Source organism: Spinacia oleracea, chromosome 6, assembly GCF_020520425.1.
Source record: "Spinacia oleracea cultivar Varoflay chromosome 6, BTI_SOV_V1, whole genome shotgun sequence".
NCBI classification, from domain to species: domain Eukaryota; kingdom Viridiplantae; phylum Streptophyta; class Magnoliopsida; order Caryophyllales; family Amaranthaceae; genus Spinacia; species Spinacia oleracea.
The window spans coordinates 110,986,739-111,058,827 of record NC_079492.1 but is presented as its reverse complement, the minus strand read 5'-3'; the positions used below and the strand labels follow the sequence as shown (position 1 = coordinate 111,058,827).

Here is a 72,089-nt window from a genome sequence, read left to right as displayed (position 1 = left end):
GACAAAGATATTAGGTTGTTAACCATTGGTAAAGCTGAGCGTTTAAGCTCAATGCTTTATGATCTCAAAACTACAGTGTATTTTGAATTCACAAGCACCAATTGGTTTGCCATTCGATTTTGATATTCGAAAACAACCATAAAGGTCGCTAAAAGAAACGTACATTTTAAATTGCTCATTTTCTCTCATTTCCGTGAATCGTTCTTGGATTCACTACCAATCGAAGAAATTTACTGTTACCTTTCTAAAAGGATTTATTGCAGTGCAAGATATTTAATTATAAACAATAATTAAAACATACATTGAAGCATGCAAAGTCTAAACATTTATCATGAATAATAACTTGAAAATGAAAGCAATCATGCAATTTAAACAAGTCATTAGCATTTTATTCGAGTTATGTGTTCCGGCAGGTGTGAATAAAATGATTCCAAGATCCTAAAATCATTGAAGAACTAAGCACAGTTTGTCGACTTAATCCTAAAACATCTTAGGTAAGCAAAAGCCTTTTGCTAATAGTCTAGAAACTATTCTTGGTTGATAGGTACGTCTAAGAACTTATTAGGTAAACCTATCGATTTTGCCACGACATAAAAGGACTCCTTACTTATATCGTTGAGTTTCACCGAAACTAACATGTACTCACAATTATTTGTGTACCTTGCCCCTTTAGGACCAATAAGTAACACCTCGCTGAGCGAAAACTATTACTAGATTGATATAAAGGATATCCAAGCAAGTGTATATTTTGGCATGGCACCTTATAACTCAATTTTTTAAGTTTGGAACTTAAGGCTCTTACTATGTTGGTTAGATTTTAAGTGAACTAAAATCCTTAATCATGCAACATAATCAAGCTTTTGATCTCATGCATTTTAAGACATATTTAAAGCAATAAATAACTTAAAACATGCATAAGATAAATGTGATCTAGTATGGCCCGACTTCATCTTGAAGCTTTAACTTCAAAGTCCGTCTTGAAAATCTCCGTGGGAGGCACCATTTTCTTCAAATAGGATAAGCTATAATTAAAACTAATTACAACTATTTGATGGTACGCAGACCATATTTGAATTGAAAAACAACTTTGGTACTTTAGACCAATTACATTCAAATTAATGGTACACAGACCAAATTTTCTATCCTATTTGGGCCATACTAGTCACTTCATAACCTGCAAAACAGTACATATACAATATATACCATTCACCCATTCATTATCATGAATGGCCCACATAGTTGGTTAGTAAAACACATTATGCACCACGTAAACATTTGCAGCAATTAATCAAGGGCACCAATAATCTACCAATTATTCAGTCCTTATTAATTCTAATCAAGTTGTTTTAACCTTAAGGATTTGTAGACCTAATCAAGAGTTTATGACTAAAAGGGCTCCCACTTAAACCAATAAATTCATATGCTTTACTAATTTTAAACATAAAAATGTATTTCTAGTCTAACCGGAAACATACAAATTTAATTAAAATTTAAAGCTCATATAAATTTATAATTGAATCCAAAAAGTTTTATTTAATTTCAGTCGTATTTAAATTAATTCATGATTTTAATTTTAGTAAAATAATTAGAATAAATAAAATTTATTATAATTACATTATTCAAAATTAAAATCCAAGAAACTAATATAAATTATTAATTTTAAAATTAATTAAAATTACGTAAACTGAAAATTTCAAATTAAAATTTCAAAACGATCTAATCGCAACGCAAACACCTCACGCATCACACGCCCATGGGCCACACGCACACAGCCATCGCTGGCCATGTGCGCGCAACCCATGCGCTCGTCGCATAGCTGCTGCATCTTCCCATCGCAAGCCATCGCACAAGTGGTGCTCGCTGCGCGCGCGCCAGCGCTCGATGCACGCGAGCCATCGCTCGCTGTGCGCGCTCGCCAGCGCTTGCTGCGCGCACTCCAGCGCTCGATGCACGCGAGCCATCGCTCGCTGTGCGCGAGCAATTGCTCGCTGCGCGCGATCGACGCTGGGCGCAGCGCTCGTGGCACGCGAGCTTGCGCTCGCTGCGCGCGAGGCTGCGCGCGCTTGCGCGAGGCAGTGCGCGTTGTGGCGCAGCTCGCTTGCTGCCCACACGCGACTGCCGTGCCTTGCCTTCGCCCATGCCCATTCGTCCATAGCTCGTGGCCCACGACACAAGGCAGGGCTGCTGCCTTGTGCTCGTGCACCATGCCCTTGCTCATTGCATTCGTGCCGCATGGGCGACGAGCTCCCTTGCTCGTCGTCGCATGCCCGCACTATACAACACCCCTTAAGGGTAACACGAAGCGTCCATTGCTTTGTGCGTGCAAGTTATATGAACGAATCGCATAAAAATTTAAAATTTATATTTAAAATTAACGACAAATTAATAAATTAATATTAATTTCATAATTTTAGGGCGAAAAATCGAAAATTTATTATTCAATTGATTTCCGATTATCATGGATTCAAGCCTAGGTCATAAAAATTTAAAATTTATCATAAATTTACAATTTTTATGGTGGTTTTTAATCATAGGTTTCTAATTAAATTATAATTAATTATGAAAATCAAATTAATTCTAAATTATTCTAATTTTCAACTAATTAATCATAATTACAAATTAGATTGCATAATTAACAAGGCTAGGCATTCAAACTTGTTAAACATATACAGTAGGTCAATCAAAAATTCAAGATTTATCAACAAGAATCGCAAATATTTAATTTAACATCTTAAATATACGAAATTTTGCATTCGAAAAACTAAAACCTTCAAAAAGTCATAGTTAGGCTTCGAATTTGAGAATTCTGGGTTCGGCAGAAAAATACTCTTTTTGTCAAAATTTTAGAATGCGTTTTACATGCGGAATTGACACAAAAATCACTCGATTTGGATGAGTAACGAAGAAACTGCCGAAAAACTGCGTACGTATAATTAAATAAACGCAATTTGCAATTAATTAACAATTACGAAAATTAATCACCCCTTTTAATTCTTGCAAATTTGTAATATTTAACCATGTTCATGCAATTTAGATTATGAAAATAATAAGAGGCTCTGATACCACTGTTAGGTTATGATACATATGACAATTCATAAATCATGCGGAAAAACCATTTAGCCAGGAATACATATTATTTACACATAATCATATAGCATAGTTTAGATGCATACTCTTTGTTGCGTGCCTTCCCTAGCTGCGCCCGAACCGAACAAGAACAAGTCTTTAGGACTCCAAGTGTCGTCCCTCCGTAGATAGTCCACAGCACGTCCGGATCCGCCTTAAGATTGACCAACTAGAATCGCCCTTAAGGTACTAAAGATTTTCGGCACTTTTAGTCAAGGAATGTGTCTGAATTTTCTCTCAAAAACTCACTTTGAATACTTGAATAATCTATGAAAATATGTGACCCTAGGCACCTATTTATAGAGTTATGGAAAGGGTTTTGGAATCCTATTAGGATACTAATTTATTTAATTATAACCCTACTAGGACTCTAATTAAATAATCATTATCTAATAGTTTTAGGATTTAATCACACTTCGAATCCTGATTGCTTCAGGATTCCCGCGCAAGCATTGCACGAGCACCGTACACCCGCGCAAGCCTTGCGGCCCACGCTGACGCACAGAGCTCGGCCCACTGCTGTGCTCTCGCGCGCGCGCCCAAGGCCTTGGCTGGGCCTGGCCTTGCGCTGGGCCTGGTCGAGGCTTGGCGTGCGATGGTGCGCGTTGGCTCGCTGGGCGACGGCCTGGCTTCGTGCTGGGCCTTCGTCTAGCGGGCCTCGTCCGATGCTAATTCGTACGATACGCTTCCGATTAAATTCCCGATTCCGGAATTCATTTCCGATACGAACAATATTTAATATTTCCGATTCCGGAATCAATTTCCGTTTCGAACAAATATTTAATATTTCCGTTTCCGGAATTATTTTCCGATTCCGATAATATTTCCGATTCTGACAATATTTCCGTTTCCGGCAATATTTCCGATTCTGGCAATATTTCCATTTCCGATAATATTTTCCGATACGTACCATGTTTCCGTTTCCGGCAATATCATCGTTTCTGGAGTATTCATTTCTTGCCTTTGACGATCTCAGCTCCCACTGAAACCAAGATCCGTCGATTCCGAATATCCATAGATGGAGTATTTAATGCCATTAAATACTTGATCCGTTTACGTACTATTTGTGTGACCCTACGGGTTCAGTCAAGAGTAAGCTGTGGATTAATATCATTAATTCCACTTGAACTGAAGCGGCCTCTAGCTAGGCATTCAGCTCACTTGATCTCACTGAATTATTAACTTGTTAATTAATACTGAACCGCATTTATTAGACTTAACATAGAATGCATACTTGGACCAAGGGCATTATTTCCTTCACCAAGATCCGTCGATTCCGAATATCCATAGATGGAGTATTTAATGCCATTAAATACTTGATCCGTTTACGTACTATTTGTGTGACCCTACGGGTTCAGTCAAGAGTAAGCTGTGGATTAATATCATTAATTCCACTTGAACTGAAGCGGCCTCTAGCTAGGCATTCAGCTCACTTGATCTCACTGAATTATTAACTTGTTAATTAATACTGAACCGCATTTATTAGACTTAACATTGAATGCATACTTGGACCAAGGGCATTATTTCCTTCAGTCTCCCACTTGTCCTTAGGGACAAGTGTGCATTTCCTAATTCCTTTGTCGCTCGATGCTTGCTCTTGAACATAAGGTAAGAGTTGTCATCCTTATTATGTCCAGAGGTGTTTCTCGGTTTCAGAGTTCAACTGATCAAATAAACAGATAATCATAGCCTATGATTCATCCGAGCACGGCCATGCATTTCACAGTTTCTAGCTCTCCGAGTGGCCTTGTACAACTTTTAAGCATCTCATCCCGATTTATGGGAGGACAATCCCAATCTTGCGATCTTGAGATTAGACTTCGTTTGATAGGTGATTACCTGAGTGTTGCCTTTATAGCCTCCTTTTACGGTGCGACGGTTGGTCAACGTCAAAGCAACCTATTCTCAAACAAGTAATCTCAAATCAATCAGGTATTGAGGATTTAGTGTCTAATAATTTTAATGAAATTTACTTATGACAGATTTTCATCTCTTACAGTAAAGTTTCATAGGTCTTGTCCGATACTAGTCTTCCCAAAGTAAGTATCTATGCAAATGATTATGACATTGCCATGTCCACATAGTTCAAGAAACAGAACTACTAGTCATCTTGCATTCTAGTCGTCTAACGTTTTCTATGCGTCCAATTTTATAGAAAACTCCGACTAGGGACCATTTTCAACCTTTGACATTCAAGTTCACTTGATAGACATTTCTTAGTCACAGGACTGGTCCTGACAGTCTAACTTGAATATATCGTCAAATTGAAGGGACTCATCATTTAATACTAAACCAAGATTAAATGGAATATGAAAATACATTTCACATATGATAATTGTTCAACCCTAATGTTTTACAACCATGGGCCTCTAACCCATCTTTAAAACATTTCATGGAATTCAAAGCTATGCTTGATTTCCAGTGCTACAACGTGAGTGTTGCTTCTCACTTGTTGCATAGGTTTAGTTATCATGCTTTGCCAATCTTAATATCCTTTTCATCGAATGTTCTTTGAGATATGATGATAAGATCTTTTGAGTTTGTTTATTATGTGATCTAGTCTTTCTTACTTCGATAGTGGTTCTACGCATTTTGCAATGAAGAACCATCAAGTTAGCAGACATGTGATCCACCCAAGTTCAATGAAGAACTCATTAATATAAACAACTCTGTTTTATTGCTTCTTAGGCAATAAGTATTTTTACTTCAACTGTTTAGGTTGCTAGTGATGCTTTGTTTGGATTTACTTCTCCAAGCAGTTCACAGATATGTGGAATACTTTCCAGCTGTATCTTAGAACATAGAAATTAATATTTTAATATCCCACGCAACAACTCATGGTCTCCAATCCATGTTGCCATTTCAAAACATGATGCTCTATAGCTCGTCCTTATCAATGGTTAACTCCAAAGGGTCTTGCTTGATCCTTTGCCAGTGTTTATGCGTGTAGCATCAATATTTAGCATATCTTTATTTCCTCGAATCAAGAACTATTCCTATGTACCTTTTCAAGTACCATAAGTATTCTTGATCTCAATCTAGTTGATCTTCACTTAGATCAATAGAGATTGGTATATGTTCGTCATGCCTAAAGTCATACGATACGTTTTTGGCGATCCTCATATTATATCATACATGATAAATTCTTTTGCAGAATAATTCCCAATTGAATTCTATTCATGTAACTTTAGCTTATCTAGTTTCAGTAGATACTAAATTCAGCTAAATTCTTTGACATATAATATAGGTTAAGAATCTCATTTAGACTCTTTGATGTTTAACTTAGTAAATGCTTATACATAGTTCAAACATCCTTTACTTAGATTTATTCACATGGGTCGAATATCTCCAATGGAGACTTTCGTGTTTGATTTAGTAAATGTCATTACTTAATCCAAAACAATATCATAAGATCTTTGTAAATAGATCTTAATACCCAGTATGTACTAAGTTTCGCCATGGTCCATCATTGATGAATAATCTCAAATCTAAGTCATTAGCATTTGAATGTTATTTTACAATGGAGAGATATGTGTGTGATACACATAGGACCAATTAAGTTTTTATGTACTCCCAATAAACTTCTTATATATCTATAAGAATCATGTATATTTTATGAAACTAAAATACTTATTAGCTTCATTAAAATATAATTCCAATTCCCAATTGCTTGCTTAAATCTGTACTTAGATTTTATAAGCTAGCTTTCTCTTTCAAGCATTTATTTGGATCCACAAATCCTATGACATACCATGTACATAGTTTATTCCAACATTTGATTGAGGAATACGTTTTGTCATCCAATTGCTATATGTACCAATATGCAATCATTGCTTGAATTATAGACTTGAGCATTACGATTATGCATGAGGTTTCAACACAATTCACACCATGAATTTGCTTGTAACCTTTAGCAACTAATCTCGCTTTGTGTGTGAACACAATTTCATGTTTGATGGTTTTTATCCTTAAAAAAAACTTGCAACCAATAGGTGTGAACCTATTCTTGCAAATCAACAAAATTTCAATTTTGTCATCAAAACATTGAGTATGTTTTATGGCCTCTAACCATTTAAAACATATGAGTCTATATATGGCCTCTAACCATTTTAGGGAATCTGGGTTTCGTCATAGCTTTCTTACAAGTTACAAACTCATTAATCTACATGATAATAGTTTGACTGCAAGTTGTAGGTTTCTTCACTATCTAATAGAAGAATCTCATAGTTTCATTGACCAGAACTCTATGTTTCTTTACTATCTAATAGAAGAATCTCATAGTTTCAGTGACTTGAACTCTATGCCTACAAGGGTATAGAACATCAAACAACAGAATGTCAATAGCCACTTAAAAGTCCTTTGAATATTCTGTTCTCCTTGAAGCACTTGTAAAGTCTTCTAAGAGATGTCTATTCTTTAAAGCCACTTCTAAAGTTCTTAAAGAATACGTGTTCGGATTTTCTAAAGAACTTCGAAAAGCCTCCGGAATGTCCGTTTATGTTTGTTGTTCGCCTCGAAGACTTTCGAGGTCTATTTTCTCCCACTTGTCATTTTGGAAACGAATCTCCAAAAGGACATCATTTCGAGCAAACAAACATTATGTTCTCAAAAATTCGTGGTAGAAACAATACCCTTGTGTCTCATTTGAATAAATCACAATGAAACATATATCTATACTTGGGCCTTAGTTTGTTGAATAACAAACACTAAGCTCCCACTGAGTTTAGCAACTCTCTAGATATATATTATCGAAAAGATATTCTGAAATTTCTTTTCTATAGCTTTGACGAATTTAGTTTAGTTTGGTGGTAGTTGAGCATTTTGTTTTAGAAATTAAAGGAAAAGTCTTTATGATCCATCATTGATCGAATCAAGTACTAATCGACTTCGATCATTCCAACTTAGATATGCCATATCTTATGGAGCTAGATTGTGAATTTTACTACACAATCATTGATGATCATTCTTGATTTAAGTAATCATCAACATGATCTAACCTAGATCTTTATGATTTCTTACCAAGTGGGATTTATAGTTCTGAATCTTTGAACTAGCCAAACAGATTCAAACTTATATCACATTGAGTAAATAAACCTATATTCACTCAAATCTGTGTGAAATAATAAAGTCATAAAACCTTTCTTTAGCTTTGAACTCTATTGTCTAGGCGTTCTAACAATAGTTCATATCTTTTGTTACTTTCAACAAGTAAGACTAGTCGTCTTAAATTGATCTAGAAATAAATGAACTTTCAAAAGTCCATCAAAATAGAGCTTTTGAATGTTAATTTGTTGATATGGTCTAAGCAACAATGCCAAAGATTAGTGGAACTCAAATCAAGGGGTTGATTTGAACCTAGTAAAGTTCTTTAAAGAGTTGTTTGTTTTAATCAAGCATATTGACTCAACCTGTAATTGACCATTTCATTCAAATAAACAAACAAACATTGTTTTTGTTTTTCTTGAATGTGAGTCTTTCTGTATTTGAAAACAGAAATTTAGGTATGTTGATTATGGAACAAAATAGCCATTAAGTTCCAGCCTTTGAAAGGACTTAAAACAAACTAGATCACCCTACAACTAATGTAGCATTGCCATGCTTCATTTCCCACTTGTAGGTCATTAGTGTAGCCTAGCTTCCATTGTTTGAGTTATTACCGAAGTAAGAACCTCAAGCGGTATATGATACCAAGGAAGTTTGATTGCTATGTCACTTTTCTTTAAACATAAACTTATAGGTAGAAACGGAATCGTAAACTCCTTTCATTTGTTCCTTGTTTTCCTATTTCTTGTACCCTTTCTTATAGTCTTAAGAATTGAATTCTTTAGTGTTGACTTTTATACTTTGTTAGACATGTCCAATGTCACCAACAAGGTTTTTACCATTTTAATTTATGTTGAATATTTTGCTTCAACTAGATGATCTTACCAAAAGCTTCTAAAGTTCTCTAAGCATCGATCTATTCGAATGTCTAGGGACTAGACTCATTCGAGAATTAAATGGACAAAGATATTAGGTTGTTAACCATTGGTAAAGCTGAGCGTTTAAGCTCAATGCTTTATGATCTCAAAACTACAGTGTATTTTGAATTCACAAGCACCAATTGGTTTGCCATTCGATTTTGATATTCGAAAACAACCATAAAGGTCGCTAAAAGAAACGTACATTTTAAATTGCTCATTTTCCCTCATTTCCGTGAATCGTTCTTGGATTCACTACCAATCGAAGAAATTTACTGTTACCTTTCTAAAAGGATTTATTGCAGTGCAAGATATTTAATTATAAACAATAATTAAAACATACATTGAAGCATGCAAAGTCTAAACATTTATCATGAATAATAACTTGAAAATGAAAGAAATCATGCAATTTAAACAAGTCATTAGCATTTTATTCGAGTTATGTGTTCCGGCAGGTGTGAATAAAATGATTCCAAGATCCTAAAATCATTGAAGAACTAAGCACAGTTTGTCGACTTAATCCTAAAACATCTTAGGTAAGCAAAAGCCTTTTGCTAATAGTCTAGAAACTATTCTTGGTTGATAGGTACGTCTAAGAACTTATTAGGTAAACCTATCGATTTTTCCACGACATAAAAGGACTCCTTACTTATATCGTTGAGTTTCACCAAAACTAACATGTACTCACAATTATTTGTGTACCTTGCCCCCTTAGGACCAATAAGTAACACCTCGCTGAGCGAAAACTATTACTAGATTGATATAAAGGATATCCAAGCAAGTGTATATTTTGGCATGGCACCTTATAACTCAATTTTTTAAGTTTGGAACTTAAGGCTCTTACTATGTTGGTTAGATTTTAAGTGAACTAAAATCCTTAATCATGCAACATAATCAAGCTTTTGATCTCATGCATTTTAAGACATATTTAAAGCAATAAATAACTTAAAACATGCATAAGATAAATGTGATCTAGTATGGCCCGACTTCATCTTGAAGCTTTAACTTCAAAGTCCGTCTTGAAAATCTCCGTGGGAGGCACCATTTTCTTCAAATAGGATAAGCTATAATTAAAACTAATTACAACTATTTGATGGTACGCAGACCATATTTGAATTGAAAAACAACTTTGGTACTTTAGACCAATTACATTCAAATTAATGGTACACAGACCAAATTTTCTATCCTATTTGGGCCATACTAGTCACTTCATAACCTGCAAAACAGTACATATACAATATATACCATTCACCCATTCATTATCATGAATGGCCCACATAGCTGGTTAGTAAAACACATTATGCATCACGTAAACATTTGCAGCAATTAATCAAGGGCACCAATAATCTACCAATTATTCAGTCCTTATTAATTCTAATCAAGTTGTTTTAACCTTAAGGATTTGTAGACCTAATCAAGAGTTTATGACTAAAAGGGCTCCCACTTAAACCAATAAATTCATATGCTTTACTAATTTTAAACATAAAAATGTATTTCTAGTCTAACCGGAAACATACAAATTTAATTAAAATTTAAAGCTCATATAAATTTAATAATTGAATCCATAAATTTAATTTAATTTCAGTCGTATTTAAATTAATTCATGATTTTAATTTTAGTAAAATAATTGAAATAAATAAAATTTATTATAATTACAATATTCAAAATTAAAATCCAAGAAAATAATTTAAATTATTAATTTTAAAATTAATTAAAATTACGTAAACTGAAAATCTCAAATTAAAATTTCAAAACGATCTAATCGCAACGCAAACACCTCACGCATCACACGCCCATGGGCCACACGAACACAGCCATCGCTGGCCATGTGCGCGCAGCCCATGCGCTGCGTCGCATAGCTGCTGCTTCTACCCTTCGCAAGCCATCGCGCGAGCTGGTGCTCGCTGCGCGCGCGCCAGCGCTCGATGCACGCGAGCATGTGCTCGCTGCGCGCGCGCCAGCGCTCGATGCACGCGAGCATGTGCTCGCTGCGCGCGCGCCAGCGCTCGATGCACGCGAGCATGTGCACGCTGCGCGCGCGCCAGCGCTTGATGCACGCGAGCCATCGCTCGCTGCGTTTGCTCGCTAGCGCTCGCTGCACGCGGGCCAGCGCTCGCTTCGTACGCTCGCCAGCGCATGCTGTGCGCGCTTGCTAGCGCTCGCTTGGTGCGAGCTTGCGCTCGCTGCGCGCGGCATCGACGCTGGGCGCAGCACTCGTGGCACGCGAGCTTGCGCTCGCTGCGCGTGAGGCTGCGCGCGCTTGCGCGAGGCAGTGCGCGTTGTGGCGCAGCTCGCTTGCTGCCCACACGCGACTGCCGTGCCTTGCCTTCGCCCATGCCCATTCATCCATTGCTCATATCCCACGACACAAGGCAGGGCTGCTGCCTTGTGCTCGTGCACCATGCCCTTGCTCATTGCATTCGTGCCGCATGGGTGACGAGCTCCCTTGCTCGTCGTCACATGCCCGCACTATACAACACCCCTTAAGGGTAACACGTAGCGTCCATTGCTTTGTGCGTGCAAGTTATATGAACGAATCGCATAAAATTTAAAAAATTTATATTTAAAATTAATGACAAATTAATAAATTAATATTAATTTCATAATTTTAGGGCGAAAAATCGAAAATTTATTATTCAATTGATTTCCGATTAACATGGATTCAAGTCTAGGTCATAAAAATTTAAAATTTATCATAAATTTACAATTTTTATGGTGGTTTTTAATCATAGGTATCTAATTAAATTATAATTAATTATGAAAATCAAATTAATTCTAAATTATTCTAATTTTCAACAAATTAATCATAATTACAAATTAGATTGCATAATTAACAAGGCTAGGCATTCAAACTTGTTAAACATATACAGTAGGTCAATCAAAAATTCAAGATTTATCAACAAGAATCGCAAATATTTAATTTAACATCTTAAATTTACAAAATTTTAGAATTCCTTTTACATGCGGAATTGACACAAAAATCACTCGATTTGGATGAGTAACGAAGAAACTGCCGAAAAACTGCGTACGTATAATTAAATAAACGCAATTTGCAATTAATTAACAATTACGAAAATTAATCACCCCTTTTAATTCTTGCAAATTTGTAATATTTAACCATGTTCATGCAATTTAGATTATGAAAATAATAAGAGGCTCGTGATACCACTGTTAGGTTATGATACATATGACAATTCATAAATCATGCGGAAACAACCATTAAGCCAGGAATACATATTATTTACACATAATCATATAGCATAGTTTATAAGCATACTCTTTGTTGCGTGCCTTCCCTAACTGCGCCCGAACCGAACAAGAACAAGTCTTTAGGACTCCAAGTGTCGTCCCTAGTCCACAGCACGTCCGGATCCGCCTTAAGATTGACCAACTAGAATCGCCCTTAAGGTACTAATAATTTCGGCACTTTTAGGCAAGGTATGTGACTGAATTTTTCTCTCAAAAACTCACTTTGAATACTTGAAAACTCGTTATAAATTGTGAACCCAGGCCACATATTTATAGGGGTATGGAAAGAGAATTGGAATCCTACTAGGATACGAATTAATTAAATTAGAATCCTAGTGGAACTCTTATTTAATTAATTTATCTTTTAGGATTAGGAATTTAATCATTAAACGAATTCTATACGCTTTAGGATTCGAGTAACACACTTCGAGTAATACGCTAGCACCGCACGCAGGCCTTGCGGCCCACGCACAGCGCCAGCCCACTCGTCGCAGCCCCGCGCGCGCGCCCAAGCTTCGGCTGGGCCTGGCTTTTGCGCTGGGCCTGGTCGCATGCTTGGCGTGTGGTTGTTGCGCTTGGCTTGCTGGGCGATGGCCCCGGCTTTGTGCTGGGCCTTCGTCTGGCAGGCCTCGTCCGATGCTAATTCGTACGATGCGCTTCCGATTAAATTCTCGATTCCGGAATTCATTTCCGATACGAACAATATTTAATATTTCCGATTCCGGAATTAATTTCCGTTTCGAACAAATATTTAATATTTCCGTTTCCGGAATTATTTTCCGATTCCGATAATATTTCCGATTCAGACAATATTTCCGTTTCCGGCAATATTTCCGATTCCGGCAATATTTCTATTTCCGATAATATTTTCCGATACGTACCATGTTTCCGTTTCCGGCAACATCTACGACTTGGATAATATTTATATTTCCGATACGATCCATATTTCCGTTTCCGGCAATATCATCGTTTCCGGAGTATTCATTTGCTTGCCTTTGACGATCTCAGCTCCCACTGGAACCAAGATCCGTCGATTCCGAATATCCATAGATGGAGTATTTAATGCCATTAAATACTTGATCCGTTTACGTACTATTTGTGTGACCCTACGGGTTCAGTCAAGAGTAAGCTGTGGATTAATATCATTAATTCCACTTGAACTGAAGCGGCCTCTAGCTAGGCATTCAGCTCACTTGATCTCACTGAATTATTAACTTGTTAATTAATACTGAACCGCATTTATTAGACTTAACATTGAATGCATACTTGGACCAAGGGAATTATTTCCTTCATCTATCTCATCCCAAAGACTACTCATAGCAGTAAAATATTCATCTATTTTTCTACCATTTTGTTTCAGATTAAACAGGTTTTTGCTAAGCTTATATTTTCTAGATCCATTAGCTAGAAAGCATAAATCTTTTTTCTAACTGTTTCCATGCCTCATGAGCATTCTTAATAAACAGAATAAAAAATTTAATGGAATCAGAACATTAGTGTGAAGCCAGCAAGTTACTAGATCATTGCAAGTGTCCCACTGAGTTGCATTGGTGTCATCCTCAGTGCTCCTTGTCACAGTTCCATTGACGAATCCAAGCTTTCTTTTGGATGAGAGTTGTATCTCAAATGACCTTCTCCACGCTTTATAGTCAGCAGCACCTTGCAGCTTAGTCACACTGATGGAGAGAGGTCCATCAGATGGATGGATAAACAAGGGGTTCTGCGTATCTGAAAAAGTAAACCTTGATCCCATAGCTACAGAAAGTGTTTTCACTCAGATTCACTCACTTTGTGGCTATAAAGATGGAAACTTTAAGGTGATTTCTTATGAATAACTTCACTCTTACAAACTTCACTCTGATTCTCGATGTTCTGAACTCCTACAGCTCTGATACCATGAAGATTTTCATCAACGAAATGTAGTGAGTTGTAGAAATTGTTTTAGGAAAGAGAGGAAGAGAAAGATTGAAACTTGTAGCCCAAGTATTTTTGTTATTCTTGCTTGACTGCTGCCCTTACAACCTTTGTCTTAAATACCACAATGCCAATCATTTGTGGTGGCTAACCTAGTACTACAAAAGACCAGATTAGCCTTGCTTACAAACAGAAGAAAACAAACAACATATTAACTAAAAACAAGAAAGGTAAACAACCAGAAAATACAAGATAAAAAGGGCCTAAGTGAGAATGGGCTTGCTTCATTTGGGCTGAACCTCTTAATATATATATTTTCCAAAACTAAATTTTTATAAAATATTAATGAATTCTTGATTTTTTTTTTTTTTTTTTTTTTGAGATAAACGTCCAAAGACCTTAGGTGTTATTATCATAGGCAATGAAGAAATCTGAAGCTATTACATCCTCAATGGCATTAGGGACACTCTCAACCCATATTCTAAAGGAGTAGTCTAGGGGAATTATGTGCAATTATATGTGACGCCTCATTAGCTTCTCTAAATATAAATACATGAGAAAAAGCAACTTAATTAAATAAACTAGACAAATGTTTAACAAGAAACATTTTGGTATAATGCGACAACTTATCAATCATAAAAGAGTTAAAGGAAAGCAAGGTTGATGGCTCATACTTAGGTGTTATGAATCCTCAATTATTCATTAAGCTATCAAATTACTTTTTCTCATATAAGGAGTAAAAGATATCCATAATTAGTTGTTTTTAGTAGGGATGACGGCCCTACCCTAAAATTATGGTATGAGCGTTAATTTTTTAGACCATATAGGGTAAGGGTTTAATTTTATTACCAGGACCCAATTCAGACCCTATCCACAGACCCTTAAGACCCATAGCCATACCCATACCCATACCAGACCCTAAACTAAACCCACTCAAATTTCATTTAAAAAATATAAAATTTAAAAATAACACAAAATCCTAAGAAAATCCACAAATTTACATCAAACTTCCCTAAAAATAATCCTTTACTATCACTCATGGAAACCTCAACATTAATGTTGTGTAATTGAGAACTTGAGATTTTTTTATTTGTGATCTTAGTACTTTAAATTATAATGTGTTAAAGGAAAGACAATGATGATTTTGCACATTAAGATTTAGTTTTTTAAAATGTCAAATTAATCGTTTGACTTGTAAATTTTTTTGCGCATTACATATGATTGGATATAAAAAGAGTCGATAAAAGTTACAGGAAAAATAGGCAACACAGACCCGCTCCAAACCCTAGACCTACCCATACTAATTGGACACATAGGATCTAGGTAAGGGTCTTTTGCCTTTAATTAGACCCTATAGATTCAGGGTAGGGTATGTGTATAGGTCAATAAATTAGGGTCCAGATTCGGGTATTGTTAGACCCTACCCAGACCCTACCCATTGCCATCCCTAGTTGTTAGACATATGTTCCTGTAAAAGTTAAATATTCATATACTTCGATTTTTTTCACAAACTAAATTAGCTCTGGTGTACGGACGAATATTGTAAATTTGTTATTTTCACCCTTTGTTTAATAAGTTATTAAACTTAAATATTTCTCGCCCTAAAATAAATGCATAATTAATTAAGAAATCTTGATTGTACTCATTTTATCATCTCATGTGCAATTTTCTTCATACTATGTATTACTCCGTACATATTGATGAGAGACATTTATGTCGCTCTAAGCTTAGATTTTCTTATTGTTTTATTATGATTTTTGTGAGTTTTTATTAGGTAGTTTTTATGCCATTTGTATGTTCTTGTTCCACTTTGATGATTTATAGGAAAATATTGAAGAAATGTGGAAATCCGAGTAGAAATGTGCAAGAAGCAGCCCTGTGTGATCGCACGGGAATTATGTGCGTTCGCACAGTGAAGAAGAGGAGACATTGAAGGCAAAGCAAAGATGTGCATCCGAGCTACAGAGTGCGTTCGCACCAAATTGTAAAAATTTCCAGTAGCTCCCATCTTTTGCATGCGCTCGCACGAAATTCCATGTGCTCGCACCAGATTCTTGTGCGAACACACAGCAGAGCCATGCGACCACACAAGAAATGTTGAAGAAATTGGCTAAGTTTGGTCTGTGCGATCGCACAGATTTTTTGTGCGCTCGCACGACACGAAGGAACTGATTCGTCGCTCTGTGCCGTCGCACAAAAATTTTATGCGCGAACAATCATTAATCCTATGCGTTCGCACAGGGGTGTGTGCGTTCGCACACTGACGCGGGCCGGCCTATTTTCGTGATTTGAAATTCTATTTCGGGAAACATATAAATACTTTTTTTCATTTTATTTTTAGAGAGTTAGTTTTTGGTTAGTTTTTAGAAAGTTTAGAATTAGTTTTCAGATTTTATGCTTTGAGTTCTAGAGAGAGAATATTTTGTTTCAAATTCAAGTTCAATTCAAGTTTGCTTTCAAGATTCTTCAAGCTTTGAGTAATTTCTCTTCACTTCAATCCTTTCAATTTGTGCTTTAGTTTCTTTAATTTCTTTGATAATTGAAATTTGGATTTGCTTTTCTAATTAGATTTCAATTGATTTCATTGTGAATTCTAGCTTGATTACTTGTTTGCTTTGCAATTTCATAATTCCTTTCTATCATGATGATTTTTGGCATAATTTCAATTGTTCCATTAATGAGTAGTGAGTAGTCAATTGTTAGGGTTAGCGGTGATATTTGGGGAATGATTGGGGATGTAGAGATAATTTGTATAATTGATGATGTGATTAAATTGTGACTTGCAATTTTGGATTTCCATGTTTAATTGGTTTAGTAGTTGCAAATACTAGGCTAGTCATTATAATTGGAACTTTCTTCATGGACTTGTCAAGAAATTGAGAGCCTATGAGTGAATGTGAAGTGGCTAGTTGATTTAGATTCCAAACCTAGTTCTAGGGTGACGCGAAAGCGTATCATAGAGTTAGAATTGGCAAGGTTCGCTAGCCGAGAGGGGTGACGAACCATTATTGTTGGTTGCTTCCATAATTGCATATCCTTACATTTTCATGCTTGCATTGCATCTCGTTTTCCCCAATTTACCCAAGTTGACCCCCGATACCCTAACTCCTTCCATTATTATTTCCTAATTATCTTAATTTCTCTAGTTGTGACACTTACTTTTGAATTAGTTTTCTAAACTAGCTTGATGCATAAACTCAAAAACGAACTATTCTCTTGGGACGATACCTTAGCTTACCACTATAATTCATAGAGTGTGTTGTAGTGTAGTTTTCTTTGAATTTTATGAATTGAACTTCCTAGGTTACACACTCATAATTTTATTTCTTTCTTAGTTTAACCCTATAATTAGCTTTATTGTTCTTTCTAATTTTGCACTGAGCAAGATATCCTCTTTCATTTTAAGTCTAGCATTATTTCTTACCTTAATCTTGTTACTGCTGTCATTTATAGTTTTCTTTATAATTTTGAGTTCTTGGTTCATGATTTTTTGTTGAGTTTCTTTACCCAATTTGGTATGTTCTTTATGTTCATCCTCAATTTCATCTTTTAGGTTGAGTTTCTTTACCCCAAATAGAAAATCATGTTTCATGTATGGTTTGCTTAGATCTTCTAGGTTTAAGTTCTAATATGTGTAAGTAATTCCCTTAACTCTACGGGTTGGGTGACCCCTAGTATAATAATGGCATAAATATTTTTATTTCTCCTCTTGTATGTAAGTTTGGTGTTTCTTGCGGTGTGCTAGTTGTTGTGGTATTTAATTTGTCCTTTCTTGAGATGGGTGTATGAGAATTCTAGATGAACTTAGGTTGGTCTTACTTGTTTGTTTATTTGTTACAAACCTCAAATAAAAGTTGTGATTCATGTGTTATAGTTGTTTTCCTGGATAGGCATTGATCACGAAGTCGTTAACACTGAAAACGCTCCCTTTGAAACGGGAAATCCATGTTCTTTGTGTTGACCCTAGGAACGTGATTATAGCGGATTTTGAGCCTCATTTCTATTTATTTAGTTGTAACCGTGACCATCGGGAACCTAGGTAGGAAATTGGAGACACAACTCTAGATTCTTGAACCACACTGTGACCATGGTGGGAATAGTTTGAAGAAGTGCGCAATGCTCCCTAGACTAACTTGTAATTCGCCTTCTGATCATGCTTAAGTAGAGTAGGAGAGACCTTTTCTTGTTATAACTATATATACTAGGAGTAATCCCTCTTCCTTAGTTCTTTTCCCTTAGTGTAGATTACCCCGTTTGTACAATTCGTGACAAGTTGTGCAAACAATCCAGTCAACGATTGTGTTTTAACGTGAAGTTTGTGATTGCATGTGCCTAGCTAGTATGCAGAACACTTGATCCCCAAGAGGTCGACCCCTTACTTATCCTTTATCTACTATATTCATTGCAATGTAATAGAATTGAGTCAAGTAGATAAATTGTATATTTATATTACTTGGTTGATGCACTAGGATATAATGACTATCTCAGTGTGCATTAGTTTTAGTCTTCAGTACACTTGCAAAAAGTCAGTTAAACACTTTTGTTGTTCTTAAATGTTCCATACTTTACTAAGCTATATTTAATCAATAGTGTTATTATAATTTTGAGTTGTAATTTTGGGTTTAAAGGGTTGAGTGCTCCTTGAGAGATACTTATAGTTAACTCTGAGAGATTATGAGGAACTGTAACACCGTGATCGAAGGGTATTGTTGTAAAGAACTTGGGTTTAAGTGGAACTCGAGTATTTGTGCATTTAATAAACAAGGAATTACTTAATATAAGAAGTTTCCTCATTTTATATCTTTCTCGCTTATTTAAATATCGTGCCCAAGTTTTAATTTCGCAAGAAACTTCACAAAGTTCCATACACAATTCACCCACCTCCCCCCCCCCCCCCCTCTTGTAGGGTGATTCCAAATCAATAACGGTTATTGATAATAGTATAAATCACATGACACAATCGATAATAAATAGACTTTCAAGATATACATTTAATTCCATTTTTAATTCATTTAAGATCATATTTTATTATGTTAACTTCAAATTATATTTTGTTAACCTCATATTTTATTCATTTAATTCACTTTTTCGTTTCTGTATTTATTTCCCTCCTTTTTTTAGTTTTCCTGCCGATTTATTTATGAAAATGTCATGTTATTTTCACTATTCACAAATAAATAACAGTTACTGATATCTACTTTTCCCCTCTTGTACGTGTCCTAACTAGAATATCAATATCATCTTTAATTGTAAGAGAATAATTGCAGAAATAAAATAAATTACCAAATACAATTCCAACTGATCGCAGAATTTGGAGTGATTGCTTAAAAGTTGAGTTAAGCTAAAGGTTAGGGCCTAACCTTTTACATTTTTCACCTTTTATGACTCATACCTTGTTTTCACCCTTTATGACCTAATACCCACTTTCCGGTGAGTTAACCACATGTTAACACACTGTTAACCACAACAACAGCAAACTAGACCTCTTTGTTAAAAGTTACATTTTCTACCATCTTAACCAACTATAACTTATGTTATATCTTTCTATATAAACATATATGTTCTTTTTACAATAAATAACAAATTGAATAAAAGTGAATGCAAAAAAAAAGGGAATGATTACTCCATTTATAAATGTATAATTATTACTTTTCTAGAGTAAGCCACAAAAATAAAAACAAAAAGCTCGGGGTATAGAATTAAATAATGAGTAAGAGGGGAAACATTGACGATGTTGAGTAATTATATAACATATTACATGCACACGAGTGTACCGTGCACCATCTCGCCTTTTCTCCTTACATGCGAGGAGAAAATGTGATAGGGACCACCAATGGTTATATCAATACCCTTTAGTGCACGCTGCACTAATAATTTTCAGGGTAATTAATCAACTAATGATGAAGAAAATGATCCGACTTGTTTTAGCTTGGGAAGGTTGTTAATCGACCGATAATCTTGTGTCACCCCCATAAATTCTATGACGACACCATCTATATGGGGATATTTACAACAAATAAATCCGAATAAAAGTCAAATCCCGAGACAACGTTTGTGCTACACACTAGTTCAATTATTCAAACGCGCAAATTAAAAATCCTTCTATTCTGCAAAAATTACACTTGTCTATTAAACCAATCGAATCAAATTAATACCAAATTACATTAAAAATTAACCCAAAATTAAAGCACATAATAACGTACAATTACTTTTCAAACATAAATGAGACGTGATGATTTATTCTTCCGAAACTTTCTCTTCCCCAAATTGATTCAGTTCACTTATTCTTAAGATGCGTCTAACATGAACCCGCGTAAATGCATAATAGATCACAATGATTGCCTAATGGTTTGATCTGTTTGAGGTAAGTTCGTATTGGAGAGCCAATTTTGGTTTGGAATCTGATCATGGGTCAGGGGAAGATTTTTCGCCATTAATTGTTTAGTAGCTTTGAGTAACTAGAAGTATCCATTGCATTTTTTCGGATTTTTCATGAGATACCCCCGAGGTTTAAGTTTATTCACCAAATACCCTCGTTGTTTCGGTAATTCACCAAATACCCCTGAGGTTTCTTTTTCGGTCCGGCCGGTTCGTGTTCGTGGCACGTGCGCAGTGTGGTGGGGTTGTCCAATTTAATTCTAATTTCGGTTACAAACCCTTGTTTACTTTATAATCAGTTTTGAACACACCGAATATTGGCTCACAAGTCATAGTAAGCTTGGAAATGAACCTACTAATGTATTGCAGCTTTCCTAGGAAGCCCCTTATCTGTTTTTCAGTTTTTGGTGGGGGCATTTCGGTAATGGCTTTGATCTTGGATGGGTCAATCTCGATTCAAAAAATCTTTTTCTCGCATGAAATACCCTTAATAACCCTTAATGTCTTACGGCGTTAAGTCTCCATTAGTGCGTCTTTACTATTCTACTCCTACTTCTGGCGAAAAGTCGTACATTTGGACCCCGGCCTTTCTTCTTCCTTTTTCCCATATTCTTCCCTCAAAAAAACCTTCGGATTTCTTCCATTCTCTGAATTTCTCAAGAATCGCCATTTGTTATTCCAATCATTTTTCATTATTATTATAATGTCAACTCAAAATCAAACAGTTGAACAATTGTATGAAGAATCTACAAATTAATTGCAATTAATGTCTGATTAGGATTGAGAAGGGGTGAAAATGGGGGAGACAGCAGCGAGCTTTTTACGGTGGAGGCAACGAGGGAGGCGGGGAGAAAAAGGGAAGAAAGTAGGGCCCACTTCCAAATCAAAAGACAAATTAGGGTTTTAGTTGTAGTCGGTGAAGGAAATAATGCCCTTGGTCCAAGTATGCATTCAATGTTAAGTCTAATAAATGCGGTTCAGTATTAATTAACAAGTTAATAATTCAGTGAGATCAAGTGAGCTGAATGCCTAGCTAGAGGCCGCTTCAGTTCAAGTGGAATTAATGATATTAATCCACAGCTTACTCTTGACTGAACCCGTAGGGTCACACAAATAGTACGTAAACGGATCAAGTATTTAAAGGCATTAAATACTCCATCTATGGATATTCGGAATCGACGGATCTTGGTTTCAGTGGGAGCTGAGATCGTCACAAGCAAGAAATGAATACTACGGAAACGATGATATTGCCGGAAACGGAAATATGGATCGTATCGGAAATATAAATATTATCCAAGTCATAGATGTTGCCGGAAACGGAAACATGGTACGTATCGGAAAATATTATTGGAAATGGAAATATTGCCGGAATCGGAAATATTGCCGGAAACGGAAATATTGTCAGAATCGGAAATATTATCGGAATCGGAAAATAATTCCGGAAACGGAAATATTAAATATTTGTTCGAAACGGAAATTGATTCCGGAATCGGAAATATTAAATATTGTTCGTATCGGAAATGAATTCCGGAATCGAGAATTTAATCGGAAGCGTATCGTACGAATTAGCATCGGACGAGGCCTGCCAGACGAAGGCCCAGCACGAAGTCGGGCCATCGCCCAGCAAGCCAAGCGCAACAACCACACGCCAAGCATACGACCAGGCCCAGCGCAAAAGCCAGGCCCAGCCGAAGCTTGGGCGCGCGCGCGGACAAGGCTGCGACAGTGGGCCTTGCGCTGTGCGCTCGGCGTGGGCCGCAAGGCCTGCGTGCGGGTGTGCGGTGCTTGTGCGCCACTCGTGTGTGCTACTCGAATCCTAAGGCTACCGGGATTCGTAATATGATTAAATCTAATCCTAATAGATAAAGTTTGTTTAATTAGAGTCCTAGTAGGATTATAATTAAATAAATTTGTATTCTAATAGGATTATAATTCCTTTCCATAAACTCTATAAATAAGTGCCTAGGGTCACATATTTACATCGAGCATTCAAGTATTCAAAGTGAGTTTTTGAGAGAAAAATTCAGTCACACATTTGCCTATAAAGTGCCGAAAATAATAGTACCTTAAGGGCGATTCTAGTTGGTCAATCTTAAGGCGGATCCGGACGTGCTGTGGACTATCTACGGAGGGACGACACTTGGAGTCCTAAAGACTTGTTCTTGTTCGGTTCGGGCGCAGCTAGGGAAGGCACGCAACAAAGAGTATGCATCTAAACTATGCTAAATGATTATGTGTAAATAATATGTTTTCCTGGCTTTATGGTTTTTCCGCATGATTTATGAATTGTCATATGTATCATAACCTAACAGTGGTATCACGAGCCTCTTATTATTTTCATAATCTAAATTGCATGAACATGGTTAAATATTACAAATTTGCAAGAATTAAAAGGGGTGATTAATTTTCGTAATTGTTAATTAATTGCAAATTGCGTTTATTTAATTATACGTACGCAGTTTTTCGGAAGTTTCTTCGTTACTCATCCAAATCGAGTGATTTTTGTGTCAATTCCGCATGTAAAAGGCATTCTAAAATTTTCAAATTCGAAGCCTAACTATGACTTTTCGGAGGTTTTAGTTTTTCGAATGCAAAATTTCGTAAATTTAAGATGTTAAATTAAATATTTGCGATTCTTGTTGATAAATCTTGAATTTTTGATTGACCTACTGTATATTTTTAACAAGTTTGAATGCCTAGCCTTGTTAATTATGCAATCTAATTTGTAATTATGATTAATTTGTTGAAAATTAGAATAATTTAGAATTAATTTGATTTTCATAATTAATTATAATTTAATTAGATACCTATGATTAAAAACCACCATAAAAATTGTAAATTTATGATAAATTTTAAATTTTTATGACCTAGACTTGAATCCATGTTAACCGGAAATCAATTGAATAATAAATTTTCGATTTTTCGCCCTAAAATTATGAAATTAATATTATTTATTAATTTGTCATTAATTTTAAATATAAATTTTTTAAATTTTATGCGATTCGTTCATATAACTTGCACGCACAAAGCAATGGACGCTACGTGTTACCCTTAAGGGGTGTTGTATAGTGCGGGCATGTGACGACGAGCAAGGGAGCTCGTCGCCCATGCGGCACGAATGCAATGAGCAAGGGCATGGTGCACGAGCACAAGGCAGCAGCCCTGCCTTGTGTCGTGGGCCGTGAGCAATGGACGAATGGGCGAGGGCGAAAGCAGGCACAGCAGTCGCGTGTGGGCAGCAAGCGAGCTGCGCCACAACGCGCACTGCCTCGCGCAAGCGCGCGGAGCCTCGCGCGCAGCGAGCGCAAGCTCGCGTGCCACGAGTGCTCCGCCCAGCGTCGATGCCTCGCGCAGCGAGCGATGGCTCGCAGGATCGAGCGCGAGCAGCGAGCGCTGGCTCGCATGAAGCGAGCGCTGGCGAGCGCGCGCAGCGAGCGCTGGCTCGCATGAAGCGAGCGCTGGCGAGCGCGCGCAGCGAGCGCTGGCTCGCATGAAGCGAGCGCTGGCGAGCGAACGCAGCGAGCGATGGCTCGCGTGCATCGAGCGCTGGCGCGCGCGCAGCGAGCACCAGCTCGCGTGATGCATTGCGAAGGACAGCCGCTGCAGCTATGCGACGCAGCGCATGGGCTGCGCGCACATGGCCAGCGATGGCTGTGTGCGTGTGGCCCATGGGCGTACGTTGCGTGGGGTTGTTGCGTTACGATTAGATCGTTTTGAAATTTTAATTTGAAATTTTCAGTTTACGTAATTTTAATTAATTTTAAAATTAATAATTTAAATTATTTTCTTGGATTTTAATTTTGAATATTGTAATTATAATAAATTTTATTTATTCTAATTATTTTACTAAAATTAAAATCATGAATTAATTTAAATATACGACTGAAATTAAATTAAACTTTTTGGATTCAATTATAAATTTATATGAGCTTTAAATTTTAATTAAATTTGTATGTTTCCGGTTAGACTAGAAATACATTTTTATGTTTAAAATTAGTAAAGCATATGAATTTATTGGTTTAAGTGGGAGCGCTTTTAGTCATAAACTCTTGATTAGGTCTACAAATCCTTAAGGTTAAAACAACTTGATTAGAATTAATAAGGACTGAATAATTGGTAGATTATTGGTGCCCTTGATTAATTGCTGCAAATGTTTACGTGATGCATAATGTGTTTTACTAACCAGCTATGTGGGCCATTCATGATAATGAATGGGTGAATGGTATATATTGTATATGTACTGTTTTGCAGGTTATGAAGTGACTAGTATGGCCCAAATAGGATAGAAAATATGGTATGCGTACCATTAATTTGAATGTAATTGGTCTAAAGTACCAAAGTTGTTTTTCAATTCAAATATGGTCTGCGTACCATCAAATAGTTGTAATTAGTTTTAATTATAGCTTATCCTATTTGAAGAAAATGGTGCCTCCCACGGAGATTTTCAAGACGGGCTTTGAAGTTAAAGCTTCAAGATGAAGTCGGGCCATACTAGATCACATTTATCTTATGCATGTTTTAAGTTATTTATTGCTTTTAAATATGTCTTAAAATGCATGAGATCAAAAGCTTGATTATGTTGCATGATTAAGGATTTTAGTTCACTTAAAATCTAACCAACATAGTAAGAGCCTTAAGTTCCAAACTTAAAAATTGAGTTAAAAGGTGCCATGCCAAAATATACACTTGCTTGGATATCCTTTACATCAATCTAGTAATAGTTTTCGCTCAGCGAGGTGTTACTTATTGGTCCTAAAGGGGCAAGGTACACAAATAATTGTGAGTACATGTTAGTTTTGGTGAAACTCAACGATATAAGTAAGGAGTCCTTTTATGTCGTGGCAAAATCGATAGGTTTACCTAATAAGTTCTTAGACGTACCTATCAACCAAGAATAGTTTCTAGACTATTAGCAAAAGGCTTTTGCTTACCTAAGATGTTTTAGGATTAAGTCGACAAACTGTGCTTAGTTCTTCAATGATTTTAGGATCTTGGAATCATTTTATTCACACCTGCCGGAACACATAACTTGAATAAAATGCTTAATAAACATTGAATTATGCATGTATGCTAGAATTTAAGTTTATTAAGAGAAACTGTGAATGGTTATTTATTTGTTTATTCTTTTCAATTGTAGTTTTAAATATGGCAAACAACAATTCATTCAACATTCGATCAATTCTCGAAAAGGAGAAGTTGAACTGGAAGAACTTCCTTGACTGGCAAAGGAACTTGCAAATAGTTCTTATGCAGGAAGAAAAGGAGTATGTCCTAGAAGAGGCGATGCCCGAAGCCGCAGGCGACGGGGTCACTCAGGCAGCCCTCAATCGTTGGATTGATGCCAACAAGGATGTGAAATGTCTAATGCTCGCCACCATGAGTGCGGATCTACAGAAAACGTTCATCAACTCAGATGCTTTCACAATCATCAGTGAGTTGAAGAACATGTTCCAAGATCTGGCTCGAGTCGAAAGATTCGAGACTCATAGGCAAATTCTTGAGACCAATCTTAAGAAAGGCGAGCCCGTAAGTCCACATGTTCTCAAAATGATTGGACTCATTGAGAATATGAGTCGGCGGGATCAGCAATTTTCTCAGGAAATGGTTATAGACACCATCCTCCATTCTCTTCATAGCGGGTATGATCAGTTCAAACTGAACTACAGTATGAATAGTCTGGACAAAACGCTCACTGAGCTTCACGGTATGCTGAAGACCGCTGAAAAGACGCTCAAAAGTGATAAGCAGGATGTGCTTATGGTACGTGGGGGCAAGTTCAAGAAATCTGGAAAGAAGAGGAATGCTAAGAAAGGTGGCAACAAGGCCAGCCCAACTAAGCAAACTGGCGCCAAATCTGTAAAGAGGAAGGTCATTCAACCCACTTCTGAATCCGAATGCTTCTACTGCAAGAAGAAGGGGCATTGGAAGAGAGATTGCTTGAAGCTAAAGGAAGATCAGAAGAACGGAACAGTCGTTCCATCTTCAGGTATTTTCGTTATAGACTGTATACTTGCTAATTCAACTTCTTGGGTATTAGATACAGGTTGTGGCTCACACTTATGTTCCAATCCACAGGGACTAAGAAGAAGTAGAAAGTTAAGCAAGGGTGAAGTCGACCTACGAGTGGGAAATGGAGCACGGATTGCTGCATTAGCTGTAGGAACTTACTATTTGTCGTTGCCCTCCGGGCTAGTTTTGGAACTGGAAGAGTGTTTCCATGTTCCAAGTCTAACTAAAAACATCATTTCAGTTTCTTGCTTAGATGCTAAGGGATTTTCCTTTTTAATAAAAGACAATAGTTGTTCGTTTTATTTTAAAGAGATATTTTATGGATCTGCTAGATTAGTCAATGGACTTTTTTTATTAGATCACGACAAACAAGTATATAACATAAATACCAAAAAGGCCAAAAAGGATGATTCAGATCTCACCTATCTGTGGCATTGTCGATTAGGCCATATAAACTTGAAACGCTTAGAAAGACTTCAAAAGGAAGGAATTCTAGAACCATTTGACTTAGAGGATTATGGTAAATGCGAATCATGTTTACTTGGCAAAATGACAAAGCAACCTTTCTCTAAAGTTGGAGAAAGAGCAAATGAACTATTGGGTTTAATCCATACAGATGTATGTGGACCAATGAGTACAAATGCTAGAGGTGGTTTCAGCTACTTTATCACTTTCACTGATGACTTCAGTAGATATGGTTATGTCTACCTAATGAAGCATAAGTCTGAATCCTTTGACAAATTCAAGGAATTTCAGAGTGAAGTAGAGAATCAATTAGGCAAGAAGATTAAGGCACTGCGGTCTGATAGAGGCGGTGAATATCTGAGCTATGAATTTGATGACCATCTGAAAGAATGTGGAATTCTATCAGAATTGACTCCTCCTGGAACACCACAATGGAACGGTGTGTCGGAACGGAGGAACAGAACCTTGCTAGACATGGTCAGGTCAATGATGGGTCAGGCCAAACTTCCATTAGAATTTTGGGGACATGCACTAAATACAGCTGCACTCACTATAAATAGAGCTCCGTCTAAAGCTGTCGAAAAGACTCCATACGAATTATGGTTTGGAAGGCCTCCAAATGTGTCTTTTCTTAAGATTTGGGGATGTGAAGTATACGTCAAACGATTAATTTCAGACAAACTTCATCCAAAATCTGACAAATGTATCCTTGTGGGCTATCCAAAGGAAACAAAGGGGTATTACTTCTACAATACATCTGAGAACAAGGTGTTTGTTGCTCGAGATGGTGTCTTTTTGGAGAAAGATCACATTTCCAAAATGACAAGTGGGAGAAAAGTAGACCTCGAAGAAATTCGAGTTGAACAACAAACTCTAGAGAATGCTCAAGATGACATTCAGGATGAAACTCAGAGATCTTTAGAAGAATCTGGTGAGAATCATGGTCAATCTAGAAATGCTACCCCGCGTAGATCACAAAGATATAGATCTCAACCGGAAAGGTACTTAGGTATTTTGACGAACGAGAGCTATGACGTTCTATTACTTGAAAGTGATGAACTTGCGACTTACAAACAAGCTATGACGAGCCCTAGCTCCAAGCAATGGCAAGAAGCCATGCAATCTGAATTAGACTCCATGTCTGAAAACCAAGTATGGGATTTGGTCGATTTGCCAGATGGCTACCAAGCCATTGGAAGCAAATGGGTTTTCAAACTGAAAAAGGACAAGGATGGGAAACTTGAAGTTTTCAAAGCTAGATTGGTTGCAAAAGGTTACAGGCAAGTCCACGGTGTGGATTACGATGAAACTTTTTCACCAGTTGCAATGCTAAAGTCTATTCGGATAATGTTAGCAATCGCTGCATATTACGATTACGAAATATGGCAGATGGATGTCAAAACTGCTTTCTTAAACGGCGTTTTAACAGAAACTGTGTTTATGACACAGCCTGAAGGTTTTGAGGATCCAAAGAATGCTAAAAAGGTATGCAAGCTAAAGAAGTCAATCTACGGATTGAAGCAGGCATCCAGGAGCTGGAATATACGTTTTGATGAAGCAGTCAGTGACTTTGGTTTCATCAAGAACGCAGACGAATCTTGTGTATACAAGAAGGTCAGTGGGAGCAAAATTGCTTTCCTAGTATTATATGTCGACGACATATTACTTATCGGAAATGACATTCCTATGTTGAACTCTGTCAAGATTTGGCTTGGGAAATGTTTTTCGATGAAAGATCTAGGAGAAGCACAGTACATATTGGGCATCAAGATTTACAGAGATAGATCTAAAAGGATGATTGGACTTAGTCAAAGCACTTATATCAAAAAGGTGCTTGATAGGTTCAAGATGGCGGACTCCAAGCGAGGCTACCTACCCATGTCTCATGGAATGACTCTAAGCAAGAATCAGTGCCCAAAAACACTTGATGAGCGTAGACGAATGAATGGGATTCCATATGCATCATTGATTGGTTCAATAATGTATGCTATGATATGTACACGCCCGGATGTTGCGTACGCACTCAGTGCTACGAGCAGATACCAGTCAGACCCAGGAGAGGCGCATTGGACTGCTGCCAAGAATATTCTGAAGTACCTGAAAAGGCACAAAGATGACTTCCTGGTCTATGGTGGAGATGATGAATTAATTGTTAAAGGCTATACGGACGCAAGTTTCCAAACCGACAAAGATGATTTCAGATCACAGTCTGGGTTTGTCTTCTGCCTCAACGGAGGTGCAGTAAGCTGGAAAAGTGCTAAGCAAAGCACCATTGCGGATTCTACAACTGAAGCGGAGTACATTGCTGCACATGAAGCAGCAAAGGAAGCTATATGGCTAAGGAAGTTCATAGGTGAACTTGGTGTAGTCCCCTCCATTAAAGGACCAATAGCCCTGTATTGTGATAATAACGGAGCTATTGCACAGGCAAAGGAGCCTAGACACCACCAGAGAGTCAAGCATGTACTTCGTAGATTTCACCTTCTACGAGAGTTCGTTGAAAGAAAAGAAGTCGAGATAAGCAAAATTGGAACTGATGACAACATATCAGATCCATTGACTAAACCTCTGCCGCAGGCGAAGCACAACTCGCACACTGCAGCTATGGGAATCAAGCATATTGGAGAATGGCTTTGATGACCCTGTTTAATGTTTTAAAGTTTTAGAGTTTAAATCTTTGTAAAACATTATTGGTTAATCATTCACAATAAATGAAAAGAATTCATTTTTCCATTTAATTTGTGGTTTATTAAATGATGAGTCCCTTCAATTTGACGATATATTCAAGATAGACTGTCAGGACCAGTCCTGTGACTAAGAAATGTCTATCAAGTGAACTTGAATGTCAAAGGTTGAAAATGGTCCCTGGTCGGAGTTTTCTATAAAATTGGACGCATAGAAAACGTTAGACGACTAGAATGCAAGATGACTAGTAGTTCTGTTTCTTGAACTATGTGGACATGGCAATGTCATAATCATTTGCATAGATACTTACTTTGGGAAGACTAGTATCGGACAAGACCTATGAAACTTTACTGTAAGAGATGAAAATCTGTCATAAGTAAATTTCATTAAAATTATTAGACACTAAATCCTCAATACCTGAGTGATTTGAGATTACTTGTTTGAGAACTGGTTGCTTTGACGTTGACCAGCCGTCGCACCGTAAAAGGAGGCTATAAAGGCAACGCTCAGGTAATCACCTATCAAACGAAGTCTAATCTCAAGATCGCAAGATTGGGATTGTCCTCCCATAAATCGGGATGAGATGCTTAAAAGTTGTACAAGGCCACTCGGAGAGCTAGAAACTGTGAAATGCATGGCCGTGCTCGGATGAATCATAGGCTATGATTATCTGTTTATTTGATCAGTTGAACTCTGAAACCGAGGAACACCTCTGGACATAATAAGGATGACAACTCTTACCTTATGTTCAAGAGCAAGCATCGAGCGACAAAGGAATTAGGAAATTCACACTTGTCCCTAAGGACAAGTGGGAGACTGAAGGAAATAATGCCCTTGGTCCAAGTATGCATTCAATGTTAAGTCTAATAAATGCGGTTCATTATTAATTAACAAGTTAATAATTCAGTGAGATCAAGTGAGCTGAATGCCTAGCTAGAGGCCGCTTCAGTTCAAGTGGAATTAATGATATTAATCCACAGCTTACTCTTGACTGAACCCGTAGGGTCACACAAATAGTACGTAAACGGATCAAGTATTTAAAGGCATTAAATACTCCATCTATGGATATTCGGAATCGACGGATCTTGGTTTCAGTGGGAGCTGAGATCGTCACAGGCAAGAAATGAATACTCCGGAAACGATGATATTGCCGGAAACGGAAATATGGATCGTATCGGAAATATAAATATTATCCAAGTCGTAGATGTTGCCGAAAACGGAAACATGGTACGTATCGGAAAATATTATTGGAAATGGAAATATTGCCGGAAACGGAAATATTGTCAGAATCGGAAATATTATCGGAATCGGAAAATAATTCCGGAAACGGAAATATTAAATATTTGTTCGAAACGGAAATTGATTCCGAAATCGGAAATATTAAATATTGTTCGTATCGGAAATGAATTCCGGAATCGAGAATTTAATCGGAAGCGTATCGTACGAATTAGCATCGGACGAGGCCTGCCAGACGAAGGCCCAGCACGAAGCCGGGCCATCGCCCAGCAAGCCAAGCGCAACAACCACACGCCAAGCATACGACCAGGCCCAGCGCAAAAGCCAGGCCCAGCCGAAGCTTGGGCGCGCGCGCGGACAAGGCTGCGACAGTGGGCCTTGCGCTGTGCGCTCGGCGTGGGCCGCAAGGCCTGCGTGCGGGTGTGCGGTGCTTGTGCGCCACTCGTGTGTGCTACTCGAATCCTAAGGCTACCGGGATTCGTAATATGATTAAATCTAATCCTAATAGATAAAGTTTGTTTATTTAGAGTCCTAGTAGGATTATAATTAAATAGATTTGTATTCTAATAGGATTATAATTCCTTTCCATAAACTCTATAAATAAGTGCCTAGGGTCACATATTTACATCGAGCATTCAAGTATTCAAAGTGAGTTTTTGAGAGAAAAATTCAGTCACACATTTGCCTATAAAGTGCCGAAAATAATAGTACCTTAAGGGCGATTCTAGTTGGTCAATCTTAAGGCGGATCCGGACGTACTGTGGACTATCTACGGAGGGACGACACTTGGAGTCCTAAAGACTTGTTCTTGTTCGGTTCGGGCGCAGCTAGGGAAGGCACGCAACAAAGAGTATGCATCTAAACTATGCTAAATGATTATGTGTAAATAATATGTTTTCCTGGCTTTATGGTTTTTCCGCATGATTTATGAATTGTCATATGTATCATAACCTAACAGTCGGAACCTGGTGTTGGAGGTTGTAGGTGAGAGTTCGTGAGGAGGAGAGAGAGACAGATCTGCAACCGTCTGATGGTGGTGAGCTTCTTCATGTTTCTCGCTAGCGCTCCTAGTCTCAGGTACCAGTTGTACGATGATGATGATGATGTTGATGATGGTGGCGATGGTGTATTGACCCTTTGCAAGGAATTCTTTCCTCCCTTGACCTAATGAGTCCAACCTTTTCACTGCAACTTTTGTTCCATCACCTAATGAACCTTCAAAAACAGACCCAAACCCACCTCGTCCAAGCTTAGTTTTGAAGTCTTGGGTTGCCAGTTTCAGTGATTCAAAAGAAAACCGACTTACTGTTCCAACAAAAACATCAAGAGAACCATCAAATTCATTGTCACTACTCCTTCGTCTCTATATCGTCAACACATAAATCATGCTCCAGTGACCAAAACTAAGCTAACAGAAATACAAAGTAGCAATTTTTTCTTCAACGTCGATTCCCTCTTTTGCACTTTGATAAATGCAGTGACCTTATAGCCCAAATTTCGTCGAGTGACATCCATAAAAAATGAGTATCTCTGAAGGTAGTGTACAATTACCAAATGAGGTATCATTATAGTCACAAAAGAAGACAACTTTGCATGAACAATTGCATTGTTGATTTGTGATTTTTTCGAATTGGAAATCAATTGTTAGATTTTTTTTATAAGCTTACTTCATTTAAGAATGGATTTTAATTGTATTTTGATCTAATTGTATTGACATTTGATCTCATTGTTGCTAGAGGTTGCTAAATCTGGTTGTTTATTGTAAAAAAATTGGACAAATTTTGTTGTCAAGTTAAATTGTGTGAATGTAGGGGGTTTTTTCGTACTCTTCCCATAGTGTATTTCCCCTACGAGGGCGGTTTTAGAACCTTTGTATTTTTGGATTTTGAAGGAGTCGCCACCAAAAATTTTTAAGGGTCCCGTTTAGAAAGACCAAAAAGTGACTCGATTAGGATAAGGCATTGAATCTTAGAAACGGATGGGTGAGATCCGGGCAAGGGAACGAGATGCTTATTCCGCGAGCTTTAGAAATTATTCAAATGCGTAGCACAAAACATATTAGAAATACCCTAGTTATAAAACTATGTGGGTTTGAATTTAGTACTTGAACAAATAGAATTTCTACTTTTGTATCGTGACCACTTCGCTTTAAAGTTAATTTAAGGGAACCTAAGATCGGTTTGTCCAAGAAATTATCTTCGTTAAGCATGGTGTAACTTTGCATTTTGTATTTAGCATGTGAGGTGATGAAAGCAATAAACAAGTAAAGCAACATCACAATAGAAAGTAAGTGCGGAATTAGTAAAATACATCACCACCTAGAAATGGACTAGGTGGGAAACCACATTTCCTAGAAGGACTAGGCAAGTAAAATTGCATAATTGAAAGTGCGGAATTGAAAGGTGCAATATTTAAATGCGGTATTGAAATTGCAAAATTGAAGTGCGTTATTGAAATGCGTTATTGAAATTGCGGAATTGAAATGCAATATTGAAATTGAACTTTAGCACATGAGATCCGAACGCCAAACGACTCCTTAAGAATAAGTGCGTCCGACACAGATTCAAAGCAAAAATCTCAACTTTAGGATTAGTTGCTCATCCCAAAGTATCCTAGATTTTGAACATAGAAATTGAACTTGAAGCATTGTACTTGAAATATAGAACTTTAATATTGAACTTGAAATATAGGACTTGAAATATTGAACTTGAATATTGAACTTGAATATTGAACTTGAATATTGAACTTAGGAGTTTTGAATCTCAAAGATTTGACCTTTTAATATTGAAAAGGCTTTATCTTTGATATGCTCCTATTTTGAAGTTGTTCTAGTTTAAGGAAGTGATTATGAACAACCCTAAACATGATTGAACTTTGAAACTTGAACTTTGAAATTTGAAAAGTGGAGTCTTGAATCTCAAATATTAGACCTTTAAACATTAGAAAGGCTTCATCTTTGATTACTGCATATTTTGAAGATGATTCTAGTTTAAGGAAGTGGTAAAAAACAACCTTAAACATCCTTGAATCTTGAAATTTTGTATTTGAATCACACAAAGTGTGGATTTTTGTAAAGGTGTATGATTGTTGTAAGTGACACTTTTAAGAATAAAAGTGCCAATCTTACTAATCATTTTTGAAATAGAAATCATAGAAGCATTGTAGATTAGTTTGGGATTCGTAAATACCTAATTAGGTTTAGAATAAGATCCCTTTTGGAGCTCCCAATTGCTTAGAACTTTGAAATTGTATGAGATTTTTGGAGAGTTTTTGTATTTTGATTTGAGTGGCAATTTTTGTATTACGACGTTGTGTTTTCGATTTGCCCTCCCTAAATGCTCAGAATTAGGGGTTTAAATAGGTAAATTTGTAGCTAAACGCTAGCTGCCGCCAGCGTCCAGCGCAACTGCCTGCGCCAAGCGCTGCTGACGTGGCGCAGCTGCCAAAACAAGGACGAAGATGTCGTCCTTGCTTTTGGCTTGTAATGGGTGTACCTTTGTACGAATTGTACGAAGTTGGCACGTAGTGATTGCTTGGGGATTAAGGCTTGGTTTGCGTCTAAAAACAAGTCGTTTCGGGTTTTTGAATTTCGGTTTTACGGGACGAGGCTCGGCTTGCTCGGTTTTGTGGGTCGGCGCCCGAATTGGGATTGCTTAGTGTCATTTCGACTGGAAAAGGCCTTGTAAAACCAATGGAATGGTCCATTGGGTGAGATTGTACTTGGATTTTGATATTGATTTAGGACTTGTTAAACGGAAAGGAGTGTGCTTCGAAGGTGTGTTGAAGGTTGACCTTAGCAAAGCTTATGATAGAGTTCGGTGGTCTTTCTTGGAGGACATTCTACGGGCAATGCAATTCCCAGATATATGGATTGTTTGGTTAAAGGAATGTGTTTCAACGGTTTCATACTCGGTGCTCGTTAATGGTGAACCTACAAAATCTTTCAAACCAAAGGGAGGGTTGAGGCAAGGGGACCCCCTTTCTCCATATTTGTTCATTTTATGCATGGAAGTCCTCTCTCACCGGATGAAGGAACAACAATCTTTGGGGAAAATCAAGGGTCTTAAACTTGGACCTAGGGTTGAGCCTATAAACCATCTTTTCTTTGCGGACGATGCATTATTTTGCTTCAAAGCTACGGTTGAGTCTTGTAAGGCTCTAAGGAGATGTATAGAGGAGTTTTGTGAAGCTTTCGGGGGAGATGATAAATTTTTCAAAGTCATATATCATATTTAGTAACAATACTCCTCCCTTGTTTAAAAGGCTAATGCGAGCCGTTGGGGGTCAATGATGAAAAAGAAATGGGGATATATCTTGGTTGCCCTATGGAGGTAAATGGAAGATCTTCTACGAAGCTAAATTTTTTAGTGGAAAAAGTCAAGGACAAAATTACTTCATGGAAGTTTTGTAGACTTTCCCAACCAGGAAAACTTCTTCTTATCAACTCTATATTAGTGGCTATGGCAACTCATATCATGGCTACGTATCTCTGCCCAAAGGTCATCATAAAGAAAGTAGAGTCTCTTCTACTGCGTTTCTGGTGGGCTTCATCTATGGATAAGCAGCCTATCTATTGGCGAAAACGAGAGCTTCTATGGAAACACAAGTCAGAAGGGGGATTGGGCTTGCGCAACGTCGGGGCTCTAAACAAAGCTTTGTTATTCAAGCAAGCTTGGAGGATGCACTCTAAACCTCACTTGTTAGTAAGTAGGGTGTTTAATCAGAAATACAAAAGTGATCCTATCAGTTGGACCCCTTCTAATTATCAACTCCAAAATTGTTCTTGGGCCGCGAGAAGCCTAGCAAAAAGTGTGTCAGAACTCAAAGGAGGTCTTCGTAGTGTTGTAGGAAATGGTGTTCGCACTAGCATAGAAAACCAAGTTTGGGCTGGGAATGACAAATTCAAATTTAAAACTAATTTCAGTAACATTCCACCAATCTCAGTGGTGAGCCAGTTAATTTTGCCTAGTAGAACTTGGGATGCTTCTCTAATTTGGAAAGCTTTTGAGGGGGAGGATGCTAGGATGATCCTCTCTACTCATCTCCCAGTAGAAGAACAAGAGGATGAGGTAAGATGGCAAGGAAAGGTTAATGGCAATTATACTACCCGGAGTGGGTACTGGTTTGTGATGACGGAAGGTGACTACTGTGGTGACCGGGACCCGTTTTGGGGGATCTTGTGGAAGAGAAAGTTCTTCCCAAAGTGGAAACATTTCTGCTGGAAAATTATTAATAATGCTATACCGTCGGCATTAAACTTGAGGAAACGAGGTATTGATATCGACCAACAATGTCGTGTGTGCGACAATGAAGGCGAAGACTCAAATCATATTTTTAGGGGCTGTTCTATAGCCAAATTTTTATGGCAGACGAGTTTGCTAGGGATAAGAAGCGATGTTTCAATGGAAATTCCACTTCATCAATGGGTAAGGAACTATCTTCTGTTATTTTTTAAAGAAGACAAGAAGGAAGAAACTAGAGTGATTGAATTTATCACTACTCTATGGGTGATTTGGTTGCACCGTAACGAGGTGATTTTTAGAGGAGTGTCTTACAATAGGGATCGCTCAATGCAACTGAGAGAAGAAAGCAAGGCAAGGTGGAATGCAGCAAAGGGCAATGCAGAGGAGGAATTTCGAGTGGGCTTGAAAAAGAAGACTATTAGGGATCCAGTAACACATTGGAAAGCTGGAGTGATGAGTAACCCAATGATCATCCCAATCTGTGTTGATGCAGCCTGGAAGAGTGAGTCAAAAATTAAGAAGAATGAATGGGCTTCCACCATAGGTTGGGCTGCAGAAGGGAGGTATGTGGGCATTCAAGGTAGTGAACGGATATTCTCTTCTTCGGCAAAGCAAGCGAAATGTAGGGCCATACTCAAGGGCTTACAAATTTGTAGAGGCATTTCTCCAAATGTTATCATCAAATCGGACTGCTTACAAGCCATTCAGGCGATCATATCTCCAAGTTCGGCATCACACGATATCACCAACATTATAAAGGATATTAGGAGTATTGCCTTAGAGTTTGAGTATTGTTTATGTATCAAAGTCCCTAGGCATGTCGTGTATAAAGCCCATGAACTAGCTAAGTGGGCAAAGACGTCGTAGCATGGGATTCTCGTTTCTTTGTAATTTGGCTGTCAAAAAAAAAAAAAAAAAAAAAAAAAAAAAAAAAAAAAAAAAAAAGATACTTTAGGACTTGTTCTTTGAGGGGACATTGAGGTAGCTCTTGTATGCTTTATACATCTTTTAAAGTAGCAAGAATTTTCTATTTGTATATTGAGACAGTTTTTACTTTTCAATGCAGTGAATGTTTTGTATCTACTTTTCCATGCTTCTCTGTTTGATCCTTTATGTTGTTTTGCGATTTTATTCAGACACCAAATAAATAAATATTGTGTCTGCTCGTGTTCCATTCTTTTTAGAAACGGGATATTGATTATAGTTATGAACAGACCTACATAATAGTTGCTAATTGTGTGCTTTCAATATTTAAGTGTTTTCGAGGTTGCAGTATAGACTTACATGATTGAGTTGAAAAAACTAAGTATGAGATTTTTTTTTTATAAAGAAACCGGGTACCCTGTGATCCGACCCGGTATAACCGGGTACCCGCTATTTCGAATATCCGTTTAGCCGGGTATTCGGTAATGAACAGCCCTAACTAGAAGTATCCATTGCATATTTTTTTTAAGTTTTTTCTCGTTCTTTGGTTAATTTAATAGTTTGACCAAATGTGATTGGCTAATGGCTAATTGGTTAATTTCTTGCTTGGTGATTGTAAGGAGTTATTTGAGAAGCTAGGAGGAACGTCACTATTATTTGAAGAGATGAGAACCAACCAGCTTGCGGATTATATGGCGAAAAAATGCGAGAAAGACTCTTATTTTGTGTAATTAAAGATGTACTTTTGAGTCCCCATAACTCGTGAAAGTTTAAGGGCACATAGTGATTCTTCAATGTCTTCCCTTCTCTAATTAATTTAGTTTTTACTCTTAAAAAAAATGCGCTTGCATCATAAACAACACAGACAAATGAAACGAGGCCACGTAGTACCTAATCCAAGGGACTAAACTTTTATTTGATTTGGTTAATTTTGACCGGAAAGTGAATAGTAGGTCCTAAACAGGTGGGGAAAAAAAAAGTTACAGGTCCTTAATGGGAAAAAATGAAAAGGTTGTGCCCCATGTTTATGCTTATCTCCTTAAAAGTTGAAACTGAAATTTGGAAACAACATCTACACAGATTGAGTAAAAACGAAGAGGAAAAGTGTATGAATTACAATTCTCCACATATCAAAAGATGACATCAACAATCTCATAGCAGATATATGTAATTGCTATTCTCCTTTACTACCACTGAGAAATATGTTGCCAGTATCATCCATCTTAGTATTAGTAGTTCAAGACTCCAGTAAGCACTTGCAAGTTGCAAACAACATACTATATCTAAAGCTAAGGACGACAATATCATCCATCTTAGTAGTTCAACCCTTCAGATAAGGCAAAGCATTGGCGTACTCCTGTATGCACAAAGCGTGTAAACTTCTCAGTCAAAGCAAATGTGGAATATCCAAGCTCAACAGAACGCCTATATGGTGAAAGCACTATATATAAATTCAATAATACTATCATCATGTACCTGCAATAGCTTTTGTTTGTGTAGCAACATCCTAAGCAGTGCCAGCTTCCTGTTTTTCAAGAACTTTTCCAACACAAGCAATTGTTTTTGGCTCCTACTCAACATTGATGATAATATATACTGCTGCAGTGATCAGGTAAAAGAATGAGCGTGGGAAAAAAATCAATAAGTTATGGTTAACAAAGGATAAACGGGGTAGATACGCAATATCAATCAAGAATAAAAAGTACATATCTCCCTAAGCTGAAGCAGAAGGATACATTGAATTAATAAGTCATTTTAAAGATAGAATACAAGATGTCATGGCTCAGATTTTATCCTTGTTTTTGATGGATTACCAGGTGATGTAATAAGTCATTTCAAATAGTAGACAACATTGCAAGAGTTACTAAGCATTACCAGGTGATATTGTTGATTGCAGAGAAATTAAGTGAACAACCATAGAAGTATAGGACTTCAAAAGAAACATAGTAGAGGTGATATGTGTTATCAGACATCAGACAATGGTCTAAAGAGTATTCTTATACAGTAAACGATTTATTTTGGTACGAACATTGATAGTTAGTTTAGTCTCTTAGGCATACTCAAGAACACTAGGAAACACATAAGCTTATTGATATGCATTAGCTCAGTATGACAGAAAGGTCTGAAATATATGTATATAAGTCCAAAAACATGAGAAAAATGTTGCAAACAAAAAATCCAGAATGCTAAAACCACAGAGAACGACGAAAACATATTGATGATGAACCTATCTTTATCAGAATTTGTGGGATGGGGTTGGAAGCAAACAAAAACAAAGCTAGATAAGGAAGACAGAAATAACAATCAATCTTAAGTCAGGTGTCAAAGAAAAAGCAATCTTAAGAAATTGATCCAACCTCACAGAACATCAAACCCCAAATCACAAGATCTGATTTACACTTTGCTGCCTTCAGATAAAACACAGGTAAAATTAACATAAAAACAAAAGAAAAAAGAGAAAGACTCAATTCACAATATAAAGTTATTTCTCAGGCCCATATAAAGAAACAAGTCATTTACTAACAAAACCTTGTAAAATTAAATCTGGCAGTTTTACCTAAAGCTCGACATGAGAGAAAGCCTGTTTCATATCGTGCATGTCTTCACTGCTGCTGCTCCAGTTCTGCCAATAATTGCAGAAAAAAATGAAACAAATGAATAATGTTAGTTAAATCCCAAAAACAATACTTCATTCTTCAACTTTATCAGCTGACAAGTACCTTCTAACAAATTGCAATAGTAAGAATATATAAATAAATACAGGAGGAACACCATACCTGATCCCTATCCTTAATGCATTGTCCTGTTCATTGACTGATTGACCTCGCCATCCGAGTGAATACCCTGCTTATAGACAAAGGAGCAAGATCCTCGACATCTGACAGAGAAACATTTGCGCTGCTAGCATCCGTGTGTTCTACGCCAGCCTCTGCAGACATTATTTGTAGCACTTTCTCCAGTCTGCACACAACATCTCCTGTAGAACGCCTAAGAACACTCGCAACCACACACTCTTCAGCAATATCCACACATTCATGAAGACAGTAAAGAGACCTTTTTGTAGATATCCAAAAAAACGGAGCTGCTAATTATACTAGTGGCCTGGTGCACCACTAGTTGTCTACGACAGTTGTAGAAAACTCAGCCCCCAAAATGATCTCATTGCCAACGTCTCATGGAACTTCAGTGTGAATCGAGGTTTCCAGTATTTTATTTGTTTCATTACTGTGATATAGATGTACTAGTAAAACCTCAAAAAAATTGTATCCAACGATGTCAAATCGGATCAACGGATTGGGGTTGGGTCGAATTCATCAGTTTGAGTTGAATTATTGATGCTTCTCTTTTTGTAAAACCTCAACAAAATTGTAGCCAAAAGAAGGAGGGACAAAATTCCAATAACCACCCCCACTATCACACCGACCTTCTGCTTGGGCTTGGGACTTAAATTCGATAAAGTGATATCAGCTTCATCATCTAGGTTTTTCTCTTCATTACTCACTTTAAAAATTTACCCATTCAAAATAGCATTAGGTTGGTTCTGTGCCCCAGCAGTTGGGCCAATGCTTACCCTAAGTGTATTGGTTGTTAGCTCGGGTGTGATATAATCCAAATAAACAGGAGTATCCAAACTCCCCTTGGCTAAACTAGTAAGGTCAAGGTCTTCAGAAATCATCAACGAATCTACATAAACATTAAAGTACAATTCGTCCGGAGATGTACTCACTATATCACAGTAATGAAAACGAAGAGAATACTGGAAACCTCGATTCACACTGAAGTTCCATGACACGTTGGCAATGATATCATTTTGGGAGTTGAGTTCTCTACAACTCTCATAGACAACTAATGGTGCAACAAGGCCACTGGAATTAGCAGCTCCATATTTGTGGATATCTATAGAAAGGTCTTTTTGTTCTAAAAACCTATCATCTTGAATCCAACTTCTCCAGAATTTGTCACCATCAAAGTCTATATTCGACCCTCCCATATTTACCCGGTAAAATGTTTCTAAAGCCATTGTAACAAGGTCTTTGTAGCCTGGCAGTGGATTAATTAATGTTGCATAATCTGTGGTCACTGAATCAGGAACTAAAAAGACTTCAATGGCATTCAGAAAGGCGATGGAATTTACGGTGGGTACTATGAGAATGGTAAGTCTATTTGTGTTCACCAAAACTGAATATTCTTTAACAACACTAACTTTTGGTGGTGAAAACTCATTAAGCAGCTTAAACTGTTGAGCAAAAACCATAAACTTCGCGGAGCTCAAATCATAACTCTTGGAAGTAAAGGGAAAGAAATGAAAACGAATGAAATATCTCCCTGTTTGGCTTATAGGAAATGTATAACTCGTTAAATTTCTAAACACTCTAGCTGTATGATACAACAAATTGTTTTCAGACAAAGTTTTCACAAGAATGTTTGGACGAGTGGAAAGGTATTTTGCGGCATATCTATCGGCAAGGAAAACCCGATTACCAATAGTAGTATTACTAGTTGCCCCACAATCTATTAAATAACTATCAGCATATACCCTATATGCTAGGCAAACTAAACACAGAACCATAATACAACTTACTAATCCATCTTTGTAACCCATATTTGAATTTCCTGCAAACCAAAAACAATCTGTTGTGACCATGACATCCATTAAAGAGGTTGTTGGAAATAATGCAAAGAAAGAATTTTATCATTTGTGAAAATGTCCCACATTGATAGAAATTAAATGTATGGTTTTCAAGGAAGTATTTAAAGTAAAGGGAATTGTCCCACATGGGAAGAAAATGAACTCTTTCTTTTGTTTAAATATAGGGAAGGAATGTTTATACTTTGAAGTGCTTCCCTTGGTGGTTTGAGTTAAAAAGGAATCTTCACACGTGTGCCGCTGCTGTCCGTTGTGTTCGTGGCACGTGCGCGTGGTGTGGTGGGGGCCTCCTTGCCCAATTTAATTCTAATTTTGGTTACAAACCCTTGTTTGCGCATAATCAGTTCTTCTTTACGAGTAAAATTTTTGGTCGAAAATACATGTTATACATCTACTCATGTTTTAATTTTTCCCACATTGTTAATCTTATAAACAGTTGAAACTTTCAATTCCATGATTACAGTTTTACAAATTTACAGTTTTCAGTTTACAAATTTTGTCTAAGAGCCACTAAAGTCCTACCATTATAGTTGTTTTAATTTTTAAGGTTAATTAGCTTAGTCCAATTGTCTTGATTATGAGGACGTTCGTAGCTCAAGTTTCAAATGACAAAACCCATTAATTTCTGGAAACAAATCATACAAACCAACACATTTAGGTTCGTAATTTCTGTTATTTCTGGTATAAATATTGACATAAACATAGTTCAGTTTTATTATGTAATAAAAAAATTATAACACAGGGAAAGAAGGATTATCACAATATATTCTGTATTAAACATAGTATTAGCTTAAACTCGAAACCACCATAAATCACCATCATTTAGTCACATTGCTGTCAACAGTACAAGCATCTGATTTAATTCTATACGAGTAATTTTCTCAACTCAAGTGAGTCAAGTTTTACTTTATCCATTGTTAATTAATCAAACAACCTTTGAAACTTTGAATTCCATAATTACATTGTACCTTAAAAGAAAAGGAGGGATATCGTACCTGGTTTAGAAGAGAATGATGCGAGGCTGATGATGGTTAAGATGTTGATCTTAACAAGCTGAAGAAAACCCCAAGACCTCCAAATTCGGCCAGAATAGGTACAAATCTACCCCGAAACTTCGATTTGACAAATTTCAGCCCGAAATTCGACACTGAATTATGATGTTGAGTTAAGGAAGAATGGTGTACGTGTTTGTAATCTTGTAGAAGAGTTGAAAAAGAATGTAGGAATTTATAGAAGAATTGAAGGAAGAATTGCGGTAATTGTATAAGAATTGAAGAAGAATGCGTGAATGTGTGAGGATCGAGTTGAAGAAGAAGGGAGAGGACATTACTATTTATAGAAGAAGGAATACGAGTTGACGTCGTTCAGTGTTCAATTATTGCTGCCTCAAGAAATAGGAAGAATTATTGATGCCTTAACAAAGGGTATTGCCTTCCCTCAAACACAAAACAAAACAAAGGGTTAAATTTGAGGTGTCGGATTAACTGATTGAGTTGATTCATCGGATTTGAGTTGAAACGGATCAGGGTGTAAAGGATTTATTTGGTTAACGGGACGAATTGGATCGGATTTAAAACTTAAATGGTCGGGTCGAATTTTAATACAAAGGTTCATATCATATCGGGTTGTAAACGGGTCGGGTAAGAATGCGGATTGTTAACCGATTTACCTGGATTATAACGGGTTCGAGTTCATATCGGGTTGAGCTAATATCAGACCGGATTAATCGGGTTAACGAACTGAAACGAGTTGGATTGAAACGGATTTAGCCGGATGACATCAGATTCAAATTGATATCGGTTCGGCTTCTTATCGGATCGGGTTAATCGGTAGCAGGTTGGAATCTGAGTCGGATCAATTTGGTTCTACATTATATAATTGTAATATCGGTGACTTAATTAGGGGAAAAATGATAACTAACTTCTAAAAGGATGAACCATTTAAGATCACTAATATAAGTTATGGAGTATATTGTGTATAACTTAGTTTAATAATCCACATTATTTTCATAATAATTAAAGTAAGGTGGGCAGAAAGGATTCATAAAGAAGAATTCATTAAATTAAATATTTCTAACAACACAACTTCAAAAAAAATTTACCTTTTATAGGTTCTTTTTCCTTTTTATTGCGAGATTTTAGAAATACCCAAAAAAATATTCTAAAACAAATAATAGTAACTGCACATTTTACTTTAAATTCGTAATAAGTGATTTTGGAACAATCTTTTAGGAACAGAGGGAGTAACTACTCCCTCCGAAAGTATCGTCCCTCCTTCTTCCTCAGTCAAACAATTTTTCTTCGTCCTTAGAGTAAGATTACGCTAGTCTGAGCAATAGTCCGAGTAATAATTTAATTGAATATTATTACAATAAAAACTCTCCGTCAAAAAATAAAATTAAACGATTCCCCCCAGTTACCCTTTGTGCATTAAGAATCGGACTTGGGTTCATAATTCAACATATCTATAACACGTTGTGAAGACTCACGTGGTGAAGTTAATTCATTTGTCAAGCTTTCACGACTTATTTTATTTATTATATTGTATTATAGGAAGGTGTGTCATACTAGCTATATTGTATAATCTATTCCATTCAAAACGCTAAAAAAATTCTAAAATAATATGATCGTAATAGATGATTTTGCAATGATAAATGAAAAGAGATAGCAACTAAAACATCTACTTTAACATGAATTACGATGTCATGGAATTATTACAATTTTAAGTAAATCAAAAAAGAAATAAAATCATACTCCCTCTAAATAGATAAAAAAAGAATTTATGTTGCAAATATTGACGTGATGATACCCTTGTCATGATGGTCACTGCAACACCGTTAGAGCTTTATATATATGCGCAAAACATGTGTTCAAATCTGACATAAGCAAAAAACAATGTTTTAAATCATGACATTATTTTGTGGGATTATTCATTTTTAAAAGAATGAATATTTAAAGTAAAAGTCATATAAATTTGTATTGCAATTGTAGCGTGCTGATACCCCTTTGTCATATTGGTTACTTGAACGGTGGCTAATATTCACCCGTTTTTTAATCCTAACAAGAGCTTAGGATTTTGTTTTTTAATTTCACGTGTTTTTATGGGATCAATATCTACAAAAAGAACTCAATCAATAAACCAAAATCATTATGAATTTTATATTGTACTCAAAAGTAAATCTAGTTGATCCTTTAACAACTATGATCCATAAACTAAAATCATGTTGTATTTTTTTTATCATGTTCAAAGTTAAATTTGGTTTGATCCTTTCAAAACAAAAGAGATTGTATGTAAAACAAACATATCCCATAAACTAACATCATCTTGATTTTATTTGTTTTGTTCAAAATTAAATATTTTGTGATCCTTTGAAAATAAAATATATTTTACGTAAAATATATCCCTCCCAAAAATTTGTAAAACTTTGATCAAAACATAAATAGTTGTAAGTTTAAACGTCCATAAAAATTATTAAGACTATTTCTCATAAAGAAGTTCAAATGTTACTTTGAATTTTGTCCCCATCAAAAATTTCAAACTTCATCTTGGGGTTTTAGAGTAATGTAAATTTTTAATCTATTCATAAACTATTGTTTTAATCTATTCAGTATAGAAGTGACAAACATGTCGTGTTGGGTCGTCTTCGTGTCGAATACTAACCAACTTTTTGTGTGTCGTGTTATCGTGTTGTGACAGATTTTCCAGGTCTTGTTCAGTATGATTTTAGTTTAATTTTCGATTTCCTTAAAACAATAGAATACCCCATAAATAGAGTTCTTGTATTTTAAAAAAACAAAGTATTTGTTTTTTGCTCTTTCTAAGTTTCGAACGCGGGAGACGACACATATATTAAAGCTTATGCAAACTTTGTTGTAACCATTATAGCAAGGGACATCAGCACATCCAGATGTGTAACTACAATTATTTTAATCTATTTCTGTTTTGATCGAGTACGAAATGAATTCATTTATTTGATTTTTGTAATCCTAGAATGATTCCATAAATCCTAGTCAAAGTTTTTGATTTCTGTAATCCTAGAATGATCCCATAAATCCTAGAATTATGGTTGAGTGTATTACACGAGTTAATGGAGAACCCTAAAGCCGTTGCCACTAAAATCCACTATTTCCGCAGATGCTAAAAGCCACCATTCATCTGCCCAAATTAATGGAAAACAAGAACATCCAGAAGAACAAAAACAAATTAATTTATTTCAATGAAAAGAAATGAAAAATAAAAAAACCCTAATATCCCAAATTAACTATGAAGAACAAGAACAACCACGTACAAAGGAAGAACCAGAGAAATCAGTAGGGAGAGAAACGTGAAAGCATAGGTAAATTGAAAAAAAAAATCTCTCTCCTACCTTTTCTTGGAATTAATTAATGATTATTGAATGGGTAAAAGAAATTTGAAATTCAAAATTAAAATCTCAAAACAGATTTCAAATTTGTGAATTTAAAATTTCATGGGAAGGGTATCTTTCAAAAATGAGATGGCATTGTTTAATTGGTGGTGTGCAAGATGCCCCTTCACACCACGTGTACTCCTATCACTATCCCGCAATTCTTGATAGTTAAATCTAATCGTAATTTTGTTGAAAAGGAGGCAGAGATATTGCTAATAATAGATGAAATCTAGTTTAATATGCCTTATTGGTTTGCGTCTTAAACTAACCACCTTTGTCGGTTGAGTCGATGGTACGTGGCGGCGTTTGGGTCTGGTTGGTGTCTGTCTCACCAGAGCACGGCGAAATTGTAGAGGTGTGGGTGTTTTTTAGTGGGAATTGGAAAATAGATGTTCCATCGTACTTTCAAAAAATGAGAATTCTTTTTTTTTTTTGTCCAAAATCATTTGATTGGGAGGAAAATATAATTATGATACCATTTTTCGATTAAGTTAACGGGATTCTGAGCTGGAGTTATAATATAAAATATGGGATTAAGTTTTATATTGTAATTAACAAAAATAAAAGTTTAAACTAATAAGTAGAACTCGTAAAGAACCAAGTTTATGAGGTTATATTTGGGATTTTTTTTGTTTTGTTGGCATATGATATTCCCTTTTGGCCTTTAGTGTCATTTGGATATAAAAAGGTGAAAGGTTTGATACTCCATCCGTACTTATTTAAGGGATACACTTGACTTTTCGGCCGTATTTATTTAAGAGATACACTTGTCATTTTTAGTAATTTATCAACCACACAATCTAATTAAATAATACATTTAATTTACACTATGAACCACCATCCTATTAAACAAATAATTTCATAAACCCACCCCACATCCCACCACCCAAAATTACATGGTCCCCACTTGTTTAATTATTAAAATATCTGCCCAATCCCACTTGCTGTATTATTTTATTTCATTCAAATTTTTCTTCTTAATACCCGTATCCGGCCAAATATATCACTTAAATAAATACGGAGGGAGTAATACTTTTACTTATTTTTTAAAATTTTCTTTAATTTGGCTCCTCATTGGTATCAATCTCATGGAGGTATTCAGTGATGGGTCCACACCACAGTACCAAGTAGACCCAATAGTTACGGTCGAAACCGGGACTTTCTATTTAGGAAAGATAATTCTTTAATTTTGTAGTGGGACTTTCTATTTAAGGAAAGACGATTCTTTAATTTTGTAGTTTAACATTCCCATGTGCTTTGATTTGCCTAGTGATAATAAATCCGTACAAATACTGATGTAGTAGTGCCAAGTTGCCAACATAAAAGCAGTAGATGCCTACGGAATCAAAAGCTACAAGTTACAACTCCTTTTCCAATTATTGTCCTCTTTTTCAAGGAACAAAGTGATGTCTCAATCAATTCCCCTGTTTTCTCTAAATTTTATTAATCTTTACAAACAATTGTAGAAAAAAAATAGACGGTAAAGATGTAAGTTTAAAGAGTGGTTCACAGTTGTTCCGTATTGGATATGAGACGTATGACTGTATGAGTAGTACATAAAAATAAAAATAAAAAGCACTCTCCTCCAATTTGACATCTTTTTGTATAAAGCGTGTAATCAAATAAGTGGGAAACAAATTTGATCTCAATGTAACTAGTGATTAGAAGACTAACCACCAATATGTGTTTTAATAAAAACACTCTCCTCCAATTTGACATCTTTTTGTATAAAGTGTGTAGTCGAATAAGTGGGAAACAAATTTAATCTCAATGTAGCTAGTGATCTCAATATATATTTTACACGTAAGGGGAAAATAATTGATCGAATGTGGTACGTGTTGCAATTGTATGATGCATGAGGACCACATTAGCACAAGGAAGAAACCTTGTTAGAACATCGATCCTAGCTAGTTTTTTTCACCCTACCTAGCTATCATTTCATAGTCTCACATTCCTTGCCTTATTCTGTCAATTATATGAGACAAGATCTATCACATGCGATGCAACACTAATGAAATAACGTAGTGATTTGCTGATAGTGTTGATGTTCTCTCAATGTTTGTTGAAAATGTGTGAAACCAAATTTAACCTAAGTTTAAAATTATTATTAAAAATAAACAAAGCTAATTATAATTTATTTTGTTCTTGTGATGCTTTTGAGTTATTGTTTTGTAATTTGTTGTAACCTTTAATTCTTATTTTGATCCTACAATTTGTACTATACAATGTAGATACGAAGTAAAAAAAATCAGTACTTTGATGTTCAAATAAAATAATTTGTATATCCTGATAGTTATCGGACGCGATCTTAACTCGTGTCCGAGAATGAATCCCGCCTGAATTTTAACCGACCTGATAATTATCCAATCCGAACTTGACCCGTATCCCAAATTAACTGCTACAAGCCGACTTAAACCCGACTCGATTAGACCCGAACTCGAAATTGTACCCGATCGAAATAAGACCCGACCTGAACCCGACCTATATCTGAAATGAAAAAATAACCCGACATGAGCCGATCGAAAATCAACCTGCCCGAACCTGACCTGAACCCAAATAATAAAGTAATCCGACTAGACTCCGACCGGATCATGATCGACCCGAGACTCGAGATGACCGGACCCAACTTAAGTAACCATTTTTAATTTTCACAACTTTAAGTAGACCCAATAATTACGTTCAAAACCGGACTTTAGCAAATTCTTCAATTTTGTAGTTTAAACATTCCCATTATGCTTTGATTTGCCTAGTGATAATAATATAGTCCGTACAAACTGATGTAATAGTGACAACTTGCCAAACAAACATACAAGCAGTGGTTGCCAACGGAGTCAAAAGCTACGGAGTACAAGTTACAAACCTACAACTCCTTTTTCCAATTATTGTCCTCTCTTTCAAGGACCAAAGTGATGTCTCGTTCAATCACATCCCCCTATTATCTTTTGATTTTATTTATTTTTCACGAACAATTGTAGGAAAGATAGACGGTAAAAATGGTACCATCAATTATACTTCGTAGGAAAAAAGAAAAAGAAAAAGAAAAAAAGTATGGTTTAAGGGTGGTTTATAGTTATTGGAACATAAGTTGGGGGAGTTGGTAGAAAACTCATCTTGTGATTTGGAGATCACATGGTCGAGCCCTTTCATCAATCAAAATGATTGGGGGTGGCTCAAGCAAAAATCTGCGAAGCAAAAATAATTGGGATCCATTTTTCTTACTTATAAAATAATTATTATAACTAGATACGAGACATATGAATAATGAGTGTTGAGTAGTCCATAAAGAAAAAAAAAAAGCGCTCTCCTCCAGTTTGACATATTTTTTGTGTAAAGTGCATAACCAAAGAAATGGGGGAACATATTTGATCTCATTGATCTCAACGTAGCTAGTGATTAGAAGGCTAGCCACCAATATGTATTTTAGCGAAATAACCAAGGGCTTTTATCATAATAGGACATTGGATGACAAAAGTCATAGTAGAAGAGGAAAACACAGACTGTCCTAGCAGTTGGCTTCACTATGCACTCCGTACTTGTCATTGTTAGGACATCCACTATAAATTTGACAACAATTCTCCCAAATTAAATGAACTCGTAAAAAGAGCATTTTACTTTTCTAAAGGTTAAATAAAGTAATACATTGTACAAATTAAAGGTCTTGTTTCAGTCAGATTGAAATTCCAAAAAACAAATTCAAGAATGGAAGTATAAAGTTCTAGTTCCACAAGCTAATTTGATACTCTTATCTTTAATTTGGTAGGAGCTTTTTTAAAAGAATTTTATAGCGCCTTCTAATCAAGGAACAAATCGATAGCTAATTTATTCAAAATTGAGTACGAAAATGATAAAGGTCGCAACATGCGACCTTTAAGCCGTGTCACAATGATGACATGGCATGCTTATGTGTCATGATTTAAATTGGAAAATAAAATATTTAACTTATATAATAAATTATACATGTTTCAAAAAATGTAGGAAAATATTAATATTCTAATTTGTTTCCTTTTTTATACCGACTACCTTATTTACATATTTTCATAGTAAAAATATTAAATTCATAGTAAAAATATTTTGACGACACATAGCCTACGTGGCGCCTATATGTACCAATTAAACTGTGACACATAAGATTGTGACAACTAAATGTCGTCGCAACTTGCGACCTTTATCATCACCCAATTGAGTATTCAGTAAACAAGTTTTAAAATTTGCTAATACTCTTGCCAACTAGAGTCTAGACACCTCAATATCTAACAATATCATTCAAGTTGTTCACATAAATTCAAATTGTTTTACTTTTTAGCGAAATAATGTCCAAGGGCTTTTATCATGATAGGACATTGGATGACAAAAGTCATAGTAGAAGCTTAATAGGAAAACGCAGATTGTCCTAGCAGTTGGCTTCACTATGCACTCCGAACTTGTCATTGTTAGGACATCCACTATAAATTTGACAACAATTCCCCCAAATTAAATGAACTCGTAAAAAGAGCATTTTACTTTTATAAAGGTGAAATAAAGTAGTACATTGTACAAATTAAAGGTCTTGTTTCAGTAATTTGAAATTCCAAAACAAATTCAAGGATGAAAGTATAAAGTTCTAGTTCCACAAGCTAATTTGATACTCTTATCTTTAATTTGGTAGGAACTTTTTTAAAGAATTTTATGGCGCCTTTAAAAAGACAAATACAAAGTAAAATTGTAGCGTTTTATTTTAAAGTAACATGGCCATAGCTTGATAACTACGGAGTATTTTATTTTTTTTCACAATAATAAATCTTAAATGATCAAACTTATGATCTGCTAATTATTTTTATTCTAATTGTAAAGTTTATCCAACCAAACAAAGGTTTATAGGGGTATTTTCTTTTTGGTAAAGAGGTTAGAGGAATATAATATAAATACCTTGTTGAAGTACCACCTCCTGAGAGAACAAATTCAATCAAACATTTGCAAACATAAATGCATTATTTTTTGGTGTTACCACCCGATTCATCCTTAGGGCTAATCTGGATTCGGGGAGAGTTATGGGTGGATAGGTTCCAGTCCCCTCCCAATTGTTGTTGCGGGGAGTCGAACACAGGGTTTTTCCTACAGAGTTCAGTCCTAATAGCCACTGAACCAACAAGCAATTTGTAAAGATAAATGCATTATGGTTCTTCCTTCTAATAATGTTATTTTTTTTAGTTTTTAGTTAGGACTAATATATTTTTTTAACCATTGATAGATAAAATGATTTGGAAATACAGATTACGAAAATGCAAATCTCCAATCAGAATTTGAAATACTAGTTCAAAAGACGATGTCAAGAAAGAAGGGATGACCTACTTTTATATGAGTCATGTGGTTTGTTAGAAGCATATAATTTTCACTCTTATGCATCCTATTACAATATATTTTCGATAGTACATTACTTTTCAAGCTAGCAGATAGCAAGGGAGCACGGCTTTTCCTTTCAAGAATAAAAAAAAAAATGGACGGTGACAAGTTAAGCGTTTATTTTACTTTTTTAGAAACAAAGAAAAAAGAAGGAAAGGGAGGTGAGATTAATACGGAGTAGATTCTCATTGCGCTCCTACGAGAAAAATCAAAATGTCACACTCACACGCAGTATTTGTATGTAGCTAGGGGCTCCATATTGGTACCTACTATGTAGTCCATTTGATTATGTACGTTGTACTACCAATGTTCTGAAAATTTTATACGCTTTTTGTTTTAATTCGTTCCTGATAGTTCTTTACAATTTATTTTATTTCATTTTTAACATATAAATTTTACATTTATATCATCATTTGATCCACTAGAACGTGCAACTTGCAATATTTTATTATGGAAATTCACCTTAAATTAACCACTCACAATACTTTAATACAATTAGTAGTTATTATTTTCTCATTTGTTACCCCACCATCACATGTTCACCAAAGTTCCTTAATTACGTACCGTGCAAATAGTAAGCGTAAAAATCAGTTAGAAACGGAGGTAATATATAAAATCAACCCATACCCATACCCACACGACACACTCATTTAATCATAATTTTGAAGAACATAACTACGTTGTTAAACACACTTATGTAGCTAGGGCCTAGGGGATCATGCATATAAAATCAATAACATAACATCACCACGTAGAAATTGGTTATACATGTAAAATGTAAAATCACTAAGAGATTATCCTAATTAGGCTCTTTTCTTTTAATTTGGACTTAATTGTAGTTTAATTTAGTTCAGTTCAGTTCAGTTCAGCTCAGCTCCATTTATTTCAATTGAGTTTAGTTCAATTCAATTCAATTAGTTAAAAAGAACGACATTACGTGTCTCTTCTTCTTTAACGAGCTTATTTTATTATTATTTTTATTATTACAATGTTAAATATTACTATTTATTATTATTTATTATTTTCTATTTATTATTTTATTATCATTATCATTATTATTATTATTATTATAATAAAACGTTACAAGCTTAACAAGCTACAAAGATCAAATGAACTACAAGAAGTTGGAGGGGAGCCGAGATACAATCTGGGCCCCCACTCCTCTAGCTATGGCGAACCCGATCCTGCTGAAAATGTGGGCAGCTGCCCGTGCCCCAATGTCTTGAGCCCTGGAGTACGCCTGGACCCGCTTCAGCAAAGAAACAACCCCTTTCTCTAATTCCCCAAAAGAAGAGAAGGAAAAAGGGAAGAAACCGTAACCCAAAGCCCTACAACGTGCCCCATACTTATTATTATTATTATTATTATTATTTTCTCCGTATTATGAAAAGAGGATGGTCAAGGGAAAGGGAATGTAAAACCTTGGGGTGGGTGGGGGGGGGGGGGGGGTAGGGCTTCATTGAAAAGGGATTTGGGGATAAGTGAAAAAGAAAAGTGGGTAAAGGGAATGACAAAAACCACCAAACAAAAAACAACAAAAGGAATGATAACTCATCATCCCCTTTCCCTTTCCTAAATACCCCCAACCAAACGCCCCCTTATTACTTATTTCTTATGACTTACGGAGTATTATTTATTATTTATTACTCCATCCGTCCCAGAATACTCGTTACACTTTTCTTTTTCATCCGTCACAAATTAGTCGTTACACTTTTTTCCAACCCATTTTAGAAAAGTTTTTATTATATTTTAATAGATGTCTCTTTCTCACTTTGGCCCACCACACCAATATTTTAATTTCAACTCTCCTATCACTCAATATAAAAATATCATACATTCTCTTTCCTCAATATTAAAATACCCCACTAACTTCCATCACATCTAATTTTTAACATATTAATAATTGATAACCACACTACTTATCGGAGTTAAGCTAATGTTTGGAGCCACACCTTTTGAGTTTTTCACCCTTTGGGACCTGCACCTTTTTTTTCACCCTTTAGGACCTCAACTTCATTTTCCGGCAAGTTAACTCACCTTTAACTCACCTTTAACCACATCATAAATAAAATAAAATAAAAACAATTTCAAGCATTTAATAAAATCTAAATTAAGTTTACATTGAATTAATACTTCATAAATTTGTACTTTGTATTAATTTCGGAAGTATTATATTTTGAACATATACTACATATACAATATTATTATAATTAATAAAAAAAAAGGGAGGAAATATTTAATATCATAAGTTGTAAATTACAATATGTAACTTATTTCTGAAAAATATGTATATTTTCTATAGGAATTTTTAAAAGAAGTACATTCACGTAATTCTTTTGCGCTGTATGATTTTTTTATTTTTTTTTAGAAAGAATATTTGTAATCTATTTTTCTCTTTTCTATCATGTTTTTCCATTTGCACCCATAAAAAATTAGTCGTAACAATGAAAATGTAAAACACATATTGAATCAGAACAACTTATAGTTGATACTAGTAGCAGCTTCTTTTTGATTTATAAGTGATGACATAAGAAAAATGCTCATCCACCCGTTGGGTAGAAGTTAGGACTACGAATAGATAAATAACTCGAGGATTTTCATACAAATGTCAATACGTCATTACCAAAAAGCAAGGCTAACTTAATCTGATACAAAAAACTTGTTGATGTAATATATATCCATGGATGATCAAGTGAATAATTACCGTATTGTTGATGTAAAGCCACGTAAGTTGATACACTAGTACACTCAATGCAAAGCCACGAATGTTATCCAATGTATACATTGTTTGGTATAGGAATATAAATCGAACAACAATTAAGTAGTATAGCAATAATCAAAATTCAGAGTACGCAAATTAAAATATATTATTAGAATTTTAGCAAATAATATTACTCCATTAACTAAAAAAAAAGTTACACTAAAATATATTATATTATATTTTCTAATTCAACTTTTAATTTACATCATAAAGGAAAATATTTAATTCAGCCTTTTGTTGTGACACGTGTCAATAATTAATTGGCTTATTGTTTATTGCACCGCAAATAATATGTTGACACGTGTAAGAGACTAACCTTTTAACAATTGGGGACTAACCTTTTAACCATGAGGACTAAACTTTCAGATTTATTATTTAATTTAGGCCGGAATATACTTTACGGGTCCTTAACGGTGAAAAAAAATACGGGTCCTTAACGGTGAAAAATTGCAAAGGTGATACCCCATTCTTTATCTTAACTCCTACTTATCGCATTAAACATTTAAACTGTGTGCCCAGGAGAGTGTAACGACTATTCTGAGGCGGATGGAGTACTTATTACTTACTACTTCCTCCATTTTTTTAATTGCACCATCTGAGATTTCACGCTTTCCAATGCACTATTTTAACCACTAATACCTCTCATTATATATTTGAAAAAATTATAAAAATTTGATAATTTGAAATTATATTTCGAGATGAATCTAACAAGATCCCACATGAATATATTTTTCCTTACATATAAATCACAAAAAAAAACTATATGAGAATATGGGAATAGTGCTAAAACCAATATGGTGCAATTATTAAAAAATGGAGGAAGTATATATTATTTATTATTATTATTATTATTATTATTTATTATTATTATTATTATTATTGTTGTTACTATTATTAATAAGTTCCAATAACTTTCAATAAGCTCCAATAAATTCACATAAGATAAGATAAGTTAAGGTCAAATAAGTTGAATAAAATGCACCCCTAATCCTACTATCTTCTTCCCTCATCCTAGAACCCAACATACTACCAACAAGGGTAGTACTAATCACTTGACCCTTACCACAAAGTAAAGTGAGTGACACTATTGTAACACTAATCATAAATCCACGACACCGAAATCCACAACCTCTACATTCCTTAACCTTAAACAATCCAACCATAAATCTTCAAACTTCAACCAACAAAAAAAACCCACAAGGAGCCTATCCAACACTGCAAGCAACAATTATACTACAACCATAAACTTGACAATTAAAAAGCACCAACCCACAACATACACCTGAAGGAAATATGTCTTTGCTCCAAGTTTGCATTTAATGCATTTAATGCGAAGTCTAATAAATGCGATTCAGATTAATTAAACAAGTTAATTATTCAGTGAGATCAAGTGATCGAAATGCCTAGTTGGAGGCGGCTTTACATCAAGTGGAATTAATATTAATGCATTTAATGCGAAGTCTAATAAATGCGTTTTAGATTAATTAAAAAAGTTAATTATTTAGTGAGATCAAGGGATCAGAATGTCTAGTTGAAGGCCGCTTTAGATCAAGTGAAATTAATTATACAAACTTATTCTTGACTGAACCCCTTAGGTCACACAAATAGTATGTGAAAGGATCAAGTATTTAAGTGAATGTAATATTCATTAAATAATCTAATAAATGGATAATCGGAAATGATGGAGGTTGGTTTTAGTTGGAACTAAACAAATCATCAAAAGGCAAAGTTGAGAATATTGTCAGAAACAAAGATATTGCCAGAAACGAAAATATGGTTCGTATCAGAAATATAGCCGGAAATAAAAATATTATCGAATTGGAGATATTGCGGGAAACAAAAATATGGTTGGAATCGGAAATATTGTTCAAATTGGAAATATTACCGGAATCGAAAAAGGAATCGAAAAAGGAATCGAAAACGCAAAGCTCAATCCATGAGCCGGAAGCACATGCCAAGGGTCGCGTCATCGCAACCCATGGATGAGGCAAGCCCATGAGCTCTCCGCAAGACAACCCCATGGGAGTGCCATGAGGAGTGCTAGACTAGCGGCAGAGCATGGCCATCACAAAGCCAACCCAACGCCAGCACAAGGCCTACGTGCGCGCACGAGCTAGTACATAAGCGAGCAAGTCAGCTCGCTAGCCCAGCGTAGCGCACGAATGTGCAGCGCATGCCTGGGCCAGCCCGACACAAAATCCCCATAGGACTTGGGTGCCAAGGTGACTTAATTTTCGAGCAAGTTACTTGGGACGCAAGAAATTCCAACCGACCGATTGGATTTTTTGGGGCTCTATGGTTGTTTCCTAAATCTACCTAACTACAAGTTACCTAAACCTAAACCTAATGGAATTAGGGTTTATGGAAAGTCTCAAACTTTTTGATACCCTATAAATGAGGGCCTTTGCGATATTATTTATTGTGTGATTCACAGTGAATTATATACTTTTGCCTATTACCTAAAATGAGATCCCGAATATCCTTTACACCCTATATTGTGATTCTTAGCTAATCAAATTAAGGTGGATCCGGACGTACTGTGGACTACTATGGAGGGACGACGCTATCTTGGAGTCCTAAACTTATTCTTGTTCGGTTAAGGAGCAACTAATGGAAGGCACATATCATATATTGTATGTTTATTCAATTCTACTAATTGATTATGTGATTTACATGGATTCAGACAATTTTGGTTTTTCAGCATGTCAATTAGATTGTTCATAACCTAACAACACCAACATAACAACAAGAAGTACAATCATTCGTAAAAAATTAACACAATCAAACAAGAAAACATAACCGAATCAATGAGGAAACAAAAATAAGAGGAATGAAATTGGCCCCAAATTAAACTGAAATTCCTAAATGTGAGGGGGTCAAAAAAAGACAAGTGTACGTCTCCTAAGAAAACGGCTCGAACGGCTTTCCCTCGGGATGTGGTAATCATATTAAGTATTAGAGAGAAACCAACAGTGGGCATTAGCCTCTTTTTACTAGTCTTTAGGAGTCGCCATTCAGTTTTACAACTAAGTTGAAGAAAACTGATAAAACCCGATTATCGTGATACGACAGTAAAGTCGGAGCTAAAGCAAGCGTATTCGACCACGATGGCCATAGGTTCCGTTGTGATCCCTGTTATGGAGATCTCTCAACGTACATCCAGCGGAGTAGAGATTGAGAGTTCAGGGGATGCTTACTAATACGGGGAGTGCCTAGTATTAGGCCATGCGGCGGTCCTTACTAGTTCAACGAGACATGCTTAGACTACATAACTAATATGAGTTGGTTTTAATGCACAAATAATTAACTAAAACAACGTCAAAAGATGATTTAGATAGATTTAAGGTGCCTAACAATAACATATTTGTCCAGGAATATCTAATTAGTCATGATCAATATAACAAATTATGTGAACAATTTTATAAGGTGATGAAAGCGACAAACAATGTAGATTTCAGGTTACAGTGTATCTTGGGCTATACTTATGTTCTTAGGAACACCAACCACTTTTATTTATTAGCTTTCCTTTTCTGCTCCGAACTTCCCAGTAACTGACTGACTGTTTGTTGCGATTCTTCCAGATTTTCCTCTTAGATTCCTTAGTTTAGGCTTGAGAACTGGTCAGAATTTCGACAGTATTTGGAGGTGGTTGAGTTCTTATGCAGGCAGAGTCTTCTTAACAATGTGTTAATATGACAGACAATTACGAATACGGGACAAAGTGAAGATTCGGTCAATACTCAAGCTTATGGTTTTTGATTGATATTTGGTACCGATTTCCGAAGTTTAGAGGGATGTATTTATAGTGTAGCTGGTCGAAATAAGATAGACGTTGAAGAGATCGAGATTCACTGAAAATGAAATGGCAGCGTTGGAATTTTCTAGCGCGAGCCTTGGACGCGCTGTAATTATCTAGTGCATGTCAAGACGCGCCAGATTTACTGCCTGCTGAGTCATTGACTGCTCATGTCAAAATTCTATTTGTGCCGTGATTGGCTGAGAACCAAACTGTAGCACCAGAATATTGTGGAGTTGGTGCTTGTGCGCTGGAAATAAGCGGTGCGTGCATGCCACACACTTGAATTTTTTAGCGCTGGTGTTTTTTGTCCGCAAGTTACTAGATTTTTCTGGTTTATTCCGAATTTCTATCTCATTAGTTTTATCTTTTTAATGATATCAGTTGGAGTGCAACTCTTATCTTTTCTCAAGGGTTAATTGTAGTGCAATATAATCACTTTGAAAATTTATCTCATACGGCTGCTATTTAAGATAGTTGTTAAACATTGCAGTTACTATAAATGATAGTAACTAAAAATGGAAATGTAGGTTCCGGAATCACGTCAGTCAGTCACGCAGGTCGTTCGATGCATACTTAGGAAAGCGTTGACAAGTAGTGTTTGGTTTCATCATTGAACTCATTGCTTCGGGCCTAGGGACAAATGTAGGCGTTTATAGTTAGCCCCCACTTTGATTGAGTCTGGGTAAGACGATAATCAAAGTATTGGCTGGCGGGGTGCATCTGGAAATTTAGTCTGAATGAGACCAAATTTAGGCGAGGGTCTCACGAGCGTCCAAGTGATAACATTTGACTTAAGGGTTATCACTAAGAATGTCAATAGTTCCCTCGCGAGTCATTCAGAATCCATTGATCTGAACTGATACTTCTCACGGAGTCATTGAAGATTTCAAGATGGTGAATGGATTTTTTCGAAAACAGATACTTAACTTAATTTTAAATAATGACGGTGACACTTTAGGAAATGAGGAATGTACAAACCTCAAAGCGGAGACGAATTTCATAGTTCAGAATTTCAGAATACATAATAATGACGGAATACAGAATGATGACGAAATACAGAATGACAGATTATGGAATAATGACGGAATACAAAATTTCGGAATTCAGGATACAAAATTTTGTAATACAGAATACATAATTTTAGAATACGGAATACATAATTTCAGAATACGGAATACGAAATTTTGGAATACATAATACAAATTTCGGAATACGGAATACATAATTTTGGAATACAGAATAATGGAACTTTTATTAATCAGGATTGAATAAATCTCGAAACGGAATACAGAATGACGGAATGCAGAATAATGACTTTTTTTTTATTAACGAGAAATGGATAAACCTCGAAAAGGAATACAAAATGACGAAATACAAAATAATTACATTTTTATTAACGGGGAATGAATAAACCTCGAAACGGAATACAGAATGACAAAATCGGGATCAAGGAATTACCGAATTACGGAATATCAGAATGTCAGAGTACCGGGATGCGAAATTTCAGAATATCGAAATATGGAATTTCAGAATGGAAGAATTGCAGAATGGCAGAGTTACGGAATAGCGGAGTCAAAATGATAATTTTTACTTTTAGGAAACAGTGTTTAGACTTATTGGTAAACGGAAACTGTGACTTGGAAAATTTTACTTAAAAACTTAGTAATTTTTATTTTAAAAATTCAAAAATTAATTATAAGAAAAAAGAATATTTTTTTTAGAGAGTCGTTACCTGAGTTGGCGACGGCTATTTCCAAGAATGTCGTTGTTTGTAAGTGGAGCAAGGGATAAATTATTATTTTAGGAAATAATAATTTGAAAAACCATTACTCTTTCCGCGAGAAGGAAATAGAGTAAAGCTAATGGTTTATTTGCGAAACATGAAGGGAAAAGTGGCACGACAACTTATGAGGGGAACAAAGGTGAGCCAGAATTTTCTGGCGCTTGGAATTTGAGCGCTTGAATTTTCTGGCGCGCATGCCTGGCACGCTAGTATTTTCTAGCCCAACCTGTCTTTAAATACGAGTTTTCAGCTCATTTCTGTCATTTTCCTTCGATGCTGCTATTCGAGTTTTCGCTTCTCTCTCATCGTTTCTGCTCATTTCTGCTCGAATCTTGTTGTTTGTTTCACCAAAATTGTTCCCAAGTCTTCCCAAACCAATAATATGTATGTAATTTCGGATTTAACTTGAGTTTTAACTTGATTTTGAGTAAAATTCGTATAGAAATTATGCTCAAATTGATTTGGGGATTTTCAATTTTGGCCCAATTTCTTGCAATTGTTTGCTTGTATATGATGTTTGCAACATGTATTCTAGCATGTTGATTTTCACAAGTTTGATGATTTTGGGTAATTTTAAGGTTGCTCCAAATCATCCCCCAAGTGTTCCTACGAAATGGTGTTGGGACACAATGTATGTGTTCTTGGCTTGTTGCTTGCAGTTTACATGTTCTTTGAGAAAATGTATGAATTTTGAATTCAGAGTTTTTATGACCAATTTTGCATGTATGAATTTACTACCATTTTTTAACTTAGTAGTATGTTCATACTTAGGGAAAAAATTATTTGATTCTACTGAAATACGTTTACTGTGAATCTGAATACTCGGAATTCTTATGAGTAGTATGTGCTATTTGTTGGGTTACGATATGATGCCTTACAGTTTTCCGTGTTTTTGAGAAATTAGTATGTCGGATGGGAATACGTCTTCTTCTGAGGAAGAGGATGCCTCAGACTATGTGGTAGAGCCTCAAATACATACTTTGCGTCCTACGAGGCGTGAGTATACTCGCCCGCCTGCTCGGGCTTCTCAGCGGTCTACTAGTAGTCCGTCTACTTTGCGCCCTTCTACTTCACGGGCGCCGACTGTAGGTGGGGATGAGTCGTATCCTGAGAATGAGCTGGTTTGGATGGGCCCCCTTGAGTTTGACGGGGTTGACTTGCATTACGGCTTGGGGCACCATGTGGTGTCTCGCTTTCGAGCAGATAAGGCTTATTCAGACACTATTTTTCGGCGCTATGGTGGGTCTGTGTTCGCGACTTGTTTAGATAAGCTGGATGTGAGGACGCAGAAGGTAGTGTAAGACTTTCCCCTTTACCATACCGTGCTTACCGTTAGGGAGTTAGTGCGGCTTAATGTGTTTAGGTGGTTTCTGCGGTCCATTCTAGAGTGGTGGTGGGATACTACTAACACTTTTCACTTTCCTTGGGGTGAGATGACTATTACCCCTAAGGAATATACTGCCCTTAGGGATTTATCCTTTGTTGGCGCTTCGATTTTTCTTTCTCGGGACGATGAGTTTCCTCTGAAGGATGTGGTCACAAAGTGCATCGGTGCAGATTTGGTTGCTGAGGTGGAGAGATATAAGGGAAAGGGGATGCCTTATTCCTTGCTAGTGACAGTTCTGACGGAGAGTCGGCGCTCTGGTGATTATACAGAGTTGTATGCCCATATATTCTACATGTTGTTCTTGAGTTCGACCATCCGGTCTGGACTCTCTCATAAGAGATAGTAGAAAACCGTCGAGCCGCATTGACTCGAATGATCTAGCCAATCATTTCTCCTAGTAGGGCGACCGGGCCAAGTCCGAAAGGCTTTGATGACTCAAGGTTCATATTAGGGAAAGGAGAGTGAGGGGAAGAGGCGACGAGAGTCGGCTCGATCATCCAATTCGCTCCAACCTCGCTGCACCGAGGGAAGCCTTTCATTAAAAACCTCTTTTATGTATGATTCAGGGGTAGTTTTGTTAGGGGGTCCGGTCCGAAGAAGACAAAGCAACAGGAAAAAAAAATTGGAGCAGTTCGGTCGTTCTGAGAGGGTGGACCCTTGGCTGATCCCGTTGGTGCGGGATCTTTCTGCGATGAGTTCGTTCTGCTGGGGTGAACCAGCCTATGTGAACTTGATCAACAACATGAGTGGAGTTGTGAGAGTTCTAGCCGGTCCTGATAGGAGGATGACTCATATTTCTTATACACTCTGCCGCAGATCATCGAGGTACTATCCCCGTGATTGTTTTTGGAATGCTAATCAATAGATGGTTCTATTCCAATTTTTCTTATGTTATGTTCTTTGCTGCTTTGGTCCTTTGAGCATCTTCCATTTTTTTCTCCTCGGTTCGGAAGGCATGACATGGGCTACCCTATAGCCAACTGTTGGGGAGCTGCAGGGCGTCTGAAGGAGTGACCCATCATATCGAGATTTAGAGATATGATTGGGACCACACATCCTGATCTGGTATGTACGGGGTCGACTTTGTTAATATTGTCTCGTTTTATGCGAGATTCCTGATCTGTTTGTGTTTATCGTTTTTTTTCTTCAAAGAGGTGACTTGGTCCCCCTGGGAACAGTTGGGTGACAATGAGGAGTTAGAAGAGAGCCTCCATCAGAGATGGTGTCGGATCTGATATCGGGGTCCCAGGGGTCCAGTATGGTTCCTTGAGGAGCGGGTACTTCGGCAGAAGACGAGCCTCTTCCGGGTGCCTCAACCGCCTCCGACTAGCATATTGCTCCCTACAGGCATTCCCATTCGCCGTCGTTTGGATTTGCGGCAGGGCGTGCCGGCGGGTCGTCTGGTGATTGCAGATGCCAGTTATCCGGACTTTATTCATGATCGGATTTTGCTTCCTACGGTCGTCCAGGTACGCGTAGTCTTTAACTTTATGCACATATTTGTTTCTTGCTGTGTTGAATAATATTTTATTCATATTTTTGTCATATGCAGCCTCAGCCTACGTACAGAGCATGGGGGTTGGCTGCCGCCTGACTTTCGTATCACATACATCATGGAGGGTGGCTCCGAGATGACTGAGGTGGTGGAGGTTGTTCCTGATGAGGAGGGATTTCATCCTTTGGTTCTTGAGGGTGCCCATCCGGTAGGGACCCTTAATTCCTTGGCAGTTATACTTATCTTGTTTCTTGTATGTTCCCTGCTAATATGTCTTGTGTGTTTCTTCAGCCGCCTATTATCATGGTCAATGGGATGGTGAGGGTGATCAACCGGCTAAAGGTCTTGTTGGTCAAGACTCGGACGACTTTCTCGTGCCGCAACCCGGGTTCGACTCAGGTAGTGTGCCTTAGTCTCGTGTGCAGGAGACGGTGCATACTGCTCGGAGATACTATACTGACCTTCCTCCGAGGGTGATAGTGGTGCCTTCGGTTCGCAGGCTAGGCCTCGTACGTCTGATGTCGGGGCCGGTCATAGGCCTCCACGATAGCAGGCTGAGCCTAGGAGGAGTCATACCAGTCAGTTCGGGGTGCTGGTATCTCAGATGAGTTGGCAGCATCATCCATTCCAGCCAAGTTGGTAGCCCCATCCATTTCAGCATCCATCTCAGTCTGGTTGGCTGCAGCCATCATTTCAGCAACCTGTCAGTACCGGGTGGATGCCGACGCAGCAGACACAATCGTTACAGCCACCGATGTAGTCAGCTGGACAGTCGCATATTTGGGGGTCTTCTCATCTCAATGACCTGTTTGGTGGATCACATGCTGCTCAGGACTGGGGTCTGGGTGGCGGTAGTCTGGATGATGAGGATGACCCTTATCCTTCGGGGTTTAGTGGGCCCCAACATTAGACCGTGTACATGCATTTAGACATATAGTATTTTTCGTAGTGGTATTCATACTTTCGTTAGACTTTGTACGTATTAAATGTTACTTTTCCGTACTTGTATTTCATTTTTTCTGATTTGCATTGAATGCCGTTTTGCAAAAAATAGGTTTCTTTTTCCGGTATTTTTCCTTTTGGAGGTATTTCCCTTTTTTGTGTTCGAGGCATTCCAACTTACCTTAAAAAATGCATAAAAGAAAATGACACATTTTAAGTTTTAGGGTCAACAACGATTTTCAGAATTTTGGTTGAAATAAGCTTTTATTTAGAAATTGAATCCAAGTAAAATTGCAAATCTTGTAAAAAGAAATCCTAACTGTCCTAGAATAGCCGATTTATATCATAGCTTGAATCGGACTAAGAAACGGATTAAAAATACAAATCTTATGGAGTTCGTATGGGCCAAAGAGTTTGCCGGAAGCTGAACTGCAGGCGTCAGAAATTTCTGGCGCTCAGCTTGTATGCGCTGGAATTTTCTGGAGCGGATAAGGCCGGCGTTAGAAGTTTCTATCGCATGTTTCCTGGTTCTACAGAAATTCAATTTTCGTTTCTGTTTTTTAAACTGACTTAGGATCTGCTTTGTGTATCTATAAATAGAGGCCTGTTGTGCTCGATAGTCTTCACCCTTTGCTGTATTGCTTTGATTGTTTGTGTAGTTACTGAGTTTTTATCTTTTATTGTCATTATGTCTAGTCCCGCTGATGACCTGTTTGATTTTGAATCTGATTTCCGAGCTGACATGTTAGCTTGGGAGTGGCACAGAGACTGGTTTATTGCCCGACCCCGTAAGATGTGTTTGAGGACTTCCAAGGGTGTAGCCCATTGTTTGAGGTTTTATGATCGATCATGTGCCTCTGGTGCGGAAGAACGGGGCGCAAAGTCGGGGCTCTTCCCCTTCGATGGCGTGTATGGCTGAGTCCGGTGCTGAAGAATGTAAACCTTAGGAGAAAGCAGCTTCGTTTAGAGAGGCCTGGCGGCGTTTGGAGAGTCATGTCGCTTACTTGAAGGTGATGGTTGCATGTGCTGATCCGAATTCTACGGAGTTTGAGCATACGCTTCCTTTTTGGTGACGTAGTTAGGAGTAGGAGTAATACTTGGTTTGTAGAGGGAGTGCCTCATTTTTTTTTGCATAGATTATGAAAATCATTATTATAATAAAGAACCGTGTTTTCTTTTCCTTTTCCTCCCTTTTTAGTGATATTTCGATTTCTTTGTGAATCCTTCTTTTTTGGATTTTACAGATTATTTGGACCGAATCCGTTTTCGGGATTTCCTACGTATCTTCCCTAAGAGAACTTAGTTTAGAATTAGATTGCACGTAGTTCTACTTTAGAAAATAATTTCAATATTGCAAATTCAAACAGCTAAGTCTGCTCAACACGTTATTTGCGTAAATTGGTTAATGAGATGGAATCGAATTTCGCATTTATATACCCCCCAAGTGTTCGATTTTTTTTTTGTGAAGGTGCACAAAAAGTTTGGACAATTTAAGACGGGGGCTAAAAATTAATAGCGCCTTTTAGGGGTGCGCCAAAAGTTTCTAATGCGAATGCCAGTAGCGCCGGAAATATCTGGCGCTTCTGGCGGTTTGTGTGTTTAATTCTTTTCGATGCGTCTTTTATGAATCTGTAAAATCATGAGTAAAGCCTACAAATTCTGAATAGTATTTTGTAATGCCTTGCGTTTAGATGTGTTTTATTGGATGAATAGATTGGGTTACTTAACTCCTTGTGGTGATGTGAGTTGTAACTGCTCGCTTATTGGGTTATTTCCTGACTAAATGTAGTATTTCTTTAACTGATCAAGATTGGTGAGGTTTGCGAATTCTGCCCCATCAATGTCGGGCAGTTTTGCTTCCCCTTCTGGTAGGATGGTCTTTACGAGGTATGGTCCGGTCCACTTGGGACGGAATTTACCTCGTGGGTCCGTGGTTGGTTAACGTACTTTATTAAGTACAAAATTTCCCTCTTTAATGTTGCTAGGTTTTACCCTTTTATTAAATTGCCTAGCTATGCGTTTCTGGTATACATGCACGTGGTGCAAGGCCCTTAGTCTTTGCTTGTCGAGTAGGACGAGTTCGTCGTATCTAGCTTGTACCTAGTTGGCTTCAGGTAGTTTTCTTTCTAAGACAATGCGAAGGGAAGGAATTTCCAGTTCAACCGGCTGAACTGCTTCCATTCCGTATACTAAGGAGTATGGTGTTGCTTCTATTGAAGTGTGGATGGAGGTTCGTATCCCCATAGAGCGAAATGTAGCTTGTTGGGCAATTCTTTGTAGTTTTCGGCCATTTTTTCGATCTATGACCTTGAGGTTCTTGTTAGCTGATTCGACCGCCCCGTTCATTTCAGGTCTGTAAGGCGATGAACGATGATGTTTGATATGATATTTCTCGAGAAAATCTTGGACTTTGGCTCTGAAGTGGGAGCCTTGGTCACTTATAAGTTCGTGTGGAACTCCGTATCTACAGAAAATATTTCTTTCTAGGAATTTGGCCACATGCTTGAACGTTATTTTGGAAAATGAGCATGCTTCCACCCATTTGGTGAAGTAGTCAATTGCGACCAAGACATATTCGTTCCCTCCGATGCCGGCTGGCGTGACTTTTATCGATTATGTCTATACCCTAGGTAGAAAATGGCCATATGGAGGTAAAGGTGTATAATTCTGAAGGAGGAAGATGGTTGAGGTTACTGAATATTTGACATTTGGGACAAGTTTTGACAAAGTGGTAACAATTGGTCTCCGTTGTGGTCCAATAGTACCCTGAGCTTGATATTTTTCTGGCAAGCATTCTGTCATTCATATATGGTCCGCACACACCATTATGGTATTCTTCCATTAGTCGTTTAGCTCGGTTTTGGTGAACGCATAGCATTTTAACTTTATTCTGTGCGTATTTGTATAACTCTCCAAGGTACATATCATACTGAGAGGCTAGGAGTCGCTGAGCGCGTTTGGCTTGGGGCGATGTGTCTGGTGGGAATTCTCCATGTGTTTCATAACCAAGTATGTCCATGTACCAAGGTTGTTCTTCCGTTGGTTCAGGGTCATCCCTAATGGCATGAAAGTAGGTTGGTTCCTCCCTTCGTTCAACTCGGAGACTCATTCCGTCTAGTTTGTTCTGGATGTTAAGCATGGAAGCCAATTTGGCTAGTGCATCCGCGAACTGATTATCATCTCTTGGTAAGTATGTACATTCGACAAATTTCAAATTGCTCCACTATTTAGCCTAAGTGAGCCTGATATATTGAGAGACTAGAGCTTCTGACTTTCCACCTCTTCGATATATGATTTATGATTAAAGATGAATCGCCGAAGACCCGTAGGTATTTGACTCCGAGGCTTGCTGCGGCTTCTAACCCGACTATGTAGGCTCCGTATTCCGCAACATTGTTAGTGGCGTCGAAGTCGAGTTTGACGAAAATCGGAAAATGAGCGCCTTCGGGACTGACAAGGAGTACTCTGACACCGTATATTTTTTTACTGGACGCACCGTCAAAGTAAAGTGTCCAGTTCGTCCTCTACCATTAGAAGTTCCTTATCCGGGAGGAGGTATGCTTCCGTGGTGTTTCGTTAGTGGAATGTTCTGCGAGAAAATCGGCTACTGCCTTGCCTTTGATGGCTTTTTCGTGTAGAAATTTTAGGTCGAATTCTTAGAGCATGACCAACCATCATGATAAGGCAAGCTGTTTGAGTATGAATTTTAACGGATCGAGATGAGATACAATATCAACGGTGTGTGCTAGTAGGTAATTCCTGAGTTTCTTGGATGCCCAGACTAGGGCGAGGCAAGTCTTCTTTAGTTTGGTGTATCGTGTTTCGTACTGAATGAACTTTTTTCTTAAGAAGTAGATGGATCGCTCGGATCCATCTATGTTTTACGAAAGCAATTCACCTGCAGCTGTGTCAGCGACTGTTAGGTACAAGCATAGGGGAATGCCTGGCCGTGGTGGGGATAAGACGGTCGGGTTGCTCAGGTATTCCTTTGATTTTATCGAAAGCTTTCTGACCCTGTTCATCCCATTCGGCTTTATCCTCTTTCTTAAGCTTTAGTTCGCAAGTCATAGTAAGTTTGGAGATGAACCTAGTTATTTACTAGTGCTTTCCCAGGAAGCCCCAGATATATTTTTTCAGATTTTGGTGGGGGTATTTCAGTTATTGCTTTGATCTTAGATGGATCAATCTTTGCCCAGTGTGCTGACTACATACCGGAGCAACTTGCCGGAAGTCACCCCGAATGTGCAATTTTGCGGGTTTAGCCTCATGTTATACTTCATAATTTGGGTGAAGAATTTTCTTAGCGCCGGTAGGTGGCCTTGATGGTCTTTAGACTTGACTATCATATCGTCTACATAGACTTCAATTTCTTTATGCATCATATCATGTAGTAACGTAGTGGCAGTTCTTTGATAAGTGGCACCTGCGTTTTTTAGGCCGAATGGCATGACTGTATAACAATATGTGCCCCATGGGGTAATGAAAGTAGTTTCTTCCATATCCTCTTCAGCAATGAGGATTTGGTTATAGCCTGCGTACCCGTCCATAAAGGAGAGAAGCGGGTGCTCCGCGATATTATCTACCAGTATATCAATGTGTGGTAGCGGGAAGTCATCTTTTGGGCTGGCTTTGTTAAGATCGCGAAAACTACACACATTCGCACTCGCCCTTCTTTTTTGGCCACTTGGACAATATTAGCTACCCAATCGAGATAATTGGATACCTTAATGAATCCTGCGTCCAACTGTTTTGTAACCTCCTCTTTAATTTTTATAGTTATTTCAGGTTTGAGTCTTAGTAGCTTTTGCTTTACCATCATCATTTTAGGATCTAGCGATATCTTGTGCTCGGAGATTTCTCAATCTATTCCTGACATGTCTCTGTCGGACCATGAAAATACATCCATGAATTCCCTAAGTGTGGAGATTAGATTGGCTTTTTCAATTGGAGTTAAGGTTAAGTCGATTCTTATAAGTTTAGGATCTCCTTCAGTTCCAATGTTTACTGATTCAGTGTCCTCAACTGTCGGAGTTTTATATTCCTGCTCATTCATGTTTTTTTTATTAATTCATCGTATTCATCTTCAGATTCGGTATTTGCAAGGTATTCATTCTGCTATTCAGACTTTTCGGTGGAATATACTTAGAAGTTGTGTTCATTTTATTGAAATCGTTAAGCATTACATTGAAAAGATCTTCCTGGGTGGAAGTTTTCGGATATATACTAGATTAAGAGTTGTCTACAGACTCATCACTATTGGATTCAAATTCAGAATCGGAGTCATCGAACATTGGACCTTCTCCAGCAGACACTTTGAATTTTAATCCTTGGCCATTAGCCCATTTAAAGGTTTTGCTCCAACTATGTTTAACTTGTTCTGTTGGGGTCGGGGTGGGAGCGATCAACTTGGTAGGATCAAATTCTCCATCATGCAGAGCTAAAGTCATTATTGTAGCTTCTTCCTTAGACGGATTTCTTTCCAACCCAAACAGTAGCCATAAGGCATGGCGATCTAAGTATTCATTGTTCAGCGTGTTACAATCGCGATGAAACTCTGATCTGAGTTTGGTCACGCTATTCAGGGCGAGTGGCCCTGAAGGGTCATAACAGTTGCGGCTTGAGGCCATTTCTAGGGATTGACTTTCCGCGGGGAGATGTTCGTTGGTGGTAGCTATCGATTTGATTGGTTTTGGGAAATATTTGGGGTGTCCTGGAGAACAAGAATGATGGGTATAAATGGGAGTTACTATTTCTGCAATCGCTGGAAGACTCGAGACACGTTAATCTTTGACCTCTAGTTCGACACCAAGCAGTGGAACCGACCCTATGTATAAGGCAGTTATTTCAGGATTACATATTTTATTTGGATAAAATTTGGTCTACTCGGAATGATTTTTTTTGTAAAGAGCGGCTTTCGAAAACTAGCTTAGGTGAACGTCAAAGTTATTCCAGCCTAGATGGTTCTATGCCCAGATGTTAGTGTTAACAGAGGACCAAAAACTACTTTACGAATCGTCTTTTTAGTCACGTATATTTAGAAGTCATTAACAGGAGCAAGACCGAGGAGCGCCGGAAAATTCTAGCGCTGGTTTGAGCAGCTCTATCATATTCTGGCGCGGACCTGTTGCGCACTGGAAATTTCCAACGCCTGCAGGTCCGTTGTGGTTTGTTCGTGCAGTCGGTTTGCTATTTTTTTGGTCAGTCAGACTTTCCCGTAGCTTTAATTTTACTGATCCAAGCCCTTTGCTTGAGCGTCCGTGCACTCAGACATTCAGCGTTCCGACACGAAAATGTAACTTGTGCGTACTAACCTTTGGGTTTGATTTGTAAATGTCGATTTTGGGTTAGTATTCATGACCATATTCGATCGAGCTTAATTCCGTGAAAGTACCTTCGGCTCAGTTTTTGAATATGCGCGTTTAAGGTGGTATTTTTATCCAGACTTATGTAATGTTTAAGGCAGATACCTAATTTATTCTTTTGGATAAGTCGTACGAATACCAAGTTACCTACGTAGCAATTAGACGCATGTGTAAAACCAGTTGTTACTTATCTCCTTTGGTTTTGTTTATCATTACTGAAGTCAACTTGAATATCTTTTGTTCCCTTTCTCTAAGTGATTTTTCATCGTGCAAACCATGTCTTCGCCTTGATGCAAATTATAGACTATATCACTTAGAGACTATTTACTGGAACAGTGAACTAGTATTGAGATTGTAATAAGCTTCTTTTTATTTCGATTTTCCTTTTCGGGTTTTTGCTGTGTTTTCTGTGTATTTCTGCTCTGTTTGCTTCTCCTGCTGCCCTGTATGTTATTGTTTCTGCTTTTCTTCTGCTGCCGCTCTGTGTGTTGTTTTTTCTGCTTTGCTTCTTTTGTTTGCTCAACACTTGGATGCAGGGTTCTCTTTGACAACAACTTCACTGCCGATGAACTTATAAAGAACGGTTCTTGTACTTCAAGCTGTTCTATACTGACTTCCGATGTTTCAAAAAGAGAGTTAGTAAAATGCATTGTTGCATCATGTGCAGTAAGCTGATTTGTTGCCTTTGACTGTCTTGAATGTGTTGTTACTTTGAATTCACTTTTGTTTACTTGCAGACGACCCTGTCATCGACAAGAATTCACATAAATTGGTTCTTATGAAGCAGTTTCAAGGACAAGTCTTCTTAACTTTTGGTTTGCTGTTGGGTGATGTTTTAGCTGCTAATGCAACATTCATACAAGGTCATTTGTGGGTTAGTAATCAATATCCTTCCCTTCTTAGCTTCACTTCTATAACTTTTTCTGATTAATGGTTTTTCATTGAAGTTTGTACTATTAATAACTTCCATTCCCAACACACATACCCACACATTCACACCAACCTCCTATGTAACAACAGAAATGGCAAGTTGTGAATGTCTGGAATCCTTGATATACCATTATTCTTGTTGTTAGAGAAGTTCAATTACCATTACCACAAATCATTAGCACTTACCAATTCCATTGTCAAAGAAATTACTTATTTTCCTCAAAGGCTAATTTCTTATTATATGAAACCAATTCTTAGTTTCTTAGTTCTTACCAATAATTTTCATCTAACTGAACGAGTAGGTACTTCTGCTAGTGCACCTTTAACTAATACGAATTATGATGTTATGTTTCTGATCTACTTCTCTTCTAAGATCTACTTAAGTTAATCCTAATATTCTGCCTTACCTCCAGGATTTTTTTAGCACCACTGATGAGGTCGAAGTCTTACGGAAATATACCTCAACCACATGTAATTTTATATTACTCTCAGCGTGCTACAAATGGAGGTTTGCTCATAGCTGAAGCAACTGGATTTTCTGAAACTGCTCAAGGGTATGTTTTAGGCACCGATTTTGTATTAGACTGCAGATAACTCTGTTCTATTAGAAGACTTTGTGATGTGGGTCAGTTTGAAAACTTGCAGACGACCCTGTCATCGACAAGAAATTCTCATGCAAACTTAAATTGGTTTGACCTGTGCAGGTATCCAGACACACCTGGTATATGGACGAAAGAACAAGTTAAAGCCTGGAAACCTATTTTTTTGCATGCTAAAGGTGGTGTATTTTTTTTGTCACCTGTGGCATGTTGGACGAGTTTCTAATCAAGGTAATCAACTTGAACCTTTTACTCGTAATGACTCATCATAGTTTTGGGGTGTTTTGGCATATTGATTGAAACTGAAATTTAAGGTCTAGATTAAAAATTAGTAGCTTTACAGAATATATAGTTGTATGATTTCCCTACAGATATATGGAGTTTTTTTTTTGTCCGAAACACAATTA

At 37.0% G+C, this 72,089-nt stretch overlaps 1 protein-coding gene across 4 annotated transcripts; it reads right to left on the bottom strand.

Moving 5' to 3' along the window:
- Positions 1-38,077: 38,077 nt before the first annotated feature.
- Positions 38,078-43,232, bottom strand: LOC110784738 (receptor-like protein kinase HERK 1). 4 transcript variants are annotated; one of them, XR_008922759.1, is made up of 6 exons: positions 42,833-43,193; positions 41,772-41,803; positions 39,967-40,177; positions 39,747-39,812; positions 38,666-38,788; positions 38,078-38,546 (listed from the first exon to the last, which is right to left on the bottom strand). XR_008922759.1 is itself a non-coding variant. In XM_056830772.1 (5 exons), the coding sequence occupies exon 2, from the start codon at positions 41,790-41,792 to the stop codon at positions 40,701-40,703; it is 1,092 nt and encodes a 363-aa protein (XP_056686750.1). In that variant the 5' UTR covers positions 41,793-41,803; positions 42,833-43,232; the 3' UTR covers positions 38,078-38,546; positions 38,666-38,788; positions 39,747-39,812; positions 39,967-40,700. The 4 variants fall into 4 exon arrangements, 2 of the variants coding, with proteins under 2 accessions (XP_056686750.1, XP_056686751.1); XR_002532366.2 differs by lacking the exon at positions 41,772-41,803 and having other exon boundaries at positions 42,833-43,189; XM_056830772.1 differs by having other exon boundaries at positions 39,967-41,803; positions 42,833-43,232.
- Positions 43,233-72,089: the final 28,857 nt, after the last annotated feature.

What these genes read in the sequence shown, in the direction of transcription:
- LOC110784738 (XM_056830772.1), bottom strand. Translation starts at nt 41,792, where the DNA reads ATGGGTTACAAAGATGGATTAGTAAGTTGTATTATGGTTCTGTGTTTA.